We start from the raw sequence: 60948 nt of genomic DNA on the forward strand, positions 1-60948 counted from the left end.
TCCCAAAGTAATCTTTAGCCATAGTAAGTGATGGGGGGCGAAATAGATCGTCCTGCCCACGACAGAAGAGCCACCCAATTTCGGCCCAATAGACACCAACGCCAGCCAGACGGAACTTCGATCCGACCCAGAACCAGCCCAACCTCGGACTCCTTCGAAAGCTTCTTCGACCTCGGATATTCGCCAACTCGCCCGACCAAGTTCAAGGCGCCTTCTATATTCGCCGACTCACCCGACCAAGTTCGGGGCGCTTTCTGTATTCACCGACTCGTCCGACCAAGCTCGGGGCGCCTTCTGTATTTGCCAACTCGTCCGACCAAGCTCGGGGCGCCTTCTGTATTCGCCGACTCGCCCGACCAAGCTCGGGGCGCCTTCTGTATCCGCAGACTCGCCCGACCAAGTTCGGGGCACCCTCTCTAAGACACGCCCGGACCCTTGAGCTAGGGGCGCTTCGCCGAGCACACTCTCGGAACCCAAGATGCTAGGCTAACCTCAGCACCCGTCGGGTTGACCTCGCCAAATGCATGATGCAACCTCTCAACGAGCTCGACTGTACATAGCGATGCCACCACGCCATGCTTTACTTGCTGGCCCACGACAGCCAAGGACAGCACCGTGCTACTCTGGCCATACCCTGTTATGACTGTCAACACCTTACCATTCCCAAGAACGGACGGCACCGCACGCCACCAGCAAGCTCTAGCTGCGCGCCATCCGACTTAGAGCCATCCCCTCTCATGATGAGGACGGACTATACATCCACCACCTGGGCTTCTCCACAGGAACTATAAATAGCCCCATCAGGTAACACCTAAGGGACTTTTGGCTAGACTAACTGAATGCCACCCTAACTTGATCGTTGGAGAGCCCTCACCGGAAACACCTAGGGGTGCAAATGGGTCGGGTCGGGTCGGGTCCTAGGTGACCCCGATCCGACCCGGTTTTTTGTTCGGGTCCCAATTTTGGACCCGGACCCGACCCGGTTGAAGATCGGGTTGGGTCGGGTCGGGTCCGAGTCGGGTTCGGGTCGGGTCCGGGTCGGGTCGGGTCTGGATCCGATCGGGTCCAATTTTTTTATGCTTTTGGGAAAAAATTTGGGCAAATCTAATTTGGTCATATCATAATTATGAGGTGCTGGGTGACCCATGACTTGAAAGACTTTGCAATTGAGCTCCAGTAAGAACAGATGACCCATGACTTACTAACTAAGTCGGTCTACAAGCCAAATTTCATATCACACTATTTTTTATCTATATGACTGATTGGACGGAACTCGGTGTCTCCCAGCTCCCCTCTCACGAGGACAAAAAAAATCCCAGACCTTCTTCCAAAATCCAATTCCATTACAGAAAACTGGCACATGACCCATATTCAGTTGCAGTGTTCCCTCACTTTCTCCCTTCAAAAGTTAAAAGAAACAAAAACCAAAAAACAGAAGGAAAAAAAAAAAAAAAGGCAGCTACCGAGACACCAGAGGTCTCAACAGTGTAATAGATCGAGAGAGAATCCTGACGGGCCGACGTTCCTTTGGATTCTGTGAATCTATGCTTGTTGCTAACTTGCTATCCTCCCACACTGACCAACAGTACCACAACCCACGCCAAAAAAAAAAAAGAAAAAGAAAAAGAAAAGACTTTCTTTTGCTTTTTCTCTCTCTCTCTTAGGGTCCATTCGGGTCGGGTCGGGTCCGTTTGGTAAACCCAGACCCGACCCAGAAAATGATTCGGGTCCAATTTTAGGACCCGACCCGGACCCGCGGGTCCTAAAATTCGGATCGGGTCGGGTCTACGCGGGTCGGGTCGGGTCGGGTCACGGGTCGACCCAACCCATTTGCAGCCTTAGAAACACCGGTAAGGCTTTGTGCAGATACGCCGCCGCATGGGAAGTGGCTTCCGTCCTCTTCCTCCACACTCCGGCTGCTCCTTCGGCTCCCCCGGTGCGGTCACCCTCGGGTCAGATTTAAACCACAATATTTGGCACTAGAGAAAGAGCTTGAGTCGTAATCATGAGATTAAGGAGTCACAAAGCTCCGAACATATCGAGCAACTGGGTACCAGTGCCCGACCACTTCCTTCAAAGTCCATCCCCCGGAGTGCCCACACCAGCAGACCAGATCCCTCAAGTCCATCCAGAGCAGTTTTACCTACTCGCTCAGCAAGTCCAAGCTCTTACCACGGCTGTTCAAAGCCTTCAGCCGGTAGGAGCCTCATCACTCTCCGAACTCGATAGGAAAGTTGAGGAAGTGGGGCGACAAGTCCAGAAACTCCGAGATCAAGTTGTTGAGCGCCACAAAGGGCGCCACCGATCAAGGAGCAGACCCCTCCTATAGGTCTGGTAAATACACCCTCCTCAATTTTGCATAGTACACTTCCCTCACGTCCTTCCGAACAGAGATCCTCATGGAAATCGAGGGTCGCAGCTACCATCGACCTCCACCGAAAATGCGACCGTCAGGGTCGCAGAAGCGTTCAGACAAATACTACCACTTCCACAAAGATCATGGTCATGACACGGAAGACTGTTACCAGCTCCATGATAAGATTGAAGCGATTGTCCACCAAGACTTGCTGAGTTGGCTTGTCCATGGTCAAGCCAACAGAATGGACCTCGATGGATAGAGCCCGGAGCTGCCCAACGGGCCCGACGATAATTACCTCAGCGCAGGCACCATCAATACTGCCCCTCCGCATCCTGCACGCTAGCGGCTTCCTGACTTCGGGGGGCAGGGACGAGGCCGCACCCCCATCAGTCTGGGTCCGACGACCCGGGATGTAAGCTATAACACCTGGACAGGACTATAGCCCCTCCAAATCAGGGTTTTTAAATTCCAGAATATGTCAATTAATAAAATTACCCTTTAGGATTTTCCCAAAGCGTCTCCAAAACTCCCTAATGGGCTTGACGCACTTCGGTTGCCCCCGCAGCATGAGTTATATATTGACAAATCGACAAAGTCATCCCTCGAGCTCGGCTCGGGACGCCCTGCAGCATCGATCGAGAGCCAAAGGGCCTCGCAACAACAGGATCTATTTACAAAGTCATCCCTCGAGTCCGGCTCTGGACGCCCTACAGCATCGATTGAGAGTCAAAGGGCCTCGCGACTGCAGAATCTATCTACAAAGTCGTACCTCGAGCTCGGCTCGAGATACCCTGCAGCATCGATCGAGAGCCAAAAGGCCTCATGACTGCAGGATCTATCTACAAAATCATCCCTCGAGCCCGGCTCAGGATGTCCTGCAACATCGATCGAGAGCCAAAGGGCCTCGCGACTGCAGGATGTATCTACAAAGTCATCCCTCGAGCTCAGCTCAGGATGCCCTGCAGCATCGATCGAGAGCCAAAAGGCTTTGCGACTGTAGGATCTATCTACAAAGTTGTCCCTCGAGCCCGACTTGGAATGCTCCGCAGCATCGATCGAGAGCCAAAGGGCTTCGCGGCTGCAGGATCTATCTACAAAGTAGTCCCTCGAGCTCGGCTCGGGATGCCCTACAGTATCGATCGAGAGCCAAAAGGGCCTCGCGACTATAGGATCTATCTACAAAGTCATCCCTCAAACTCGGCTCGAAACGCCATGCAGCATCGATCGAGGGCCAAAGGGCCTTGCAACTGCAGGATCTATCGACAAAGTTATCCCTCGAGCTCCGCTTGGGATGCCCTGCAGCATCGATCGAGAGCCAAAAGGCCTCGCGACTGTAGGATCTACCTACAAGAGCGCCCCCGATCAGAGTGGGGGGTGCACTACGGCGTCAACGGGGAGCTGTTGAAGAGCAACCCCATCCGGCAGTACTCTACAAGTGCACCCTCGATCTGAGTGAGGGGGCGCCCTGTAACATCAACGGAGAGCCATTGAAGTGCACCCCCATCCGCAGTATTCTACAAGTGCGCCCTCGATTTGAGTGGGGGGCGCCCTGTGGCATCAACAAGGAGCCGTTGAAGGGCACCCCCGTTCGCAGTACTCTACAAGTGTGCCCCCGATCTGAGTGGGGGGCGCCTTACGGCGTCAATGGGGAGCCATTGAAAAGCACCTCCATCCACAGTATTCTAGTAGTACGCCCTGATTCGAGCGGCGGGCCCCCTTTGCGGTATCTACAAAGTCATCCCTCAAGCTCGGCTCGGGGCGCCCTGCGTTGTGTCGGTCGTAAGCTGAAGAGATTCCGCGACTGTAGGTGTCTACGTACGACAATGCCTCTTGAGCTAAGATCGGAGCGCCCGACGTTATATCAATCGCGAGCCATAAGAATCTCCCCCGGCTGTTGCCACATTAAGGAATGTATCATCCGAGCCCGGTCCGAAAAGCTCGGTGACGGCGGGATCTATCTACAAAGTCGTCCCTTGAGCTCGGCTCGGGATGCCCTGCGGTTTTGACTGAAAGCCGAAGGGCCTCGCGATTGCCGGGCTCATCTACAAAGTCTTCGCCGGCTCCGCGGGAGTTGCATGACAACACAGAAGCCGAGGTAATCCCTAGGCTACATAGTGCGGGTCATGCTGGTTAAGCACAAAGACTCAGGCGAGGCAGGTTTAATACATTGTGCCAGATTCCAAGGTGCAAAAGAAAATCCACTTTATTTTCACTGAAAGTCCAAGGGCCGATTACAAAAATGCCCGACCCTAAGGTCAGGCTAAATACAAAAATTCCCGACTCTAAGGTCGGGCTAAATACAAAAAGGCCTAAATGGCATATTTAGCAAAAGCAAAAAGAGAAAAGAATCATCAGCTTGGACAAGCTTCCAACTTGGCCGTAGCAACAGCTTCTACGTCCTAGATCGTCAACCCCTCCGATAGCTCGCCCGACTTGGCGAGCCTGTTCCTCCCGGACGTCGTTCACTGTTGTGCGGTTCCTGTCCACCTAAAAATATGCTAAACAGATCGTTGTTAGAACCGACGAACAAAAGTTAAATTTAATTTACTCTTACCTGTTCTACTCGAAGAATAGTGGTTGTAAGAGGTCGATCCACAGGGAGGCGATTGGAGTTGCTTAAAAATTAGAACGTTCACTCGGATTTGAAATCGATTTTTGAATAATAGAAGAAAAACATTATATCGGGGATGATGATGGAATCTCTAGTCTACCGGAGAATAATTTTTAATTGAAATTAACTAGACGACATGTACTCAGATTCAAAAAGCATTTTTAATAAAAAATAAAGCTCTGGCATAAAATTAAAATGGATGAAACTAAGAGATTGAAGCAAACATAAATTTCATAAAAGAAGATTTAATGTATTGCATAAAAGAAATTAAAATTTCAGCATAAATAAAATCTTAAAAGTAAAACACTCCACCAAAATAAAATTCTCTAAAGTTAAAACTTAAAACATTGTTCTCAATTAAAACTCAAACTCAAAACACATTGCTCTTAATTAAAATAACAATAAACATAAAACATTGCCCTTAAAAATAAAACTAAACATGAAAAGAAAAAGAAAAAGAATTAAAAAAAACAAAACAAAGCACTGGCTCTGTTTGAAAACAGAGCATCAACACTTCTTCTTCCTCCAACCGAGCCGAGCACCCCCTGTTCCTCCTCTGTTTCTTTGGCTCAACACAGCACCACCCGAGATCTCTCCTCTCTTGGTTCCCACCCCCCACCTGAGCACACCTCTGCCTGCCTTCTTCCCCCCTTCTTATAGCACTTGGAGACGCGGTGCTGGGACGAGGAGGAGAACGCGGAGGATGCGCAAGAGGCGGCCGGGCGCGGGATCCTCTCTTCTCCCTTCTTCTTCGCACGGGAATGGAAAGAAATCTGGGAGAAACGCGGATGGATGAAGCCGGAGGGGGCTGTGGCGTTGATCAAGAGAGATGAGGACGTGCAGACGGCTGTGAGTCAGGCGTTGCTGGGATCACGGAAAAGGGGTTTCCTTCTTTGGGTGCCGGATTGGGGCGTTCATGGCATGGGCGAGCTGGCACGGACGCTTGGATGCGGAGGAGAAGATCACGGAAGAGCTGGGAGCATGATCTTCGGGAGGAGCCGATCATGGACGCGGTGGAGGGGCTGATGCGGAAGGAAGGAGGCGCTGGGATCTCGAATCCGGCTCGGCCGCGATGTTGGGAGCTGAGATTTGCTGGCTGTGAACGCGTTGATGGCGTGGGATAGCTGATGATGAAGCGGAAGAGGAAGATGGCTGCGTGATGCTGGGGATCCGACGGGAGCTGGCACGGTGGCTGGCACGGAATCAACGGGAGGACGTGGATCCGTGGGTGCAGAGGCGGAGGCTGCCGTGGGACCACCGCTAGCATCACGGGCGGGTGATCGACGGAGGAGGTGCTGGGATTTTGATGGCATAGAGGAAGGAGATCACGGCTTTGGAAGGTGCAAGCGGACAGGATTGGAAGGAGTTGGGAATCCGGAAGAGGAACACGGATGGGATGAATCCTTTCTTCTCCCCTTCTTTCGCACGGGATGAAGCTGGGTGCTGTGCCGTTGAGGTGCGCTGATTGCGCGTTGGGGACGAGCTGGCAGCGACGCGGATGGAAGGTGGGGATGCGGGCTGAAGAGGAAGGATGTGGCCTTGCTTGGATCACGGGAAGGAAGGAGACGCGGGCGTTGCGGACGAAGCAGGGACGCGTGAAGGCTGATCCGGCGGGAACACTGCGGGAGGAAGAAGAACATTAGTATATTTTTCGTAACACTGTTCATATGAACAGTGTTTTCTCGTAACACTGTTCATATGAACAGTGTTTTCACGTAACACTGTTCATATAAACAGTGTTTTCACGTAACACTGTTCATATGAACAGTATCATCTCGAACACTGTTCATATGAACAGTGTTTTCAGCCATGAATAGAAATTTTGGGAATAAATAGTAATTTCAGCTTTTGTTCATGGGATTGGAGGTTAAAAAGTTCTTTTTCTTTGTGATGAAGTGAGTGGGAATCACCAAGTTCCGTCCAATCAGTCATATAGATAAAATAAATAATGTGATATGAAATTTGGGTTGTAGACGGATTCGTCACGGGTCATCTATTCTCACTGGAGGTCAATTGCAAATCTTTTAAGTCATGGGTCACCCAGCACCTTATAGTTATGATATAGCCAATTTAGATTTGCCCAAAATTATGTTCAAAAAGCACAAAAGAAATGGACCCGATTCGGACCCAAACCCGACTCGGACCCGACCCGATCTTCAACCGGGTCAGATCTGGGAAGGGATCCTTTTTTAGTCAAATTTGTACTTAATGTGTATTTTATCTCTAATTTATGAAAATCTGTGCCAAACCCAAATATAATATTAATCCAGTGAATTTATCATTATCGGTTAGCAATAATACTAATTTAGGTAACATGTAGGTCGCACTTTTGTGCTCTCATCATTCACCCTAGCGTCTGCATATGTAAACGAAGTGCATCTTGTAGCAGAAGCCCTTCGTCACACCAATGATGAGGTTCTTCGACCTCTCCTCAGACCAAGCTCTATCCGACGCAACCACCCCATCATGTCGGGCCATCAGAGTCTTATTGCTGAAAACCATCCCTGCGACTTCTCACAGCGAGAATGGTAGCCAGGAAAGGAGAAGGAAATAAGAGGAATCGAGTGAAGGACCCGAGACCTCCTCCCTCAAGGTGTTATATAGCCTACTTCGACGGCTCGGATTGGGTTAACCAAACGCCTAACTAGCTGGATCTCACCATGTGGCATAAGGTTTTTATTCCAACAGAACGAGCATTCGCTCTACTTCTTCTTCCCTCTTCAAGCTCATCCTTCTATTCCCGATTGAAGAAAAGCTTCAATTTCTTCCACTCTCGCCACTCCAGAAGTTTCCCTGGTGGATCTCCCCAGGTCATAACCTTGAAGACCGAAATAGTTATGAGAACCGCTTCGGAGGACGGGCTACTAATGCTCGACTCCTCACCTTCCACCCAATGATGCCTCAAAAAAGGAGCATCCACACGATTCTCTAAAGAATTCCTACGGCCGTTCCTGTCCCAACTGACGCGGCGGCCTAATCCGTTCGACCTCGGGCGGACTTCTATTCTCGAGCCGGTGTCAACCCTCGAGCGGACTTCTATTCTCGAGCCGGTGTCAACCCTCGAGCGGATTTCTATTCCCAAACAGGTGTCAACCCTCGGGCAAACTTCTATTCTCGAGCCGGTATCAACCCTCGAGCAGATTTTTATTTCCGAGCTAGTGTCAACCCTCGGATAGATTTCTATTTTCGAGCTGGTGTCAACCCTCGGACGAATTTCTATTCCCGAGCTGGTGTCAACCCTCGAGCGGACTTCTATTCTCGAGCTGGTATCAACCCTCGAGTGGATTTCTATTCCCGAGCTGGTGTCAACCTTCGGGCGGATTTCTATTCCCGAGCTGGTGTCAACCCTTAGGCAAAATCCTATTCATGAGCTGGTGTCAACCCTCGGGCAGACTTCTATTCTCGAGCTGGTATCAACCCTTGAGCGGATTTCTATTTCCGAGCTGGTCTCAACTCTCAGGCGGACTTCTATTCTCAAGCCAGTATCAACCCTCGAGCGGATTTCTATTTTCGAGCCGGTGTCAACCCTCGAACGGATTTCTATTCTCGAGTCGGTATCAACCCTTTAGCGCATTTTTATTCTCGAGCTGGTATCAACCCTCTAGCAAATTTCTTTTCTCAAGCTGGTCTCGAATCAGTTTCCCTTCTTCGCTAGCGTCGCCTTTTGAGCCGAGCTCAAGGTGACTTGCGATATCAAACGAAGAGCTACAAGCTCGTTCTCTCCAAGCTGGAAGTAAATGCTGAACATAAGGACTTCGACAAAAGCCCCAACATAGCTCCTGCTATGCCAGATGGGCCCGAACCTAAGCTATACAGTTCAGATTTTGATAACTGGACACAAAGCAAAATAGGCACAAATACTTGGTCTAAGGTACAACATGCCGAAAGAAATGCATACTTTATTGATATCAAAAGGGGGCAAGGGCCAAATACAAGAGCTCGACCTTGAAGTTGGGTTTAATACAAAAGACCCTGGTGGCCGACTTTACAGAAATAAAAACCAAAGCAAGTCGACCTGGACGACCTCTACATCAACGTCAGGAGTGGCCTCCGTTCCGTTGGCGGCCTTAGGAGCGGCATCTATGCTAACCTCGAGGGCGGCTTCGGCTCCAACGCCAACCTCGGAAACGGCTTCTAATTCCATCCCAGGGGTGACTTTGGGGACGATCTCTAGCTTGACTTTGGTACTGGCCTCTGCAACACCCCCGACCACTTCAACAGCTTCGTCCAGATTCAGCTCAAGACGACTTAGGTCGACTCCAGGGCAGAATCGTTGCACTTGGCTATGACAATTGTCGAAGCCCTAGAACATGACAGCAGTAGCCCACTCTGCCAGTTCGTCAAGGTACTCCTCTGACTGGCGAAATCTCCTGACAGCTTCGCTGGCAGACGACTCCACGAAACTCTTGAGTCTCCCAAGCTTTACCCCCAGAGCCTTAGCCTCGCCCTGCCATTTAATCAGAGCGGCTTTGAGCTCGAAAATGCAGCCTATGGCAGACAAGCGAGCCCATGAATGCTCGGCCTTCATATCTTGAATTTCGGCGAGCCTGTCTTTAATCAGAACTTGGGCAGCCCGTACCTTCTTTCTGGCCCTTCGAAGCCACCGCACGGCAACTGTGGCCTTCTCCTCAGCTTCACACCGCTGCTGCTCGACGACTGCCGCCCGTTCCTCGGCCTCGTGCCGTTGCTACTCGACGACTGCCGCCCGCTCCCCGGCTCGGGACTTGATTTGGGCAATTGGGTGACTTCTCCAACCTCCTTAACTTGGCTGATGAGCACAACCGCCACTTGGTCAGGAGGGTCCCTTCCTGCCGCCAGAGGGGGCACCTCAGCCTCCACTGCAAGAATCTGATCAGATCCGGCCCGAGTAGGAGCGGCGGCCTCGATTAGGGCGAGCTCTCCCCGCTCAATTCCGGGGCCAGAGGCAACTCTGGCTTTCTTTGGCCTCCTTTCAAACTTAGCCCCTTCCAGGGCAGCCCTCCTCTTCCTATACTTGGCCATCAATGTCTCAGCGCTGAAGATCATCCCTACAATGTCTGACAACAAAAAATCATATTAGAATCCGACATGGAAAGAAAAAAGGAGCAATTACGCTACTCTTACCCTCGGGGCGAGCTGGGCTCAGATCAAGATTTGCTAAAATCTTCTCGCTGAGTAGGTCTGAAAGCCGTGGAATTCCTTCCAATCCGAGCAAACTGTCTAAAGTGCCACGCTCGGACTATGACAACTGTGAGAGCTTGTTATTCGCTGAGGCTAGCGGAAAGCTCCAGGTAGGATTAAACCCCCACGACCGCTTGGAGGAAACAAAAGAAAACTTATTCTTCCACCCATGGATGGAGGTAGGAATGCCTCCGAAAAGCTTACGACCTCCTCAGGAAGAGTAGTACCACCATCCTTTGTCTGGGGGGTTGCCTTTTAATATAAAGCAACTCCTAAAGACATTCACTGAGGGGGACAGACCGTATGCAAGGCAGAGGACGAGGAAGCCAATTATCATTCTCCACGAGTTCGGAGCGAGCTATGCAGACACAAGATGGTAAGCCTTCAGGAGCTCTCCCATGAATCCGTGCAGAGAGAACCTCAGCCTCGCTCAGAGCATCTCTATGTACACTCCAATCCAACCTTTAGGCGGGTTGGTAGCTCGACCTCCAAGGTCCGGAAACTTGAGGACAAACTCCGGAGGATGAAAGAATCGGGCTCGAACCGAGCCCAGATCCTCATCATTCATGAGCGAGCCGGTCCCATACGGACCTGAGCCCGCCTCGAGCTCAGTCTCCTCCACATTGAAAGAAGCTTGGGTTAAAGACGAACTTACACCAAACATCAGGGCCCTCGTAGGCGAACTCATTGCCTTGGTCACAGAATTACAAAGAGGGGAGAAGACAAAAGGCACTCCGAGCGACCGAAATAGGGATAAAATGCCTACCGAAAGCTCGCCGAAGAAGGCGATCAGGAAGAAGAAGAATGATTGCCGGGGATTGAAAATAGCGCTCGATGCAAAGGTCGACAAGAAGCTCCCAAAATGCCCAAGGAGAGGCTTGAACACCACAAGAAGAAAGGAGGTAGAGACGGAAAGGATCAAATAACGATCCTAGGGCCCCCTCTAGGCCATATACATCCCACTGCAACGGCTCTGATTGGATAGCCCAAGCGATCAGATGAGCTAAATTCTGTCACGTGACAGGCCTCAAAATGACCTCAACAAATCTTCCCGGTGCTGACCCAAAGATTGATTTTGATGAACACAAAATCTTGAAGTATAATTACTAATGTTTGTGTTGCAAGAAGAAAGATAATTTGTTTTGCAAGGAATATAGCAAATTGAAAAAATATAAGAAGGCCTCAAAAGCTCTCAAGAAAAGTTGGAAGAAAGTCACACTTCATTGGCCCAAGGTTCAAGTTCAAAGGATTCAAGTTGGAGGAGCAAATTCAAAGAAAAATTCAAAAAAAAGTCCTCGAGTCGACTCCCAGAAAGTATGAGTCGACTCCGGCACAAGCATGATATTTTGGCACACCCTCGAGACGTCTCCACAAAGCACGAGACGACTCCCAATCGCTTCGAGACGACTCTCTCAGAGAGACAGAAAGTGGTATTTTGGGTCGCAAAGTGCGAGTCGACTCAAGTCAAGCATGAGGCGTCTCCCATCCTTCGGACGAAGCGCGAGTCGACTCCCAACTATTACGAGTCGACTCTCTCAGACAAGGCAAAAAACTCGTTTTCGACGGACCAAGATGCGAGACGACTCCTGAACCGCGCGAGCCGACTCTAACAAGAATCGACCGATAATCTGTCGGAGGGATCCCGAGCCAGAGCTGACTCCAGAATCATACGAGACATCTTCCACTTCAGCCGAACCGACTTCTGGACGGGCGAGACGACTCCACTACGACTGGGATGCATAACGGCTAGTTTTTCTCAACTCCAACGTCTCTATTTTTGTCTCTAACGGCTAGATCTTGTTCTCACACCATCCAAAGCTATAAAATCAAGGGGAGAGCAAGAAAAAAAAAGTAGGGGGAGAGAACACATAGGGAAGAGATTTCAAAGAGATTTTAAGAGAAACTTTCCAAAAGCACAAAAAGGCCATTCAAAACAAAAGAAAGAAAAGAAAAGCATCTGAGTGAATCCCAAAGCTTCCTCTCCAACTGTATACTGCCTCAGTGATTCTCTAGCTCGTGCGAAATCAGAAGAGGGTCAAGTAAAGGAGAAGCCAGGTTCTTTCATCTGCAAACCTTGTTTGAGGGCTTCTTCTCTTTACTCAATTTGTTTATATTATTATATCTGCTTATTTGAGAAGCTTGTATTTGTTTTAAACTCTTATTCTGATATCTTGTAACTTGATTTAATCAAGAAATTGAATCAAGGGGTTTAAGTTTGTTGGTGAGCCAGTAAAAACCAACGTTGTAAGGTTTTGGTTGGTGAGCCTTTGAAAAAACCAACTGGGTTGATTGTGAACCTGAAAAACAATCGCGATAGGTTTTGGGTTGGTGAGCCTGGAAAAACCAACTTAGATTCATTGTGATCCTTAAAAAATAACAAGTTAGGTTGTGAGCTTGTAAAACAACTAGACTGTAGTCTTAGGATTATAGTGAAATTTCCAAGAGGTCTTGGAGAGTGGATGTAGGTGTTGGGGTGCACCGAACTACTATATATCTTTGTATTTGTGATGCCTTATCTCTTGTGCTTCATGTCTTACATTCATACTTGACTGTGTAATATCTCTAGCTTAATTTTTCACTGCTTTACTTATAATTGCCTAGAGCTTAAGTAAGATAACATCTTATCATTCCGCTGCATTCAATTCAAAGTAAATTAGGAAAACATAATTTTTAGAAAATCCAATTCACCCCCCCCCTCTTGGGTTGTCACCTTGGGGAACAAGTGGTATAAGATCCTCGTGCTCTAATATTGATTGTTAATCTAACGATCAAAGAGATAAAGATCATGACAACTCAAATAGATAGTTTTGTAGGAGAGGAACAATTAATTGATAGACCTCCACTATTTAATAGCATAAACTATACACATTGGAAAGCACGCATGCGCATTTCATTCAAGCACATGACTATGATTTATGGAGTATCATAGTCAATGGTCCACACACAAACACTAATCATGATAAGAAAATGGCTCAGCAAAATACAAAAGCCATGAATATTCTATATTGTGCATTAGATGATAGTGAACTTAATTGCATATCTTTTTGCATAACTGTTAAGAAAATCTAGAATATGCTTGAAGTTAAATATGAATGCACTAACATTTTTAGTGAATTTGAAACTAGCTCTGAAAAAAAGAACAGAAACTGAAATTGAAAATCTATGCTTTGTGGGACATGAAGATGAGGTATGTACTAGAACACAAAGTGATTTCTCATTCAAACATGAAGTACATGCCGAAACTCAATCTGATTTTATATTTGATGAACTTTATGATGCTTTTTCTGAACTATACTTAGAATATAAGAAGCTTAATTTAAAGAATAAAAAGCTAAATCAAAAAAAATTATCTCTTGCTGAAAGCCATGATATAATTCAAAAAAACAACGAATTATTCTTAGAAGACAATGAAAGATTAACTAAAGAAGTTAACAAATTTAAGCCTATAGTTGAAAAATTTACTATCAGCTCTGAAAAATTGAACTTAATGATAAATAATCAAAGAGCTGAATTTAAAAAAGCTGGATTAGGATATCAACCTTGGTACATACAAAAACTTTTTTAATAACATATGTGTTAAATCCTCCACTGATCATCCTAAAATAATTTTTCAAAAATCTGATGAACCTAATGAACAAAAACAGAAAATTGAAAATTATCATCTACTTATGTTAAATCTATGTTTGTTGAATTTAACAAGAGTATGCAGAAATACATTCCTTGTAATCCTAAAACCTGCAAATTAATAAACAAAATAGTTATTAAAAAAATATAGATTCTAGAAGAAACAATTATAGCTAACCTATAAGGATCCAAAAGAGCTTGGGTTGCTAAGTTGACAATCTGATTATTTTTCAACAGATGTGTCTAGCTACCCAAGATTCTAATGAAAGATGTTATTTGGACAATGGATGCTCGAGACACGTGTTAAAGAATTGAATTTAAAATGTAATTAAGAAGAGTGATTAAAATGAATGAAATAATGAAATAAGTAATTCTTGCATATTGAAATTGTTTTATTAGTTGATTAAAACATAACTTGCAAGTATTAATCATTTTTGTGATGCAAGTGATATTTTTGGTATGAAAAGAAAATATATCCAAACCACTCCATCTTCCTATATTATGCTTTACTTATTGATGGATAATTTGCTTAATCAATTCTTCTAGAATGAATTCTCTATATGCTTGATTAAGAGTTCTTATCCATAGCATTATCTTTTATTGATCATAGACATAAGAATATGTACTCGATATATTTTTATATGCATTATGAATACCAAGATTAAATAAACTAGTTTTGGCATATAAAATCAACTCATGCTAGTATGGACCTAATTTCAAAAGAACTTGTCATTTGTTTACTTAGATTATTTTCTGCAAGGTCAAAATTTGCTATGCATGTTAACTAAGGAAACAAACAAGAATCAAATTCTAAATCTAAAGATGTTGTTTCCATCACTAAGTTTTCAAAAGCTTACATTGGATTTATTCTTGGTAAATAAAATTGAGGTATTTTCTGTATTTGCTAAATCTTGAAAAAAGTATTTCAAATAAAAAAGGTATCCAAACTGTGAAGATAAAGAGTATCATGGCACAGTGTTGAAAACCAAAATTCTGATAAGATTGACACAGAAAATAAAATTAAACAGAATATTTTTTTTGCACCAAGAATACCATAAGTAAAATAGGATTAATAGAATCCCTAAAGAAATGAAAAAGACAATATTGTATGATAGTCATCTGCTTAAATGATTTTTGTTAAAAGCTATCATCACTGCTTGTCTTACATATGATTTCTGTTAGATCTATTTTTGATAAAAAAAAATTTTGATCTTCTGAAAAATAGAAAATGAACTATTGCATATCCTTAATATTTTTCAGTCATACATGTTATGCTTGATATGTTCTTATGAAAATAATGCCAAATCTGAGAAAGATATTCTTGTCTTTGGGTATCATTCATCAAGCAGTGCATGGGTTTCTAGCAAGCCACTGCTGCATCACTACTATACGATGTTCTATTTTTTTATAGAATATTCAATGAAAAGATCCTAGTTGTAGAAATATCAATTCATTTTATTCTTTATGAGACTAATGATCTTTCATCAAGACACTAAAATCAGATTATATGATATGTATATGATTAATCTTTTTGCTTACATTTAACAATCTGAAATTAAAACACCTTAAGAAGAATAAACAAAATTATAATTAGTCATGTTAAACTAAATTATTTTTGAAAGAGATAGAATTTGAAATCTTGCTGATAAAATCTGAAAACATGTTAATAATTAGAACCAAATTGAATTTTTCAGAAATATACTTAATGAAGAAAAATTGGTGACTACTAAAAGATTCAATCAAGAAAAGATGAAATAGATCTTGATGAAATTCTTGCATGATTAGAAGAAGAAATCACCACTATCATTTGCTTGCTTTATGAGTTTTATATTCTGTCAAATGAATGTGTAGAATGCACTCCTATGTGATTATTTCATTAAAGAAGATCTATGTAAAATAATCACCTTATTTGAAAACACTCATTACAAATATGATAAAGCAATATATGATTTGGAACAAGCACCAAAAGCATGATATGAAAACTTGAGTAACTTTTTGATAGAAAGCAATATTGATAAATCTATGTATCAAAAAGAAAAATTTGTGATATCAAAAGACTAATAAAAATCTGTTGAGAAAATAAAATCTAAGATTATGAATTACTTAAGAGCTTTAACGTCAAACAAGATTCTTATAAGATGTAATAATTCTAATGTCAAAAAATTTAATGAAGAATCAAATTTTACTCTCTATATTTAATTACATAAAAATAAGACATTATTTCATAATACATCACGTTGAAACTAAAAAGATCATAATTGGATCAATTAACACTAAAATTATATATCCAACTGGTACCAAGATGATTCCTTAAGTGAAGATAAATTTAATGAAATTATATATTCACATCTACATAAACTGTGATTAAATGCATATGATTGTTAAAGTATACAAAAAGCTTGTGAAAAATCAAATGAAGTTTCAATCACTTGAAAACACACCTTAAAGATAAAATCAGTGCAAAATTATATTTAAATATGGGGAGTTTATTTGAAAAGAAGTATTTTTTGATCCTTGACATGCTTGTTCTTGATATTTTAATACATGTTGTTATGACTTAATACATAATATGTTTTGCATGTGGTATGATATTTTGTATTATATATAGGTTCTCAATATTTTGTAATGCTCCATGGTTAGATAATTTGATTGAAATATGTTTTATCAACAGCAATTTGGAATGTGTTTTAACCTTGCACACAAGCTTTTTTTTTGGATTCAAATCAAAAATTGCTTATTAAATCAGTTTCAATAGTTGAATGTTTCAAATACTACATAAAAAAATTTTCTAAGTTTATTAAAAAGAAATTTCAGATTTGTCGTTCAAGATCAACTTTGAAATCTGAAAGTTGAATAAATTTGCAAAAAGAAGAAGAGAAAGATATCTCTATTTAGGCAAAATGAATTGATTTTGATTTATCTTTCAACTTGCCTAACCTTGATACATAATGTTCTAATACTTGTTAAAATATCCTCCAATTTGTACCAAAACTCAATATTAAAAATAAAGATTCTGAATGTGCTCTGATGTGCTTGAAATATGTATTTTCAATCTTAATGACTTACAATAAGCTACAATGTAGTAGATACAATCTCAAATTATAAATTTTGAAAGCCTCCTTGAAAATTCTGTTGGGAACCCGCCCATGCCGCTGATATTTCAAAAAAATTTAGATGGCAGCGGAATCGGCATAAGCGGGATCGACGTTCATCGCATGAACGTTGTTTCATGAACCGTTCGTAGTTAGGCAAGAATTAAAAATTTTTAAATTCATTAGAAGATCAGATCTTCACCTTATGCGGGTAGATGATCACCGCAAACTGAAGTTCGTGGTCTAGGATGAAGGTTCGCTTGAAGCCGTTCAAGTGTCCGACCTCTACGGGTATCCACACGAAGCAGTGATCCGATCAAAGCTCTCTTGTCTTTCCGAGGTGCTAACTCCCTTGCAAAGACTTCTTTTGATGGCTGATTTCCTCCCTTTCAATCAACCCTTGATTGTGCTTGGGAGGAGGAAGAAGAAGGATGAACTCAAGGAAGAAGAACACAGCCTTTCTTTTCCCTGCGTTGGAAGAAGGATTGGAGGAAGAGGAGGCGGACAAGGCTCTCTTCTTTTCTTCTTCTTGTTGGTGGCTGAACCAAGGGAAAGGGAGAGGGTGGCGGCAGCAAGGAGAGGAGAGAGCACTTCTTCTATACCCTAGGTGCCGCCCACAAGTCCCTTTTTATAGACATGTGGAGCTCCTAACATTTAGGAGCTCTTGATGTCTTTCCTAAGAGGGGGCGCCGTCTCTTCTCCCTTCTCCACATGGAAAGGGGAGGGGCTTATCCCCCTCCTCATGGTAAACCCTAATCCATATTAGGTAGGGATTGGAATGCCCTAATGTGGTCAAGCCCTAATCCAATTAGGCTTAGCCCAAGGGTGAACCAATTTGGATCCAATCTAAGTAAGTCCTAATCCAATTAGAACTTAAATTAATTTTGACTCAGTTGAACTCTTCAATCCTAATCCAATTAGGAGTCTTATTGATTCATTAGATTAATAATTAATTGTGACTTAAGAAACCCTAATCCAAATTAGGACATATTTAATTTTAGTCCTATTCCAATTAGAACTCTATTTGAATCCGAAGTCCTAATCCGATTAGGACTCTAGAAATCCTACTCCAAGTAGGAATCCAATTTTGATTCAAAACTCCTAATCTCATTAGGATTGCAGGAATCCTATTCCAAGTAGGAATCCCAGTCCTACTCCAACTAGGATTTCCAGTCCTAATCCAATTAGGACTCTAGGAATCCTACTCGAAGTAGGACTCTTGTTTCAAGTCCAATTAATTAATTCCCTTTCCTTCTTCAACTTCTTATCAATCGAATTGATTACTCGTGATTCATAGTCACTTTTCAACCATCGGATCAGTCAATACTTCTAGTGTGTGTGACCCCATAGGTTCTATTCTGACTGGTAGTGAGATATATTGTGATCTCTATCACTATATCATTGAAAACTCCTTTCAATGGGTTGGAACGATTCCAACTCAACTCATTAGGGTTTATCGATCATCGAGATAATCCCTGTGAGTCCCACCATCCACCAGTGACACCTAGCAGCATGTAGTGGCTACCCAGTAGAATAGAAAGATGAACCTCTAGGTGCAGTTACCATGTGATACAGTCCTACTATCGTGGATTCCTACAGGACGGAGGTCATGGACAACTCGTCAAACCCCATCATCTGTCATATGTCAAGATTTATTCGACTCGAGTTCGATAGTGGAAAACTCTTTCTCCACTTTATATTACTGCCCTGGCCAAGGTCTTAGAACTCAGTCTAACAAATTACATAGGATCACTCCTCTTCTATCAAGGTCGATAGATTCCTTGTAGGTGCATACCCTACTCCTACAGTGAACCTACTGCAGCCAATCTACACTGCATGGACCCATATGGCTAGAGACCATTTATGTGTGCAGTCAAACTACAATAACCTCACTGTGAGTAGCCGAAGCACCGCAGGTCAAAGGACCAGTCACACTACTGCAACATCAAGCAAGTCACTGACGAGTGGATAGACATCCAAGTAACTTCTTGTCTTGGTCACGCTCAGTACCCTTGTTCTCTAACAAGCACCTGCACTATCACTTCAGTGTCCCTACACTGTGGACTCAAGTCTCGTCCATCCAGAAGGAAAGTGATCTGTGCACTGATCGGATCGATCACCGTCCTCGTGATGATCCATTGATCAGGAGTATTTAGAAATTAATCACCAATGATACATGGCTCAAATTCTCAACTCTTGAGAATATGTATCATCATCTTATTAATTTCTTGGACGATTCATAGACACATAAATAATATGAATGAAAAGATGCCTTTTATTTATTCAATAATAAATAGTCAAGTACAAAATTATGTCCCTAGAATTAATAATGTGTCAGCTAGATTGGCTTCTAGGGCATACATCTAACAATCTCCCACTTGCACTAAAGCCAATCAGTCATATATCTAAGCCCCATCTTCTTAAGGTGGGCTTCAGTCTTTTGCTGACTTAGCTGCTTAGTGAACGGGTCTGCCACGTTATCCGCGGAGTCTACTCTCTGCACCTCTACATATTTCTTCTCAACATAGTCGCGTATGAGATGGAAGCGCCGCTCTATATGCTTAGACTTCTGATGAGACCTTGGCTCCTTAGCAAGGGCTATGGCGCCATTATTATCGCAGTAGAGTGTTATGGCGTCTGATGTCATCACGTCTAACTCTGCAATGAATTTCTTGAACCAGAAGCCTTCCTTAGCAGCTTCAGAGGCGGCGATGTATTCAGCTTCCATAGTAGAATCAGCAATGATCGGTTGTTTAGAACTCTTCCAATTCACCGTACCACCATTGCACAAGAACACATATCCAGATGTTGACTTCCTGTCATCGACATCAGTCATGAAATCTGAATCTGTGTACCCTTCTACCTTTAATTCTAATGATCCTCCAAAAACCAAGAATAAATCTTTAATTCTTCTTAAATACTTAAGAATATTCTTCACAGTTGTCCAGTGTTCTTCACCTGGATTCGACTGATATCTGCTTGTGACATTCACAGCAAGAGCTATATCAGGTCGTGTACATAGCATGGCATACATGAGGCTCCCAATTGCCGATGCATAGGGAATCTTGCTCATGCGTTGAATCTCTTCAGATGTGTTGGGGCACATCTTCTTGGAGAGATGAATTCCATGCCTTAGGGGTAAGAGACCCCTCTTGGAGTTTTCCATGCTGAACCTCTTCAGCACTTCCTCTATGTACATCTTCTGTGAAAGGCCAAGCATCCTTTTAGATCTATCTCTATAGACTTTTATTCCCAAAATATAGGATGCTTCCCCAAGGTCTTTCATGGAGAATTCTTTTGACAACCAGACCTTGACCGAGGTTAGCATGGGAATATCATTCCCTATCAGTAGGATGTCGTCCACGTACAGTACGAGAAATACGACAGCGCTCCCACTAACCTTTTTGTAAACACACGGTTCCTCTTCATTTTTGATGAAATCAAATGTTTTGATTGCGTCATCGGAACGAGTGTTCCAACTCCGAGATGCTTGCTTTAGTCCATAGATGGACCTTTGCAGCTTGCAGACCTTGTGATCTCCATCACTGGAAGTGAAACCCAAAGGCTGTTCTATATAGATATCTTCATGAAGATATCCATTCAGGAAAGCAGTTTTCACATCCATCTGCCAGATTTCATAATCATGAAATGCTGCAATAGCAAGCAATGTTCGGATGGATTTTAGCATGGCTACAGGTGAAAAGGTCTCCTGATAGTCAATGCCTTCGCGCTGACTATACCCTTTCGCCACAAGCCTTGCCTTATAGGTCTCTACCTCTCCATCCGAACCTATCTTTCTTTTGTAGATCCATTTGCATCCAATAGGTACAATACCTTCTGGTGGGTCTAGACTTGGTTGGAATGCATGGAGTCTAATTCTGACTTCATGGCTTCCAGCCATTTCTCGGAATCGATATCCGATATTGCCTCGTTGTAGGTTTTGGGATCCTGTATATGATCCCTATCTCCCACTAGGAACATTTCCTCGGTATCCTCTTCTAGTATACCTAAGTATCTATCGGGAGGATGGGAGACCCTACTAGATCTACGAGGTGGTCGAGGGACATCGTGTACTGGCTCTGTATGAATGGGTTCAATAGGATCCATGACTCGTTGCTTTTCAGAGACTTTCTCTTCAAGCTCAATTTTCCTCCCACTGCCTCTATCAAGGATAAACTGATTTTCCAAGAAGATGGCATGACGGCTCACAAACACATTGTGATCCTCTGAGACGTAAAAATTGTATCCTAATGACTCTTTAGAATCCTATAAAACGAGCACTTATGGTCCTAGCCTCTAGTTTGTCCGCCTGTAGTCTCTTGACGTGGGCCGGACATCCCCAAATCTTGAGATGACCCAGACTTGGTTTCTTACCATGCCATATCTCATACGGTGTGGTAGGAACGGATTTAGAGGAAACTCTATTCAATAAATAAATAGCTGAAAATAGGGCATCTATCTAAAGAAACAAGGGTAAATCAGTGAAGCTCATCATGGACTGGACCATATCAATAGAGTCCAATTCCTCCTCTCTGACACTCCATTGAGCTGAGGTGTACCAGGAGGAGTCCATTATGAAACTATACCATTCTCCTTGAGATAATCACGGAACTCTCCATTAAGGTATTCACTTCCTCGATCTGATCGAAGAACCTTAATGAGTTTTTGTGCTTATTTTTCTACTTCATATCTAAGCTTTTTGAACCTTTCAAAAGTTTCATATTTGTGTCTCATACACATATCCATACCGTGAGTAATCATCGGTAAAATAAAGTAAAAATTACAACCCCTAGCCTGCTCATCGAATGGGCCACACACATCAGTGTGCACTAGGGTAAGTATTTCAGTGGACCTCCCTGTGTCCTACAAAGGGCAGTCTAGCCATTTTTTCTTGAAGACAGGACTCGCAAACTGGATATGACTCGGAAGTCAATGAGCCGAGAAGCCCATCTTTATCCATTTTGTTCATCCTATCCTCTCCAATATGGCCAAGTCTGAGGTGCCACAAATATTTTTGGTTTATCTCATCTCTGGATCTTTTGGATCCTTTGGCACTCACTTCTTGCTCGGTAACATTCACAGATACATCCATATATAAATGATAGAGACTGTCGATCATGAAACCACGTGCAACTATTTTATTTCTGAAATAAATAGAACAGCAGTCTTTGTCAAAATTAAAAACATGACCTTCCTGTGCTAGACATGAAACAGAAATCAAATTTCTGCTAGCAGCAGGTACATAATAACAGTCTCTAAGCAATAAACTAAAACCAGACGGTAGTCGCAGATAGTAGATGCCTACAGCCACAGCAGCAACTTTTGCCCCGTTGCCAACCCGAAGGGTTACCGCACCTTCCGCCAGCCTTCTACTTTCTTTTAGACCCTGCATGGTAGTGCACAAATGAGCACTAGAACCAGAATCTATAACCCAACTAGAAGTAGAAGAAACCATTAGATTAGTTTCAATAATGAGCAAGTCTATACCTTCTGAAGGTATGTCACCTTTCTTGTTCTTCAGGCTCTCGAGGTATGAAGAACAGTTTCTCTTCCAGTGGCCGTCGACATTGCAGTGGAAATATTTTCCTTTGTCGTTAGCCTTTTTCTTTTGAACTTCCTTCTTTGGCTTCTTGTCTTTCTTCTGCATCTTAGCAGGCTTCTTTTTCTTCCAAGTAGACTTTCTCTTGGAACCAGAAGTCAACTCAGCAGCAAGGACATTGCCCCTTGAACCTTTCAAGGCTCCCTCATGTAGTTACCAATTTATTTAACAATTCTATTTTAGTGCATACAACCTTATTCATATGGTAGTTTACTATAAACTATTCATATGAAACTGGAAGGGATTGCGGGATCAAATCTGTTTACAATTCCTTGTGCATGGTCATGCCAAGCTTCTCAAGCTTCTCTAAGTCCTTTATCATGGTCAAACCATGATCATGGACAGACTGCCCATCGTGCATCTTGGCTTTGAAGAGCCTCTTAGACACTTCAAACCGAGCTGCGTGACTCTGATCACCATACAACTCTTGCAGGTGATTTAATATGTCCCTGGCAGTCTTCATGTTCTCATGCTGGCATTGTAATGCATTGGACATGGATGCCATTGTGCAGCACCTAACTTTATTGTCATTGTTCGTCCACTTAACAAGCGTCTTACGCTGATCAGTGATCGGACGGATTGGTAACACGGGGATTCCATGGTCTAGCATATACCCGAATTTCTCACAATTCAAAACTATTTTTTTGAAATTTGTTGAGCCAATCTTTATAATTGGGTTTGGTCAATCGGTTGGTCTCAAGAATACGGGTCAAAGGGTTTGAAGCTGACATTGTATCTGCAGAGAGTAAAGATTCTAGTTAGACTTTTGTACTTGATCCTAATCTGTTCTAAGGTCTTTTAGAACAAATATAACTCTCACTATTTTCTCGAATTCCTCACACTTCCCTGGTAGGAAAACGGAAATTCTACGCGACTAGGGTTTCTAGTGGGTACTGCGGTCCGACCAATTTACATGCCACCTCACCTAACAGTTATTGGTGACACATAGATTGATGAATGTACAACTCTTGTACAATGCTTCTCAAGCATGTTGCAGTGTAACTTGGTCTCTAAGCCATGAAAACCTCACCTAACAGTTATTGGTCCCATTTCTTAGTTAAGTCAGACCCACCGTATAACCGTAGGAATAAAGTCGTCATTGGGTCCTCACCTAACAGTTATTGGTGCCCAACCCTACCTTTACCCTACAACATCTCATGTCTATAGAGAGGTCCAGCCCCCCGATGCAACTTGACCACTGTGTCCAGCCGAGACAAATCAACATCAGAAAGGCCTTAGCAGCTCTACTACAGTGGAAGACCTATTGACTTAATATTGGTTAATCAGGTCTTAGTGTTTGCAACTTGAGCCCTTCATAAGAGGTAATCGAACAATTGGCCAGGTAAGCAGGTGGGAGGCTCCCCTTACTCAGAGAGTAAGGTCCTAATTAAGTAACCACCTTTCATGCTTTCCTAGACACCAATTAGATCAATTAATCTAATATGACTTGCTCATGTTGGTTCACTCTCGACTTGATTGAGGAGGTTTTTGATTTAGGTCTCAATTGGGTTTGCTACATCACATGTAAACCTATCTACCCGACTCACATTCACATCACATGCAAACGGCACATTGCAGGCAGTTATAATCGCAGCAATAATTAAAGCTAAACTTTAAATAGGTGATGATCATGGATTCTAGTTAGGTCGTATTACAAGCACATGCACGTCAATCGATCAACTGGTCTTCAACTCTTGAATTGGTTCCAAGCCTCCTTGATCCGATCCTTGATCAACTCTTGATCCAATCGCCATCAACCGCTTAGATCACCTGTTCATCTCATGCCTAGTCTTCAACTTGATCGTTGACGTACATCACATCACACAAATACAACCAGATTGTAAAATAAAAATAAAAATAAATTACATCTCCTTTTAGGAGGCACGCAGGCCTCTCAAAACATCAAATAAGATGCATGCAAGCATCTGAAAAATTACATAACATTGCAGATCACATCGCAGGTCATTACATTTGATACCAAAAGGGTTTGAATCCTATGATCATCACCATATGCAACAATTATAATTTTCAGATCTGAAAACTAACTGATTATATCATGACATAGGTTGCTGATCATGCTAATCATGATTCTAATCTTTGTAAATTCATTAACAATGCAATTAGAATCATCATTTTATCACATAAAAATTAGCATGCAAAAATCAGCACCCCTGAAAAATCTGCATGCAGAAATTTTCAGCATGCATGATCATTCAATTTTCAGATCTAATAAGCCTTTAGATAATTAATTCTTACCTTAATCTACGAAGCCTAGGCTCTGATACCACTGTTGGGAACCCGCCCATGCCACTGATATTTCAAAAAAATTCAGATGGCAGCGGAATCGGCATAAGCGGGATCGACGTTCATCGCATGAACGTTGTTTCATGAACCGTTCGTAGTTAGGCAAGAATTAAAAACTTTTAAATTTATTAGAAGATCAGATCTTCACCTTGTGCGGGTAGATGATCACCGCAAACTGAAGTTCGTGGTCTAGGATGAAGGTTCGCTTGAAGCCGTTCAAGTGTCCGGCCTCTACGGGTATCCACACGAAGCAGTGATCCGATCAAAGCTCTCTTGTCTTTCCGGGGTGCTAGCTCCCTTGCAAAGACTTCTTTTGATGGCTGATTTCCTCCCTTTCAATCAACCCTTGATTGTGCTTGGGAGGAGGAAGAAGAAGGATGAACTCAAAGAAGAAGAACACAGCCTTTCTTTTCCCTGCGTTGGAAGAAGGATTGGAGGAAGAGGAGGCGGACAAGGCTCTCTTCTTTTCTTCTTCTTGTTGGCGGCTGAACCAAGGAAAAGGGAGAGGGTGGCGGCAGCAAGGAGAGGAGAGAGCACTTCTTCTATACCCTAGGTGCCGCCCACAAGTCCCTTTTTATAGACATGTGGAGCTCCTAACATTTAGGAGCTCTTGATGTCTTTCCTAAGAGGGGGCGCCGTCTCTTCTCCCTTCTCCACGTGGAAAGGGGAGGGGCTTATCCCCCTCCTCATGGTAAACCCTAATCCATATTAGGTAGGGATTGGAATGCCCTAATGTGGTCAAGCCCTAATCCAATTAGGCTTAGCCCAAGGGTGAACCAATTTGGATCCAATCTAGGTAAGTCCTAATCCAATTAGAACTTAAATCAATTTTGACTCAGTTGAACTCTTCAATCCTAATCCAATTAGGAGTCTTATTGATTCATTAGATTAATAATTAATTATGACTTAAGAAACCCTAATCCAAATTAGGACATATTTAATTTTAGTCCTATTCCAATTAGGACTCTATTTGAATCCGAAGTCCTAATCCAATTAGGACTCTAGGAATCCTACTCCAAGTAGGAATCCAATTTTGATTCAAAACTCCTAATCTCATTAGGATTGCAGGAATCCTATTCCAAGTAGGAATCCAGTCCTACTCCAACTAGGATTCCCAGTCCTAATCCAATTAGGACTCTAAGAATCCTACTCGAAGTAGGACTCTTGTTTCAAGTCCAATTAATTAATTCCCTTTCCTTCTTCAACTTCTTATCAATCGAATTGATTACTCGTGATTCATAATCACTTTTCAACCATCGGATCGGTCAATACTTCTAGTGTGTGACCCCATAGGTTCTATTCTGACTGGTAGTGAGATATATTGTGATCTCTATCACTATATCATTGAAAACTCCTTTCAATGGGTTGGAACGATTCCAACTCAACTCATTAGGGTTTATCAATCATCGAGATAATCCCTGTGAGTCCCACCATCCACCAGTGACACCTAGCAGCATGTAGTGGCTACCCAGTAGAATAGAAAGATGAACCTCTAGGTGCAGTTACCATGTGATACAGTCCTACTATCGTGGATCCCTACAGGACGGAGGTTATGGACAACTCGTCAAACCCCATCGTCTGTCATATATCAAGATTTATTCGACTCGAGTTCGATAGTGGAAAACTCTTTCTCCACTTTATATTACTGCCCTGGCCAAGGTCTTAGAACTCAGTCTAACAAATCACATAGGATCACTCCTCTTCTATCAAGGTCGATAGATTCCTTGTAGGTGCATACCTTACTCCTACAGTGAACCTACTGCAGCCAATCTACACTGCATGGACCCATATGGCTAGAGACCATGTATGTGTGCAGTCAAACTACAATAACCTCACTGTGAGTAGCCGAAGCACCGCAGGTCAAAGGACCAGTCACACTACTGCAACATCAAGCAAGTCACTGACGAGTGGATAGACATCCAAGTGACTTCTTGTCTTGGTCACGCTCAGTACCCTTGTTCTCTAACAAGCACCTGCACTATCACTTCAGTGTCCCTACACTGTGGACTCAAGTCTTGTCCATCCAGAAAGAAAGTGATCTGTGCACTGATCGGATCGATCACCGTCCTCGTGATGATCCATTGATCAGGAGCATTTAGAAATTAATCACCAATGATACATGGCTCAAATTCTCAACTCTTGAGAATATGTATCATCATCTTATTAATTTCTTGGACGATTCATAGACACATAAATAATATGAATGAAAAGATGCCTTTTATTTATTCAATAATAAATAGTCAAGTACAAAATTATGTCTCTAGAATTAATAATGTGTCAGCCAGATTGGCTTCTAGGGCATACATCTAACAAATTCTTATGAAATTCAGAATATGACCTAGTATAAAAGTTTAAACTCCATATAAAATGCTTATATCTTTGCATTTTTGTAATTTTCATTATATGCCTCAAAGATTGCATCATTCTGGAGAATAACTCAATATGATTTCTAGATAAAAATTATAGTTTAAGAAAAATAGAATCAATTTTGATGTCTTAATTGATTGCTCCGATACGCATCTGAAACATATCATTTCATATCTTTAAAGTGTACTAGAATTAGTCTAAATAATGTGTTTTTCATTGATCTTGATTGCGAACAAATAGTTTAAAATATGTGATTTTACTTTAATATTAAAAAGATTTATCGTGTTTTATGCATACATTGCTGTGAGCCTATGACTAAGAAATCAAATTTTATAAATATACACTTGAATGATCTTCTATATGTTTATTATCATGCATAATTAAATAGTTCTATCATTAAAAAGAAAGCATTTTTTTTATAAAAAAGATGGAGAGTGAATGATCTTAAAGTTAGAAACATTTTAACTCACTCAAATGACTCTTAAGAGAAAGAAAATGTAATTGCTTTTGAAAGAAATTGAGTTTCAAAAGAATTATTTTTTGATCAATTTTTCAGTGCATATCTCAAAAATTAAGAGGAAGCATGACTTGTTCTTGAAGGATTGCTATAAATTGGAAAACTCTAGATCACTTTACATTCTTGATATCATAGAATTTCAGTTTTATTCACACTTATCATTAAAATCTGAAATTCAACAAAAAGAAAAGAATGATTAAAGAAGAATGTATCTTTTGAGGGGGAGCTTCAGATATTCAATCTCTTTGCAATATGCATCTTATTCAAAAGTTACTTTTAATTGATGCATACCTTGAATGCTTTATGGATTGATCTTGATAAACCTCCTTGTATTGCCTTACTTGCCTTAGTTACATAATAAGCCTATACCTTGAGTTGAGTTCTATAAAGGTTGTCTTATCTCAAACTTTGAGCTTTATAGAAATATGCTCTCATTAGTATAAGCTGTGCTGAAACTTATAGAAAATATATTTTCGAGATTGACAATTTGAATGTTTTATTGAACATTATCTTCAAATTCTAAACTCTTAAATTGAATGTTTAATTAAGGAGGAGAAAGAAAATTTTTAGGAGAGATCATGTGGAACTTAATCGCATAAATCAATAACTAAAGAAGAAAAGAAAGAATACTAAATGAGAAGTGATCCTAATACTCTCCAATATGTATTATAAATATCTGAAATTTACATCTGAAAATCTCTGTAATACACCTTGAGGTTTGCTATTTGGTTAATATATCTTATGCATCAATCATAAACCAAATTGCAATTCAAATAATTGATCTTAAGAATGAAAAAGGAGGAGAATAATGTGTTGAGCTAAATTTTCTTGAGTATCTCTTGTGAACACAAATTTAAAGTAGCTGCTACATGTGATAGATTTATAGATTTTAAAATGCACCTAATCAGCAAATCAACTGCTTTGAAAATTATTTGAAAACGAATTCCATTTGTCTATATCAAAAAATCTATTTTGGAATTCACTAATGAGTTCTTATTGGCTTGCTCTTTAGAGTCTCCATCATGTGCCAATTCATTTTTATAAGTATTAAAATATGTTTCTCTTTAAAAGAATAGAAGAAAGTCTTTAAAAGAGCTCTAAAAAGAACTTTCAAAGCTTTGAATTTTATGTATTCTCCAAGATGTATCATAAATTGCATGAATTCATATTTTAGTATATGTGCCCTAATGCCTTTATATCATGAAAGAACTTTGAATTAATGATCCAACGTGATGATATATTTTTCAAGTATATAAGTTTTGATTTTATACTCTGAAAATTAATTAAATTGCTCTCATGTTGCTAAATACTTAATATATTGGGCAAAAGATCTTAAATGAACAAGCTTTCATACTTGTTATTAAAAATCTTTCAAAAAAAGAGGTTAGATTTCCATTCGTGCTTTCTTTGAATATCATTCTTGACACTTCTTGAATTAACTTGAAAAAGATTCCACCTGCACTTGATTTGAAAACTATCTTTGGAATCACATTCGATGTACTCTCATTATAATTTACTTTGAAATCATCTTAATTAGCTCTGATCTATGCTCATTAATCTTACCCTGACACTATTGCCTTGAATGATATGATTCATATTCTTGCAATAATTTGACATGCATTGAATGAAAATTAGAGTACAAAAAGGGGGAGAAATTAGAGTATATATTGCTTCATGTTTTATTAACTTTTTGATGTTGTCAAAAAGGGAGAGAAATATTTGAGTATATGCTCATAATGCTTTATATTTTGAATGCTCTATGTTTTGAATTGAATATAAATTAGCTTAGATTGAAATATGTTGATTGTGTTAAGCTACTTAAATCTAAAGCATTATCATGAAGTATGTTTTAAATATGTATATTTTCTACTTCATGCAACTTAGCTATGCATTAGTTCTATAACACAATCTATTTTATATTGCATATACTTCAAGTTTTGTCATCATCAAAAAGGGGAAGATTGCTGACCCAAAGATTGATTTTGATGATCACAAAATCTTGAAGTATAATTACTATTGTTTGTGTTGCAAGAAGAAAGATAATTTGTTTTGCAAGGAATATAGCAAGTTGGAAAAATACAAGAAGTTCTCAAAAGCTCTCAAGAAAAGTTGGAAGAAAGCCACACTTCATTGGCCTAAGGTTCAAGTTCAAAGGATTCAAGTTGGAGGAGCAAATTCAATAGAAAACTCAAAAGAACAGTCCTTGAGTCGACTTCGAGGAAGTACGAGTCGACTCCGGCACAAGCATGGCATTTTGGCACACGCTCGAGCCGTCTCCACAAAGCACAAGACGACTCCCAATCGCTTCGAGACGACTCTCTCAGAGAGACAAAAAGTGGTATTTTGGGTCGCAAAGCGCAAGTCGACTCGAGTCAAGCGCGAGGCGTCTTCCACCTTCGGACGAAGCGCGAGTCAACTCCCAACTATTACGAGTCAACTCTCTCAGACAAGGCAAAGAACTCATTTTCGACGGACCAAGACGCGAGACGACTCCCGAACCGCGCGAGCCGACTCCAATGAGAATCGACCGATAATCTGTCAGAGGGATCCCGAGCCAGAGCCGACTCCAGAATCATGCGAGACGTCTCCCACTTCAGCCGAGCCGACTCCTAGACGGGCGAGATGACTCCACTACGACTGGGATGCATAACGGCTAGTTTTTCTCAACTCCAACGGCTCTATTTTTGTCTCTAACGGCTAAATCTTTGTTCTCACACCATCCAAAGCTATAAAATCAAGAGGAGAGCAAGAAAAAAAAAGTAGGGGGAGAGAACACATAGGGAAGAGATTTTAAGAGAAACCTCCCAAAAGTACAAAAGGGACATTCAAAGCAAAAGAGAGAGAAGAAAAGCATCTAAGTGAATCCCAAAGTTTTCTCTCCAATTGTGTGCTGCCTCAGTGATCCTCTAGCTCGTGCGAAATCAGAAGAGGGTCAAGTAAAGGAGAAGCCAAGTTTTTTCATCTGCAAACCTTGTTTGAGGGCTTCTTCTCTTTACTCTATTTATTTATATTGTTATATCTGCTTATTTGAGAAGCTTGTATTTGTTTTAAACTCTTATTTTGATATCTTGTAACTTGATTTAATCAAGGAATTGAATCAAGGGGTTTAGGTTTGTTGGTGAGCCAATAAAAACCAATGTTGTAAGGTTTTGGTTGGTGAGCCTTTGGGAAAACCAACTGAGTTGATTGTGAACCCGAAAAATAATCGAGATAGGTTTTGGGTTGGTGAGCCTGGAAAAACCAACTTAGGTTCGTTGTGATCCCGGAAAAATAACAAGTTAGGTTGTGAGCTTATAAAACAACCGGACTATAATCTTAGGATTATAGTGAAATTCCCAAGAGGTCTTGGAGAGTAAATGTAGGTGCTGGGGTGCACCGAACCACTATATATCTTTGTATTTGTGATGCCTTATCTCTTGTGCTTCATGCCTTACATTCATACTTGACTGTGTAATATCTCTAGATTAATTTTCCACTACTTTACTTGTAATTGCCTAGAGCTTAAGTAAAATAACATCTTATCATTCCGCTGCATTCAATTCAAAAGTAAATTAGGGAACATAATTTTTAGAAAACCCAATTCACCCCCCCTCTTGGGTTGTCACCTTGAGCAACACCCCGATTGCGGCACTAAATGCCGATCATTATGGCGAGGTGCACCGGAGGATAGCTAGCCTCCTGCGTTCCATTAGACAAGACGCTTTAGAGAATGGAATATTAATGGCCGGCCTCTCGCGTGCCATCCAGCAACCCCTTTGGAAAAGAAACGCGCACGCAAGGCATTAAAGAGCTTCCAGAGCCGCTTCCTCTCCAGCTGATATGGTGACCTAACTCATTCAAGCTTGCCTTACAAAGTACGACCGAAAGCAACCGGTCCCTAATGTATATCCAACTCGGTGCGCACCTCTTCATAAGCATCTGGCTAAAACACAGGACGACCAATAGTCCAGCTACTTCCTTCACCCGAGCCAAAGAGCGACTCGATCTCGGAAGTCGGAGGGCAAATGATCGAGGGCGAAATAGATCATCCTGCCCACGATAGAAGGGCCACCCAATTTCGGCCCAATAGACACCAACGTCAGCCAGACGGAACTTCAGTCCAACCCAGAACCAGCCCGACCTCGGACTCCTTCGAAAGCTCCTTCAACCTTGGATATTCACCGACTCGCCCGACCAAGTTTGGGGCACCTCCTGTATTCGCCGACTCGTCCGACCAAGTTCGGGGCGCCTCCTATATTCGCCGACTCGTCCGACCAAGCTCGGGAAGCCTTCTGTATTCACCGACTCGCTCGACCAAACTCGGGGCGCCTCTTGTATCCGCCGGCTCGCCGACCAAGCTTGGGGTACCCTCTCCAATGACACGCCCCAACCCTTGAGCTCGAGGCGCTCCGCCAAGCATATCTCAGACCCGGGATGCTAGGCTAACCTCAGCACCCATCAGGTCAACCTCACCAAATGCATGATGTGACCTCTCAATGAGCTCAGCCCTGCCAACGGCCGCACCCATATGCGTGCCTACGCCCTCCTACGTAGCCATACATTGCGACGCCACTACGCCATACTTTGCTTGCTGGCCCACGATAGCCAAGGATGGCACCGTGCTACTCCGGCCATACCCTGCTATGACTATCAATACCTTACCGTTCCAAAGAACGGACGGCACCGCATGCCACCAGTAAGCTCTAGCTGCGCGCCATCCGACTTTGAGCCATTCTCTTTCATGATGAGGAATACCACCCTAACTTGATCGTCGAAGGATCCTCACTGAAAACACCGGTGATGCTTTGTACAGGTACGCCGCCGTGCAGGAAGTAGCTTCCGTTCTCTTTCTCCACACTCCGGTAGCTCCCTCGACTCCCCAGCGTGGTCACCCTCGGGCCGGATTTGAACCACAACAGTAAGTAGTCAGATGCCTTGACACGAGTTGTGATGCCATGTTGCCCGCAGTTTGCCAATGGAAAGCATCATCAAACAGAGAATGCAATAACGAAACAAAGAATACACGAACGCTGCGTGAGATAGGAGTCACGCCATGTCTGACTGCAGTACACGGAATGCTGAATGACAAAGAAACCTAAACAATTTCACTCTTTCACCGTCCATGGAAGTATAGGTTCTTTTTTTTTTTAATTTGGTACAATGGAATTGTCGTGTTTGGTTGTGTATGATCAAATTCAGCATCTCAAGGACCCAACCATGGCAAAATAACAGCAAATAAAAGGATATAATAAAGCTCTTTCTCAGACGACTGGTGATCCCATCGTTGTGATATTTCTCGTACAGGTGGGAGAGGGGAAAATTAGCACGGCACTACTCTCCCCCACTCTCGAGTTGTTCAAGATAACAGGAATCCATTGTTTATGCAACATCGCTTCACTCCAAAGGGGAATAGCATACAGATGGGCCGAATCACTGTGAAAGCAGGTCAGGACATCCAGAAGAAATAAGTAAATAAATATCCCCAGACATGATATAACCTGTAATCATGTCGGATATTAGAAATGAAATAACACAATACATTTCATACAACACTGCCAGTAGAGATGGCTAAACCAAAACTAAATGCCACTTACTGACACCTTAAAAACTATTCCCATCCTATTTCTTCAAGACCCAGCTCAAAATTAAATTAAAAAAAATGTAAAAGCGTTGCCTCTGTACACTCTACGTATCTTCCTACCTGTTGTTACTTTGCAGAAGCATTTGTTACCTTCGCCATCTCCCCATTTTCATTGCCGTTATCTTCCTCCTCTTGTGGGCTCGATGTTTGACTGCAATCCGCAGCTTCCTCTTGGCATGGCGCATAGGATTGATAACAGCGACGAGTTTCTGCTCGTGTCTTCTCTTGTCCCTCTTTGCCTTGAGGTTCTTCCGTATCAGGTTGTAAACTCGCACGAAATCATCAACCCCAAGGACATCCCTTATGCTGTCACGAACCTCCACTGCCAATTGCTGAATTTCATCTGATGAATGAAACAGGACCGAGATACATCAGACTGCATCGTTTGAAAAATAAATTAAAACAACTAAAGACCTTTGCAAATTTCTAAATACAGTTACTAAGATCACCATCAAGAATATTATGCATGACGACAGCTGAAACCCAGGCAAAAAAAAAAGCTAGAAATACAATGCAGTGCAAGGATTAAAAACAAGCAGATGGAATGTAGTAATTGCAATTTCCTAAGATTGAATCAGTTATTGTTGTCTCACGTACAGCTAATTATTATTATGATAACCAGAACCAAATCTAAAGACATACAAAGCACCGACAGTTGTGCTTTTGTGATATTATAAATCCCCCGCTGCAACTCAGCAAAATATGAGTGCCACATTGCCAGCAAGGCAATAGCAAAATGAACACCAACTTTTTGGGTATCAAACCAACAGTAGATCAAGCATGTATGTCTGCATGCTTCCCCGCAAGCCTATATAGGTCGACTTCCAGTCATTTTGGAAGCATGGAGGAAAAATAGTCAAAATAACTGAGGCACCCAACTAGGTGAAACCCATAGCCACAGCAAAAGCAACAAGGTATGATGTTTGACTTCTCTGAAAGTATCATTGGTGCAATTTGACAGTGAGTAAATAAACAAAGAGCAACAGGAAATCCTTAGCGTGAATCATATTAATCAACAACCAAACAGGTCAGCTTTCAACTGTTTAAATGTTGAACTCACCACCAACGAGCTTCCCAGCGAATCCTTCACATACTTTATATAATGGAACCAACATGTCAATAGCATAAGCATTGCAGCCTTCAGAACCAATTTGAGATGAGATCATTCTGAAGCAATTGAAGATGATCTTCATCTGAAGAAAAGTATACAGCTCATCATCAAAAATGCTGTGTCAAGGGCATATAAATATAATGGTGCACGTATAATTAACAGAAAAGTTGAATTAACTTAAAGTTATTATTTTGTAGTTGAAGCACCATTAAGTTCAGAGCCAGTTCACAGGGTAACAAATGAACTCAGTCTGCACATACCTGGATATCTTCTTTCTGCATTGCAACTTTTCCCATCCTCTTGAGCAGGGGTGCAACTAGCAATGATTGAAAATCATCAGCATCAACTTCATCAGCTAGTTCCCTTTCTCCAGAAGATTGACTTGTAGTGCTGGTGGAAAGTATGAAAGCATTCTTTATTTTCCTTGAACCAAGCAACTCAAAAGCCTCAAGGTATGACCCTTGTTCACAAGAATCAAGAGTACACCAAAACTCATGCAGAGTCAAACTATTTCTCTGTTTAGCAAAAGAGTGCAAACCACAAATGGAAAATACGAGATTTTGAGTTATGAGATTGCTCGCTGCATCATCATCCAGCTGCACCTTGAGCTGATTCAATAGGGAAGCAGCAACTGCAAAAAGTCTGCTTGGATTTACAAGAAACAGAGTTCCAATGTTCGACTTCTCAATATCAGTTCTGCCAGGGTCGGACACAGCAGCGAAATACAAGGCTACAAGGCGGTTGGAAATATTCCGCAACCATACATGTGGATGCAGCAAAAGTTTACAAATACATCCCCACATCTCCTGAGAAAAGAATAGCATTATGTCCATGATTTACCATATAATGCATTTTATTCAGTTTTCAAAAAAGAGCTTAAAAATGAAAAACGAAAAAGGAATGTTTATAAGCTACAGTGCCTTTTCTGTATTTGAAAATGAATATAGTATGCAACCCTGAATACCCCACAGCTAAGATAAAGATTTAGGAATCAATGTAGAGTCATAGGCAGTCATCAAACACTAACTGCATGACAATCATGTTGCTTAAGCTATGTTTGGAAGACTTGAAAAGCACCCATGTTAAATATCCCTTGCCTAGTGTAACATAGATGCAGCTACATATCAAGAGCAACATCATGTCTAAGCATCGGATGCTACCAATATAGTAGATTCTCTTCTACAAACCTATATCCAAGCTTCACAAGACATCCACAATACTCAAGGATATAAGTTAAGATAATGATGTGGGAATAAATGTGGTCCTAGACACTCATCAAACACATTATTGCGTGCCAATTGTGTTGCCTAAGCTATTGGAGGTTTTGAAGACTTGAAAAGTACCCATGTTAGAGGTCCCCTGCCTAATGTTACATAGATGCAGCTATATGTCAGGTGCAATAGCATGTGTAAGCACTGGATACTGCCAATAATAGTAGATTCTCTTCTGTAAACCTATATGCAAGCTTCATAAGTTGTACATATTACTCAAGGCTAAACAAAAGAGTAAGTAACATTAAACCCCAAGGGAATCCTAAGAGTCAGACCTTGCACCGCTCATAACCACACCCATCCACAAGTTTGGGAACCACCAAACATGTTGCTCTCAGTCTTGTATATTTGCCATTCACCACTAGCCAATTGACTCTCTCTCTCTCTCTCTCTCTCTCTCTCTCTGCGCATGTTTCTCCATGTGTGTGTGTGTGTACAGATACAGTGATGATGAGGGTTGTTGCGGTAGCAAGGGTGGAATTAAAGCAAGCCACATAAAAGCTGTCTTTCGTACGCACTTACCCAGACAAACCTGTTTGGGTGGCTGTGATAGCAAGTTCCCAGTCCAATTGCATATGAAACAAGAGAAACAAACACTATCAATCCTAAAGCCCGACATCATCCCAAACCCTGTGCCTGCCCTCCCTCACCATGTAGTCCACCCTCCTCCCTTGATCCACGGTGCTGGCATACAGCAGTCAGATTGAGGACCAGAGCTCCATCTCACTGCATCCCTGCTTCCAAGGCCTAAGCACGCTAAATAACCTTCTTTTAGCATCAATTTGTTCGTTGCCCCACTACCCTATAACTCAGAGACAACCACTGACAAGGCTTCCTCCGCTAAACCCAGTTAACACCCCTCTCCCCCACCCCCCCCCCCCCCCCCCACCCAGAAAAAAAAAAAAAAAAACCTTAGCATTGATGGCATCTTAGTAAAAGAGAGACATGTATGAAGATCAACCGGTGATCGCAGCAGCAGGATCTGCAGAAGAGAGACATTGACACCAACCTGACCCATTATGCCAACAAGGTTATAAGTTGACCAGGTCAACCAAGTCATAAAACACCTAGCCAAAAGCTCAGGCAATATTAGCATGTAAGTAGTCAGGGCTTACACAACATGTCCAATATAGCTTGTATTATCTACATCTACTATATAATTGTGGTACAGTGCAACAATAGTGTCAATTAAAATGCATTCATAACTTGTAGATGGAAACCTTTGATTTAAAAAAAAAATCTAGTGCCAAAAGAGCCCATACCTCAAGGTTCTTGTCAAAATACAGCTCCGGGAAGTGGAGAAGCATCTTCTCCAGCATAACGAGTGAGCAGTAAGCCTCTTTCCAGAATGGAATTGCAGGATCATTTGTAGAGTCAAATTCTTTGTTGTTAACAGCATACACAGAAGATTCCAAAATGCCTTTCGCAACTTTGAGGATACTATTTATGTGTCTACGGAAGTCTTTTCTTAAAACTTCAACCAATAAACCAAGAACCTGATAAGTATATGCCAGAAGCATTAGCATATAATATCACATAGTCGCACAAGAAGATGAAAAATTAATGGAATCAACCACATAACTTCAACAACACTATTTATAGGTAACATGGTCTAATGCATTCATAACAACAATCTGACAACCTGTGCTCACAAATGACAGGAAATGCTCAACCTATAATCACTTCAGAACTAAGGGGCAAAAATTCTTTCTTTACTATCCTAACATGCAAACACTTACACACACAGGTTGGAGATGTAAACCAGATGCATGAATTCATGTCAAGGCCTGCAAGCACAGGTATGAGTGTGTTCTATTTGCAAAGTCCAGAACACAGAAACAGTGAAAATCATAGCACCCTTGTACAAAATAATACTTTATATTCATTAGTTTCCGGTACTATCATGACTTGAACCCTCATATCAGCCCAACGGGCCTCTACATGGAAAACCTTGCAACCTAGCTTTCTAAACCTCAAATGCAACGTGCACATCTGACATTCAATAGTTGTAAGAGAAACAAATAAGTTAAGGTACTTAACTATCGAAACACAAACGCTTATTTTGCTCAGAAAACATTGTTCATCAAGATGCATTCAAGTCCTTTGGAGCTAATAGCATTGTTTGTCAAGTATGCTAATGCCAAAGATGCACTTAAGATGGCTGGCTGTGATTTGCGAGAAAACCAAAGACCTTGTTGCCTTGCTGTTTTTATTTTCTTCTTTTGTCACGATTCACAGAAAACATGGAAGATGTAATAATAGAAAAAACAGCGAAAGCCTCAGTCCAGCAGACCTTCACATGCTGGACTCCAAGGCTTTCCCATTACACATAACCAAAGTAGGTGCAAGTTACAGGGTCATTATGTAGAATACAACAGCCTAGATCAATAAATTGATTCAAAATAAAGCTGGTTCTAAAATTTAAGCCCATGCCCAATGGTTTGAAAGTAATGGGTCAGGTTCTTAGCAGATAAGTATATATCTAAAAATCCAAAATCACAAAACTATGAAATTCAATCATTTCCAGTTTGTTTCTGAACTTCAATTTTATTAAGATATTAACAAAAGAAAATAGCTATTCACATTCCCTAAGAGTTCTGCATATAGAGTAGCTCAGCATGTACGACTACATAAGAGTTATCTACTAATTGGTTCTTTGCAAAAGCAAGCAACCTATAGAAGAGCTTGCCATCACAATAACAGATATTTGCAAAGAAAGCGAGACAGAGAGAGGACAATTTTGAAAGATAGAGGAGCCCAAAGCCATTGTAAGAATGGTTTGTATCAGGCTGACGCATCGACATGGCATTGTCTAATTTTAGGTTTTGAGCAGCATAACTAGAATAAATGGACTCTATCACAATATTCAGATATGCATATATAAAGCAAATTTGCTGCTGGTGCTTCAACGCAATGTACAAAAGTAACCAGACCAACTTAGCATGTCACATATTTATCTTATTCGCATAAATACTCTACTATGTGCAATCTAACTGATATAGGAGTTTTGCAGGAGCTAGAATTCCAATTCTACTGATAGTTCCAAGGCATAGCTATTGAAAAAATTTACGACATTATGGATAAGCAAGTCATAGTGGCATCTCTAATAGTGATTGAATTTTATGTGCCAACTAAGTTAAGGTAAATAAAAACAAAGATGAAGCCACATACCTGAGCTGCAGCACTCCATAGATGCTTTTTTTCACTCAAATACCATGAAAGACTGTAGTCTAGAATGGAATGCAGTGCATGATGACTGGTGCGACCTATCAATACTTTTATTACCGTAGCAACCATAGACCGAACTTTTTGATCATGGTCATTGGCTAAAGCAACTACTAAATGGAGAAAAAATGTTTGAGCCTGACTATCAACAACACTTTTGGGAAATTTGACTAGGATAGCATGGAGCATTTCAAGCACAGCTTCTCTTCCAGACGAATGCTCGTAGCTGAAAAAATTATAAAAAAAATTAAGGAGGAAAGTTTAGCTCATAAGAGAAGAACACCATGTGCAGTGGTCAGATCCTTACCTCAAATTTGTAAGTAAGAAGTCCATATGCTGTTGCAAGCGCTTATCTGAAAGACGATAATCCAGCAGAAATTGCAATAGAATTTGGCTGCATTTCTTGCGAATTGGTTCTGACTGGCTTGTTACCATTACTTCCGCAACTTGCACAGCAATGTCATATATTTCATGGACAACCAACTTTCGACCAACTATTGACTTTAAAAGAGAAAGGGCAATGGGTGCAGGATTAGTTTGGAGATCAATAAAAAGGGGAAATTGAATGATCATGCAGAGTTGATCATTTGAAAGTGAAATTTTGGTGCTTCGAAGTAGCACTGTGAGAAGCTTTAGACAGGATTGAACCAATAAACTGTTAGCATTTCCCGATTTTTGGGCAATATCTAGAAGCAAAATTTTAATTTTATCAGCATGGGCTTCAAGGGATGGCAAGGGTAGCCTTATCAATGGAGCAAGGCATCTGAAAGCAGCTGATAGAACTTTTTCATACTTGGAATTCAGACAGTTTCCTAATAGTTTTACGAAGGGGTCTAGCATTGATAACAACTGCTCATCTTTCTTGTCCAACTTCATATTCTTTAAGCGATTATGCAATACTCCAAGGGCAAATTCGGAAATAAGGTGAGAATTTTGGAGTCCATGATCACCAGAGCTTAAAGTGTTTCTTTTGTTGGGCATTTCATGAAAAGGCTTGTTGCTAGTCCCATTCATGGACATCTCTTTGCCATGAGAACCCTCTTCTGTCATGCTATCTTCAATCAGCCCATACACAAAAATAAATAGTTCTGACAGTTCCACAGAAGGATTGTGTTCAATTCCTAAAGCTATATGATGTAACATCATCTCAAGCTTCACCTTCATCTTTGGTGTGAGTTGTTTCTGAAGATGTGCGTTAATTGGGGAAAGCAACTTTGAGGCATGTGTTCTGAAAGTAATGCTCTGAGAAATCAACTTTAGAGTATCAAAAGATTTATTCTTCCTTGTCTCTTTCATTTTTGAAGCAATTTTTTCAACTTCTTTCTCCTCAGCAACATCCCCCAGAGTGTCATTCTCAGCAATAGAGAGCAACTCTTCCAAACAGTAATCAAGCTTCCCAACACTGGGATATGCAAGAGTTTTAGATAATATGAAATTGAGGGTATATCCCAAAACATGCAATTCGTACCCCCTCTTTAGTATTGCTCGCAAAACCTTGACAATGAAGTGCAAGTATTCCAGTCCCAGTTCCCTTACACATGCAGCTAAAGCAGCCCTTGCTTCATCACGTACGCTTTCTAGACGATGCTTTAGAAAGTTACAAGTGTGATGAATGATGCTTGGAAGTTGTGATTCCAGAGTCTCCACTGGTAGCAACTTAAGTAATTTGATGGCAGCAAGACTAATGTTGACATTGACCTTTTCTGATTCTGATGTCAGCAATTTCAGAACCTGTGGAAGGAATTTCTTTTGCAAATAGACTGCTATATCAGAAGGAACATTCGGTTCAGAAGAACTAGCAGGCAATGCAATTCCCACATTCCCATCAGTGTCACCAGAAGCATGGATTTCAATTCCATCTATCACCAGTCTAGAATTCACACTGGTAAAATGAAACTTGTCCAATATGGCACATATTAACCGTAACAGGATCTTTTGTTTATCTGGCTTAAGGGTCATTTCACGGAAGCATCTCATCAAAAAGGTGCGATAGGTTTCCCAATCCATTTGACCAGACATAGAAGCAAGTGTCTCTAAGCATGCATTCCTTAGATCCTCTCCCTTTCCATCTTTGACATCAAACAACATATTGAAAAACAATGGAAGAAAGATTTTCGCAGTCACATTCTGCAGTTTAATGAAATGGTCAGGAATTGCGCAATACAAGTCCTAGAAAATGCTTACAAGTTGAATAAAAACTCAAAACTAATCAAACAAACAGCCATTTCGGATTTAGCTGACTTGTGAAGACAAAGATGACTTATATTGCAATAAGCATAGCATGACCTATTCAAAAATTAAAAAGAAACAAGGGTTTTATTTTAATATCCCTAGGCAATGCAAGAGAACAGAATGAAAAGCTTATCTATTTTAGTATTAGTACTTCAACAACAAAAATTTAGTTAATTGAAGCTACAATTTCCTACAATCTTATACATGGAAAAGAATACTATTATGCACATAACAATCAACATTATATACCTCTGCCAATTTCCCAGCACTGATGACATTTCTGAAACGTGACAATGCCCTTCTTCTTCTATGTATCTGCCCCAGATGGTGGAAAATTCAAATTAGGAACTAATAGGTGAAACTTTTAAGTATTAACCTGTATCAGTAGGTAAAGAGCATATTGTACCCAGTACAATATGGAGTCATGGTACTGTACCATACCAATCATACCAGTAAGGTACTGAGAGTCCAATACCGTGATTAAAACATTACTTTTAAGTTCATCTCATCTTGTAAATAACAAGATTAGGAAAATTACCTGCAAGTGAAGAATATTGTTGAAGAAATCTACTTCAGGATCCTCACTACACAGAGGTCTAAATGTATTCAAGGAAGGAATTCCTTGAAGATTATAAACCATTTCCCGTAGTAGAGCAATCCATTCCTGAAAACAAAGCCATTCTGGTAGTCAGACAACAGTTCATACACATCGGACAAAAGTAAAGTCTCCATAACACATACTTTCTGAATGGAAATATCCTTGCTCATAGCTTCACCCATATTCTGCAGCAGAGTTTTTTTCACAATCTGCTGAATACAGGCATTCGTCCAAGTAGAACTAGTATTACTTTTTTCCACAGTTTGATTTGTTACATCTTCTTGTGCTCCATCATGTAACAGCAATTCTTGGCAATCACTTGTTTCCCTATTTACTATTGATCCAGCAAACTGTATAAATGAGAGCAGTGCTCTAGTTGCACTTTGCCGAAAGATCAATTCTTCAGATGACATGTCATATACACAGTGAGATAATATGGCTAATGCATGCTCTTCTCTGAGTTGAGTGAATAACTCGGGCCTTATTGTATCATAGGCACCAATTCTTTTATCATAATCGAGCTCACCAATTTCCGAGGAAGAAACTGCATTCAACTCATGTAGAAGTCTACCCTGTAACCAGACCAGGAAATGAAGCATTGAAGGATCCAGTTATTAATCCATTTGGAAAAACTGTTACTAACTTGAAGAAAAAACATTAAGAATATAAAAGAAGCTAGGTAATAAGATGTAATTGTTACCAGAAAGGTTAATGAAGGATTGATTATTGTGAGGCCGTCAAGAACGTCACAGATGCACAAGCGGAGATCCAACCCAGCAGAAACAAGCAATGGGTTAATTGCATTCAAAATCTTCCCTGATGTTTCATAATCTAAAACTGGCAGGACCCCTTTGATGACATGCAAACCTTCCATACACTCATCTGTAATTATAAGGAAAAAAGCAAATAATAGAAAAACCTTATCAACACTGCGATAAAGCGTTCATATGTCTCTTTCCAAATAGCTATATTCTTGATAAATCCAATGAATACACATTCATGCACAATTTAACATTCAGAGCAAATGAACATCAGGACATTAGCATGTGACTCACCAGCACTTATATCTTTTTTTTTGAAAAATGGGAGCAATATGTCTATGAATCCCGCTGCCGCACCATTATTGATGTATTTCACCAAAAGTTTGAATATCCTCAATTCTGTCTTTCCAGGCCATAATGTAGAATTCCTATCACCATCACCACAAAAATATAAATTTGAGGTGAATCAGAAAGCTAAATTCCATCAGCATACAGGAAACACTGAATTCTATCAGAATGCAGGGAACATTGCAAATGTTACTAAAGAAAACAAGAACACTCTCATAACCAATAATACGTAGAGTGTTCTTAATTTTTATTTTTTAAAAAACAGTACTTGAGGGATAAATAAAATGAAACTAGAGCTTCAACAGAGATTATTTTGTTTGTAAATATCTTGAAAGGAATTGTAGCCTAGGATCAGTACAGTGTCCAGGGTCAGATTAGTCTTTAAGTTTTAGAATTTTATAGTCTATGTTCACCTTAGTTCTTGATCTAATTGTAGCTGTAGAGTGCAGAAGCCATAACCCAAGATCTATATGCATCCCCATCAGCCATATTACACACGATTTTGGGGCATTTCAACAAACCAAAATCTTTTTGATGTGACTGCAACAAACATGCATCGTTTGGGCAGGGAGTCATGGCCTCAAAAAGTTAATGATAGGATTAAGATCGTAAAACATTTTCCCTTCAATGCTTAGACATCAGTTCGGACTTAGGTTTAATAGTTAAATCAATGACAAAGTATGGCTTTTTATGGGTCAAGTTACTATACCCAAAGGGTAGGTAATCCCAAGTTGTTGAGGAAGACTATTCAAAGTTATGTTCTTCTGTTCTTCACCATTTTTTCGTATCCTTTGTCTTTTGATGTTTGAAGCTTTTGGCTTGTCTGCACATGCATCCACATAATTCAGAAATTAATTCACACTTTACTCCAACAAAGAAACTCGTAGCTTTGGTACCCTCTCTTCAACATCTTAATTCAGCTTGATACTTAAGCAGATGCTTGGTGGCATCGCCTAAACGATTTTTGCTCACTTTCTATTTACCATATTTTAGTGGGATCATGCAATCAAGCAGGCTTATCTCAAGGAAAAATCATAGTCTTCACAACTTTATCACAATTTCTTCATCTCCACCTCCCCATTAGAAGCTTACTGCAACCTATCCAGAGGCATCCAATATCATGTCGAGATTGATCATCATTTTAACAAGGTTTTGGTTGCCAGGATGAGTGACATCCCGTCTTTCAGATTAGACATCTTGCTAGCAGTGAAAAGAAGTAAATTGCATATCATGACTTTGGGTTCAGTGTAAAAAAGTTACTTGCATTAGCAGTGAAAAGAAGTAAATTGCATGAGCACATTTTGCAAGTCAAAGCAGAACCAGTCATAGCAGTTTTAAGGAAGCAGATAAGATCTAAAGTTTTTTCTGCCAGCACAAAGCTATTCATTGTATTGTTCCCACTAATGGTATCCATGATTTCATAGTAATCAGTTCCTAAACCTATAGCATCGCATTTAAATTAAACCTTAATAATATCAATATCATATCACTCAACTAAGTTCTAGATTTTGGGAGCCTGACACCTACATCATCTACAATGACAAGTTCAAAACAAGAAAAGCACAAGTATCGAATCAAGAAGAGAGCTAATAGTCCATATTCCCACATCAAGAAAGAGGGGCCAGCTACTTAAAAGCTCAATCATGTAGTTGCCTTTTTCCATGTATTCAAGGCCCAACTAACATTAAGAAGATGGCTAGTCCACAAAATACCAACTGGTGCTAGTTTTTCTCTGCACCACCAGTGCCATAAGCCAAGCACAGAAAAAAAAAATGCCTGCATGAAATCTTCTATGCACCTCATCATCCAAGTATATTTCATACAATAAGGGGTGATGCAATAAGAGGATGATGCAATTAACCAGAAACTTTCAATTTTCACTGGTGTTACTAAAAACAAAATTATTCACATAAATTTACAAGAAAGCTCCAAAGTCCAAATATTTATGCTTCAGAGATGAAAATAAATCTGTGACATACATAGAGTAGCTTGAAAGAGCATGAACACTAAATATATAACCTGAACTTGAGCGAGCTAGAAGCAAAGGAAAAGGTGAATAGATCTACAAACTTTACTTCTATGAGCTGTATAAGAAAATTTTAGAAATAAACCTCCACTCTTTGGAGCAATAAACCTCCATTCTTTGGAGTCATAACAAGGTAAGAGAAGACTTCAAGAAAATGATGTAACCTATGGTAATGTGAAACATCTGAAAACCAAAATATGTACTAGTTACCTGTGAGATTCTTTGCGGGACTGAAAAAGCTCACGTAAACTATTAATGAGTACCTCAAGATGAGGCACCAAAACTTTTTTTACTGAATTGTCCTCTTGATGGTCCAAATCACTGTCCAGGTTCAACAGATTCTCAATGAAATTCAGTACAGAAGATAAGATGGCATCAGATGCAGTCCTCACTGTTAAAATGGAAAAAATTGTTGGAACAAGATTTGCCTCCCTAATTAATAGCGAGACTAGCATGGGGCTTCGGCTCATTGCAATAAAGCATGAAAAGAGTGAACTTGGTCTTTCACTACTGGAACCCTCCTGCTTGAAGCTGTCAATAAGAGGCTTCACAGAAATAAAAAAAATGTCCCAGAAGTCTGAACCAAAGTCATGAAACTCATATCTACTTAGTGCAAAAGAAATAATTTTCAGGCACAAGGACCGCAAGTCCTTAAACTGTTTGATGGAGGTACTCATCTGCAAAACAATATTAAATTTAATTAGTTAGATAAATGTCGATTGTTAACCTTTTTCTTGAAAAATATAAACAAGACTAAATAATGACATATAAGCAACAACACGAGAGGAGGTGCATCAAAGCAAGTTGTCAAGGTCATGGTTATAGACTGGCCAAACAGCTTGGTCTATAGTTACCACAATAAGCAAGAAAAAGAACAAAATGCTGGCAAGGTAGAGAGAACAAAGAAGAAAATGAAAAAAGGCACTTGAAGGCCAGAGAATACATTTTAGAATACCAAGATTCCAGGATTGTAGGCCAAACAAACGCAATCTAATGAGGTAGAAAAACCGACCCCTAGAAAGAACACAAAAGCCAACTTGTTAAAGGGGTAATGATCTCTTCCCCCTATATTGATTGCTGTTTTACTCTTAATCCCTGTTGACCAAAAATTTTCAATGGGCATTTATATATTTAAGTCCCTGGCTTGTTTGGGTGGACGGAACAGAGTTAACTGTGTATGGACACAAGCCTAACTGTGTATGGGAACTAAACATAGAAATCGACCGTCCGGGGCTAAAAATAAAATACAGGCTAAAATAGAATGGCTGTCAAACAATGGACAAGGTTTACGTTCCCCTTCATTTAATATTGATCCATTTCTAAATGTTAGTTTCACAAATTTTGCTAGTCCACCAAGGTACCAACTAAATTCTATTATTATTTACAAAATATTCAGAACACTATTTGACCTCTTGGCTATTTTGCAGAACCCAGTCAAGATAACATGACCATTTAGAAGTATTTTTGGGAAGAATGTCATGCCAATTTAGTCACAAATCCATTTCTCATATTTTCTTTAAAACGCAGCATGAAGGATAAATTATGTTAATACTAAAGTAAATATTAGTCAATGCATACCATAAGAGGATCTGGCACCAAAGTACTTGTCTCACGGACCTCTGAGTCACCAGCAGAATTATCTCCAACAGAGCCACCTCTCTTATTATTGTCACCCATAATGTTCAACATGCAGCTTTCCAGTATTCGAACAACAATCATCATCAATGGATTAAGAAATGGCTTAACATGAAATTCATCAAATGTTTTCAAAATATCTTCAAGTACGTGCAGAAATCCGGTTCCCTTCTTCCATGAGAGCTCGGATACAGTAACTAATGTTGAAACTTTTACAAAAACAGATGAATGAAATCTGTCTGTGAACTTTTCAGATGGTCTGTCAGGCTGGTCTTCAAGAACTTCCATTGTACCGGCAAGTAAGGGCTTTAGTAGTAAAGAGAAAAATAGCTGAAGTTCATCAACATCGAGTTGCGCCAAAAAATAAAGGACAGCCCTACGGTGATTTAAACTTGTATGCTGAAGCAAATAAAACAGGTTTACCACCAAGGATTATGAAACAATAAAATCATATTACAAAAGGAGGAGGGGACAGATGATCTAACCTTATGCGAGCCAAGTGCTTTCAGATTCCTGACTTTTGGTGTTAGTAACCGAATAATTAAAGGAATCAAATGCCCCCTATGTCCTTCCTGAATATGTTGGGACTCTTTTGAAAGAGCCCATATTGTGAGCTCCTCTCGGAGGTTTTTGGAAATGATAAGATTTTTTAAATGCTGATCATATGGAGTCAGAAAGTCATCCTTCCAGTTCAATAAGCAATCCAGAGCTTTCGACTGTACATCAGGATCAATATCATCGAGAAGCCTAAAAAAAATAAAAGACAACTTTGGCAAGTTAATACGAAGTAGTCATCAGCATGTCAGCTTTACAGTTTATCTAAAGACAAGATTTCAGCAGCATAAAGCATACAAATAGGTGCAGACTGCGGACAAACCTTTTCATCAACACTTGCTTCAGAACCAGGCTTCGATATAAAGATCGAGCATTGTGCATTAATCTCAACAAGTTCAGCCATTCTTTGAGAAGTAACTTCCACTCTTTTCCTTTACATTTATGGCAGCTGAACGTCTCAACACTGTGAAATCAGAAACCAGTCAGTCACTAACTGTAATCTTGACATGAATGTGCGCAATTGTAAGTATGTTAAAACAAAAGCAAATATTCATAATTAAAGTCGCTTATGACATACCTTAAGATATTCTCATCATCATAACCCATAAATTTCAAGAATAAAGGTATAATCTGTCGAGACCGAGATTCTGCAATGTCCGGAATTTTTTGAAGTGATTGAAGCAATAGAGTTGTTATGGTCATGCATGGCGTGCTATCAGAATCAGGATATAGGAACATGTTAAAGCAGCCAACCAAATCTGGAAAGGAAACAAAGAGTATAAAACTGTTCCAGTTTGTGAACTGATAATCAGTGTAATCTTCTTTACAAAATCACAATTTGCATATATCTTCTGACTGATATTATTTAAATTCCTTCCAAAAGTAAATCATGCATAGCATAAAACACATTTTAAGGAAATTGTTCAATCAGCAATGGAACAAGGATTACTTCTTAAACAAAAAATTACATCTAGCATGCTAGCAACTTTTCAGAACACATGCACCACCTCCATCCATGTAGACAACCAAAAAGAAAAGGAACACATTTGAAATGTAATATGTTTTCTTGATATACAGTAGTCATTCACAACAAGATGGCCATATACTAGCCATGTACTACATAAACAGAATAATGTTAGCAGGGGAAATGCACCTAGACAACAATGGTCACAAATACTTTACAATAACAAAGTTTACTGCCTTAACTACACGGCCAAAGCATGGGAACATAGTAGCAAATTAGCAATACAACCCAAACACCAGATATTCAAAAAAAAAAAGAGTCAGCATAACTAAAACATCAACTAGCAGTGATAGCAGTTGTAGTTGCAGAATTAATAGAAGTAATTCTAGCATATATATGTATGCACAAGTTAATAATAAATACACAAAAAATACATATATAAGTCTACATAGGAAAGAGATATGAAAAGGATATGACATACCCATGGAAAAGTTACTTATTTTTTGGTTAACAAAAGCTAATTCTTTCAATTATGCAGCAACAAAAAGATGTACAATGTATATCTGACCATGGGTCCTAGCACCAAATTTGTCAATTATCAAGATAAACAAAGAACACATTAGAACTATGAAATGTGAATCAGGTATGGCCCATACTATTTGGCTGATGACTTTCCAAATTCACTTTCATCAACTGATCGCCGGAGGATAGAAATTTTGACTGATAATTGCCAAGATACTGAACAAATATATTCCAAACTAGCTCCTTATATCTGCCTATCAGAATGGTCAGGCACTCTAATGCTGGCTCCCATAAAAGACCAAAGCGATTATGCAAGATGCCGATAATCCCATATAAGAGAAGAGGAATGTAACCATCATTGATTGTTGCTGAAGAAAGACCCATCTGTATTCTGGATATCAGGATAGTAATTTTCCGACTTGTTGAGACTGAAATAGGAGTCGTTTCAGCCAAAAGGAGGAGCTCAATAACCTGGGTTGTAGGATAACAGGCTTATTATAATTATACTAGGTAGAATCTAGAAATTATTGAGAACAAAAGGAAAATTACAAAAGAACATACATTAGGACATTGCGTATCTTCATTGGCTGATCCAGATTTATCCGTTTTAAATTTTTTATGAGGACGCTCATCACTTGTAGGCATCTGCCGATCTAGTGGTGCATAATGGGACAATATTTTCAAAGTTGAGACACGAATTGCTTTATGTGGAAGGCCCAAATTATCTGCAAATGCACAAACTGAAACCACAGCTTCCTGAACATCAAGCTCTGGTAATACATCTTGAGCAGAATCTTCATCCATGGATTTATCACTGTATCATCGGACATATCAACACGCTAAGTCTATAAATTAACAAAATTCAGAAAATTGGTAACAATTGAAAAATGCAGATCAATGTACCTGAACATAGAATCCAAAAATTCAGCTACAGCGGACAATACTTGCAGGGATGTCTTGTGTCTCTTAGCAAGACGCAAAAAATTACTTGTTTCTGAATGTCCAAGCTGCTTACTTAGCAATAATTTATGATATGAACTAAGTGCAGCACCAAGTAAACTCTGCCAAGTGGACTTTGGAAGAGTTGCAAGTTGGTCTACAAAACAATCGAAATAGAGAAATATCAACATATATATTTCTACTGAGAAATTATAAGGCAATCAATAATCATAAACACATTACCTGCTTCAATTTCCACAAGTTGATCAAGTGTGGCAACTAAATCTTTTATCCATGCTAAATTATCTGATAGATGTTGAAAATGAGGGTAGCATCTAACGACTCCCCATAAGATAGCTACTTCAGACTCACTAACTTGCTTCTCTAATTGATTGCCACTCGTTGCAACATCACTTATTAAGTTGGTCCAATAAGCGAGTGTCTTCTTAAAGAAAATGCATATTTTCTGTTCCTTATCTACGGGTACTCCATCTAGGATATCAAAGTGTAGCTGCTTACTTTGTCTTTCAAAGAATGTCAACATCAAAAGTAGAACTTCATTTGGCGAAGCTTCAATTAAATCATCCATAGCACTGGAACATCAAATAAAAGAAGAAAATGATTATATGTTTCAACTATGCGCATGCCAGCAAGAGATCCCCAGAATGTTGCTACTTGCCTAATTATATGACTTCTGAAGACATTTGCAATGTGAGGATCCTTCAGAAGAACACCTTTAATAAAGTCAAACAAACTGAAAACCAACACATGAAAATTTGTATCAAGACACAAGACAGTACCAGAAATGGGCATGAACACAAATCTGTAACAACATTTAAGGGCATCTATTCAAGCAACCTATCAATTCTTTTGAAAAAAAAAATTACCTCGAGCTTCTGAACTTAAATGCAGGAGCATATAACAGTGAGATGCTTGATAACTCAGAAGAAGTGAGAGGAAGATCTAGAAGGCAAATCATTAGTTGCAAAATTCTATCATGAACTTCAGAAGACATATCTTCTGACATCAAACAATCAGCAGGAGCAATGTAGGCTTGTATGAGCAATTTGATGAGTTCAAAAATGGTTTTGTTATCTGCAAAGAAAGGTGAACGAGAAGTATTAAAGCAGACTACTAATTAAGAAAACAAGTAATAGATTGGGGAAAAAAAAAGATCCCCGCAAAAAGGGCTATTAGGCATTTTAGAAAATAAACTGTATCGTAAGAAAGGTGTATGTCTCACCAAAAACACTGCTCTTATTGCTATTGTGTATGGTAAATGTAAGAAGCCCCAGCATGTGATTTAGGTGCACCAAGCAACCATCACTGATACATCCAGATATTTCTCTAAATAAACAATCATATACCACTTTCAATTCTTTATGATCAAGCTCATTGCAAAATCTATGAAGAATACCAGTTACAACCTCAAGAAAAGCTTCGAGACCTGCAGAAGATCAACAAGGCTATTATACCATATCAAGTACAGCAAAAAATAGCCCAAGCCTTTGCCTTATTGCAGAGCCAAGAGCAATTCCACAAAAAAAATCACCATCATCTTACTAACTAAAACTACAATATATAATTGCTCAGTTATGACAAAATGCTTCTTTTGGTACTATTACCTAACTAACAATAACTAAGCTAAATATAAATTAGCACCCTATAAATGAATGTGTCGTTTTAAATTCGAGTTAGCTATAAAAATACCAAGCCTCACAAATATAAGAGTCCAGATGAATCGCACAAAAGATCCTCTTTTGCCTTATTTTTGCAGATAAAGAATTCCAAGCAGACAAGTAGCCAATAAAGGGTACAAAAATCTAGTCAAAAAAGCTTGCCTTGAGGATATTTATTTCTAATGTTAACAATGGACTTATCCATCAAAAACTGCAACACCTTTTCAGCTCTTGAGTGAAGCCTGGAGGAAGTCCCTCTCATAACATGCCACAGCAAAGCAGTAACTCCAGTAATCCTTACAGATGATGAAGTTTTAGCAACCTCAAAAATAAGCTTTCTAATACCTGGAACATCAGCAAACAATAACATGTGTGAAACAAAAAAGGTCGTTGTTCACTAGCACATAAAATTCAAACATGCATGCAAAAAGAAATATAATATCCATGAACAAAAAATACAAATGCAGACCCACAAGTCAGAGTTGCTCAAAAACAATGAACAAATCTATACGCGTATATAATAAATTCATCCCAAAGAACCGAAGATGCATGCACGTCTATCTCTGTATAGATACCTAAGCACAGTTAGCAAAAACAAGATTCATAAGCAACTTAAGACGCTAAAAGGAGAAAGAAAGGGGAAAAAAAAGCAGGGTGATTATTTTCCACAAAGGCAATATTCATTAAAACATAACAAAAAATTCACAATTGCATTGAAATAACAGCCTCTGAAGTTAGTTCAGATTACGGGTGTAACCAAGCCGAAGCTTGATTGAGCCTGGACCTGATCAAGCCTGGTTTGAAATTAATTTCAAGCTATAAATCTTAAGACCCAGCTTAATTTGTTTACTCAGTGCACCTTTTTCAGGCCTACTTTGGACTTTATTGGGCTTGAGTAAACAGTTATAAGTTATAACAATGTGGTCTTCAATTAGGCTCTCCATCAGGTAATACACCTAATGTTGGATGGACCCTCAAAAGTCCATTTTAAGTTTCACCAGGCTTTTCAACCATCTCGTGGTAGATGGTGTCTGTGCCACTCATCATAGATATCCTTGAGCTTGCAGGCTTGCTAGAGGATGATGAGTAAGCTACGAATATTTTCTCCTATTATTTGAGCATTAACATTTTGACCCTTGACCCTACGCTTTCTGTAGTCCAAGGCAAAAGAGAAAAGTTGTTTAAACCTCTACGCATACCACATACAACATCAGGTTCTTGAAAAACTTGATTCTGGAGCTCATCCTAATGGATATTGTCACTTTACCATGTCAGTCAAACTTCATATTGCAATATGATGAAGATATTCAAATGGATCACCAGAGTCATCCCTTGCTATAAATTAACTGTTAGACACTCCTCTATGTTATTGCAATTTTAGTCTGATCTCTTGTTACAAATAAAATGATAATGAAAAGATCCCTGATGACAATCGTTTTTCCAGCTTAGATTGCAAGCTTATCTTACTATCCAGCATCTTTATTCATGCCATTCATAAGCTCAAGTAGGTTCCTCATGCTCGGTCCAAGCCTCATGTTGGGTTTGAGCAATCCCTGTGTGAGATTCATCAACAATTATTCTCACATGACATGAGAATTTAAGAATAACATTTTTTGTTCAGGATCAATTGGAAGAAAAATCTTTAGCTGAAAGACCGTTAGCCCCTTGAGGCACTGATTACTCAAGATTGCCTGCTTAACAAAAGACACCTGTTGATGCATTAATCTAAGAGTAATTTTCTTCAATACGATCTTTGATGATATTTAATATGTTTCCATCTAAAATCTAAATCTACTGAAGGTCAGGCCCTTCAGGATCTTACAAGATACAGTCAATTAATCAATGCATTGTTACCATAATTACCACTCACCAAATATTATGCATGCTTTATTAGTAATCAAATTTACTTCTCACCATATGGCCATACTATACATTATTGGATACCATTGTAGAATCATCATGCAACTCTCTCTCTCTCTCCCTATTTCCTCCTAAATGGAGCTTTGAGCGTCTTCCTCAGAGACTCCTTGTATCAACATAAGTAGAGAACAATGTCTAGACTCTTAGACTAAAGCTGAAAAAAATTATCATGCGATGTAACGCACGGTTAAAAGCCTAAAACTATTTAGCATCATCAACCTACTCATATACTAGTTCCTAGTTCTCTAACCTACACCTCTCTAATGCAGTAACTGTTGGTACCATATTGCTAACAATATGGATTTTTTGTAAGCAAGTAAAAAATAAAAAAAAAGCTGCCTAAAACTATTTAGCGTCATCACCCTGCTCGTATGCTAGTTTCTTGTTCTCTAGCCCACACCTTTCTAATGCGATAACTGCACTGGTACTATATTGCTAACAATATGGATTTTTCACAAGCAAAAAGAGCACATGTAGGACACCTATCGTTTCCCTACTCACAAGCAACATGAATTCCTCAACAACCTCAGAGCGATACTGTTAAACAAGAACCTAGCATTCTGGAGAGAGCAAGTATAGAGGCTTTAGAAGATATATAGTTTGTAAGTATGTTGTCTGATCATGTGCTACGTTTGAGAAATTAATGTAGATGAGCTGCATCTAAGTGATACTTGTGTTCACTCCAAAACTAGAACTTACTCTTTAGGTTACAATTAGTTATGAAACTCAGTGGCATGCACCCACTTATAAAAGAGAATATACGAATGATATATGCACAACGTGTATGCTTCTAACTACACAAGCATCAGGCTTACCTGCACCAAGCACTAGCCTGATCAGGCACATATGAAACTCAATATTTAACAAAGGAGCATGATCTGTGCATCCCTTAAAAAAGATATTAACAATCAAAATAAATGTTTTTATAGAAAAGCAGGAAAAAGAACAAAAGCAATACCTTTCGTAAGTTGGTGAATGGGCGCATTCCTTAGTAAAAAAGAAACAGACTCGGCCATAAACTCTTGGATGTAATCCTTTGGAAAAAATCTTAACTGGACAGTAATCCTTCATCAAGGAAATAGAGAGCATTTAGTGGATTAAGCCTCATAAAGAGAAAAGGAATTACAAGTAATCCTTCCCCAAAGCATGCACTCACATACATACATACTATTTAGTGGACTGTAAGCCTTCTACAAGAGAAAAGGAATTAGAAATAAAGGTTACTGTTCTCATGTGCTGGTGCAGGCCCAAAGCACGCACTCACATTACATACATACATATACATAGGTAGCAACCTTAGAAGTGTTATTTTAACCAAAATAATTGAACTTTCAATCTACAACAAAAGTACAAACTCACTTGAGAATGTGAACAACATCCTTTACAAGATATTTCTGCAAATACATCAAGATATATGACCAAGATGTGAAGACCTGAAAACAAAGAAGCACACCAAATATATATATATATATATGTAATTAAATCAATGTTGTTAAAAAGTGTTAAGAGTTCTCAGAGCAACATATTAAAAACCTGCTCTAGGATTTCAGGATCACGATCAACACCATTTTTGAGAAGATCAAGTAAAAAACCAGTGAACCTTTGCAAGAATCTGCAGGGGAAAATACACATATATAAAAACTGAGTGCACAGCCAAAAAACAAGCTGAATCAATTTACAGCTATTAATGTTTACAAGTTTGACTAAGAGTAAGTAGTAATGCCTATATCAGATTAAACTAATGCTAAGCCATCATTGAACTTCAATGGCAAATGTAAAAATGCATAACAAAGGACAGATTGGATGAATTCAACCACAACATATAGAATTTACATATACATGCCAAAAATGGCTAGACAAATGGGAAAATGCATGAATGAGTAAACATATGATAATTAGAGGAGTGTTCTGAAACTTAAGAATCAACATAAGAAAAAAAAACTTACGGTAGAAATTCTTCCAGAATATCTCTGGACAGAGCAGCGACTAACCTGTGTACACAATGTCCATATAGTTTCAAGTTATAATATACCATATATCAATTCCAAAAAGAAACTTCTAGGAAAACAGATATAGCACGCTCTAATTTAACAAAGAGTTAAAAAAACTGATCACTTATATAACAACAGACCTCGAGTTTACAAAGCTGAAGATGCTATTTTATTTATTTTCCCTTTTTCTCTTGAGAAAAATAAATGTGGAAGTAACAATAAGCCTTCCCCAAGGAAACAAAAATAAGTATAATATCATAATAACTGTTACTGACAAGGACTATAAGTACTAATCCACATTAAGTACTTGAACAGTTAACGAATATCATTCCTAAAAGACACCAAGACAACAGTATTATATATATATAGACACTATTGCATAATGCTCCAAATCATACATATTATAGGTCATTTTTAGAAGCTTGCAACACAGAATTACCATTTCATATCATGTCTTATTAAGTGATACACACTGATACTAACACACTATAGGAGGGTGAACTACGGCCCCAAACAGATCCAGCTATTCATGAACAGCTTGTGTTGGGTCAGCAGCAGACTCAAAGGTTCAGCTCATAGCCAAGCCGAAACTGACCTCTCAAGGCTTGCAAAACTGAATAGAATCTCAACTTGGTTCCATAAGAAGATTGTTCAAGCTCCATTCAAATCATAAACAAAGCCAAGCTTCAACACCTGCTCTTAAGCTCAGCTGGAGTTCAAATCCCTTTTCTTTTAATAAGCACAGCTTATACAGTCAACTATTTGGCTTGGTTTAGCTCATTTGCACCCCCATAGTGAATCATGCATAGCTTGGCGTGGAGAGAAAGGCCATGGTAGTTTCTAAAAGCAAAAAGAAATGAAAAAGGAAGCAAACATTAGTACATCGTCTTTATTGAATAATTTATTAATGATAAGGAATCGTAGTTGCCTTCTTGATCTTCTAGAAATTGAGATACAAAGCTGCTCTTAATTGTTTGAGGAATTTGATGTATCTGAAGAATAACCACATAAAGTTGATGAGAAAAGATGGTCTAATCTGATTCATTAATAAAGGAGAGGGAACTACGGAGGGCTTTGGTCTTCTAGAAATTTCGATGGAAAAGAAAGCCCTTCTTGATTATTTTAAAATTTTGATGCAACTGAATAACAATTTCACAAAGTTGATGGCTGAAGATAATCACAAAGGGAAGACCAGAACGCGAGACAAGGTCAAGCCAAACTTGTGATTAATTAATAGTCGCTATGGATAAGACTGACCTTAATGGTATCTGATTTGTTTTCACTCACACGAAAAGTTGGGAGCACTTAAGGGTCTGTACATTTATCAGATGTAGGGGAGAAAGAATTAAACTGATAAGGTTATGGTTCGCAAAAATGTAACTCCTCTAAATGTGAAAATTTTAGGTTAAGGTTGATGGAAACAAGATGTATGATAATAAGATGAGATCATAAATGCTAAGGTGCTGAAAATAGAAGAATAGGTTGACGACATGCATTAGACATGAGCAAAGATACAGGAAATCATATATGAAGCTGAAAACAAAAAAGCTGCCTCGAGCATGATCACCTCCACCCATGAAAGGAGCAAATGCTCATGCACAACCATTCCAACTAATACATCTTATTTTGGTACTTGTAAGCTCAATGAAGTGAAACCATATCTTAAATATATGACATCATTTTTTAAGGGCATAACCTTCGATTAACAATATCGCTTTGTTGATTCTTATGTATCTCAAACTAATCATAACTATACAGAACAAATCTGGTGGACAATACATTCAAAACCCTTGTCTTTTATCATACTTGACCATAGCAATTGTGCTAGCAAGCTCAATGAACTCATTGATAGTGGTGTACCCAATAAAAACAGTATTAGCAAGGAATTACAATAAGTTTGATGCCACATATTGTTTTGTCAACCATTAAATTGGAACAAAGAAGTGCTCGCATCAATACTAGGGAAAGCATGCAAGACAAAGTTGGTGCATCTCATATAATTGGCTAGTTAAAACGAATCTATCAAGCATACAGTTTAGATGCATCAAAACAATTTTCGTTAAAAGAAAAATAAAAAACATCAAAGCTGAAAAAAAAGTAAACCGTGTGCCTCACAGACATTAGTATTGGTTCAAGGGACAATCTTGCTTTCATATTCAATCTGCGGAGAAGCTCCAAGAAAATCTTTTCCCGGTGCAGTATAACCTGTGGCAAAGTTTGCACCAACGGCATCATCTCATCGTAAAACGAAATAAAATCCTCCGCCGTGTTCAGCTCCTGAATTATAATTAAACAAGCATAACGAAATCAGCATTCTCCACCAAAATCTCCCTCCCATATTCTTTTTTGGGAACAAATAACTTTTTTCACAATAAAGAGCAAATCATGCGGCGAAAGAGATAAGTTTTGGAAAAGAACGAGAAATCAAGAACGAAGGAAGGGGGAGAGGCTTACTCGCCACTGCACTAGGCTCTCGCGGAAGAAAGAGGACCCGCTGGAGGGCTGGGTCTTTACCGGCTCCAGACTACGGAAGACATCGATATCTATCTCCTCCACTCGCTGGGAGAAGCTCTTGAACTGAAATCAACGGAAAAAAAGGCGCAGAAAAAGCGATCAGAATCGAGAACAGCATCGATTCCGACAAAATTCAACCAAAAATTAGGGTTTCCGATAGAACATACGACGAAGCGCCTTCGGCCGGAGGACGTATTGAGGCACTTCACCGCCCGCGACTGCGAGATCGCCATGTTGGGGAGGGGGAGGGAGAGAGAGAGAGAGAGAGAGAGAGAGACGGAGGAGCTTCTCTCGCTCTCTCTCGGAAGCGATGGGGTATTGGTGGGAGGGCCAAACAGAGAAGCCGCAAAACAGAGGGTTGAGGGTTTAAGGACTTTCTCAAGGCCGTTAGCTGGATGCCAGCTTTGAGATGCGTGTTTGATTTTATAATGCCGATGGACTTATTTAACTGGTTGGTGAATAGCGAAGACCAGACATCACAGGGTCAAGATTCCGTGCTGACTAGTGTCCTCGCTCTTTTTGAAAAAAAAAAATAATAATAATAATAATAAAAGATAGTTAAATTACGGCCATTGTTAAACTATTTTTCCATTATAATTATCATTATTCGATTTTTTTTTTTATACAACAATTGTTAGATAGAAAGAATTATAGCAACTATTTAACTTTTTTCAATGCTTCCTAAATGGGCATGGGTTACATATTACCCTAGCAACTATTAAATGGTCAGTTGATACCAAATACTGCCTAACCGAACACGGTGTTGCTCCAATTATCGAAGCATATTGGTCCATTTTTCAAAAAATAATTAAAAATTATTAATTTATAATTTATATAGGATATGTATCATTTACCGAAATCATCTCAATTCAAATGAGTAAAATGCATAGCGAATAGCATCATAATTGTGCTACTAATTAGGACATAAACTCTACGCTGACCGAATAGAATAACATTATTTATAAATTAACAACCTTATATCAATTGTTCACCAAAAAAAACCTTGTATCATTTGAAAATTTATTTTATTTTTATTAATATTCAAAAATAATCTGTTTCATGATGATTTTGATAAGTGAAAATTTATATCATTTGAAAATTTATTCTATTTTTACATTATAATCTGTTTTTACATTTGTTCTAAGCCTAAATGTTTTCAACCAAGATATTTCAAAATTTAAAAAAAAAAAAGATTGGTCTAACTATTATAATGGCTAAAAATAGTTCTAGTGAGATATGCAAGTCAACTCTGTCTCCCTTTTCAAAGGTCCTGTTAGAATGAAAAACGGATCGTCCAGCCTACAACTAAAAAGCCGCCCAGTTTCGGCCCAGTAAACACCAATGATGAATGACTAAATCTGCACTTCGGCCCAGAGCCAGCTCGTCCTCGGAACTCCGCCTAAAGCCCCACCAACTTCGGACATTCGCCGACTCCCCCGACCAAGTTTGGGGTGCCTCCAGACAAACGCCGACCCGTCCCGACCAAGTTCGGGACGCCAACTCCAGCAATACACAGCATACGCTCCGACCCTCGAGCTCGGAGCGCTCCCTCGTGTAACCTCGGAACCCGAAAAACCGAGCCACTTCCAATCTACACCAAGCCGGCCTCACCAAACGCATGACGCAACTACTTAACGAGCTCGGTCTCGCCAACAACCACATCCACGTGCAGGCCTACGTGGCCGTACTCCACCACACTGCCATGTCATGTCTTCATAACTGGCCAACAGCAATTAGACGGCTCCTTGACTACTCCGGCCATACCCTGCTATAATTGTCAACGCCTTACCATTCTTAAGAACGGGCTGTGCCACACGTCACCAGCCTACCTGAGCTGCACACTATCCGGCTTAGAGTCATACCCCCTCATGATGGGGACTGACAGCACCTCCGTCATCTAGGCCACTCCACCGAGATTATAAATAGCTCGGTCAAGTAATTCCCAAGGGACTTTTGGCTAGACAAAATTTACCTACTCTCACTTTATCGTCGGAGGGTCCTCACCGGAAAAACCGGTGAGGCTTTGTGCAGGTCCGCGGCCGTCGTGCAGGAGATGGTTTCGTCTTCCCCTATCCACACCGACGGCTCCCTTGGGCCAGATTTGAACCACAACATATTTGGCGCTAGAAAGGGGGCCTGAGTCGTGATTGCGAAGATAATGAGCCAAGGGGCCCCAAACACATCGAGCAGCCGGGAATCAATACGCGACTGCTCTCTCCAAGGTCCGTCTCCTGCATCACACGTCCCCGCGGACCAAACCTCTCAAAACCAGCCAGGGCAGTTCTATCTGCTTCCCCAGCAAGTCCAAACCCTGGCCGTGGTTATCCAAACCCTTCATCAGCTGGAGCTCCATCAATCACTGAGCTCGATAAGAAGGTCGAGGAAGCGGGGTGGCAAATCCAAATGCTTTGGGATTAGATCGCGGAACTCCACGGGGAGTGTTATCAATTGAGGAGCCGGTCCCCCCGAAGATCTGGGAGACACCTCTCCCGTCAAAGTTTTGAGGAGTATACTCCTCTTACGTCCTCTCGAGCCCAAATCCTCATCCTCATGGAAATCGAGGGTTGTGGCTACCTCCAATCTCTTCCGAAGATGCGACCGTCTAAATCACGGAAGCGCGCGGGCAAGTACTGTCGCTTCCATAGAGACCACGGCCACGATATGGAGGATTGTTATCAGCTCCATGATAGGATCGAAGTGATCGTCCGCCAGGGCCATCTAAGCCAGTTCGTTGGCAGGCCAACCAGCAGAGCGGAGCCTAAGGGGCAGACTTCGAGACCATCCAACAGACCCGATGACGAACGCCCCAATGTAAACACTACTAATGCTCCGCCTATGAGCCTTACGTTAATGCCGCCCTAGCCCTGAGGAGCCGGGGAGAGGCCTCGCTCGCCGGCCCGAGGCCGGTGATCCCGGATGTAAATTACTCCCCCAAGGAAGGACCTTAGCCTCCTTCAAGTCAGGGCTTTCTCCTTTAGGCCGTAACCTAATAAAGTTACCCTCCGGAATTCTCCTAAGGTGTCTCTAAAGTATCTTAGGAGGCTCAGCACACATTCGATATCCCGACAGCACGAGTCATACACCTCGAGGAGCATCTATAAGGTCACCCTTTGAGCTCGGTTCGGGATGTCCTGCATCAACGGAGAGCCGAGAAAGAGCATCCATGTCCACAGGATTTTACGAGTTCGCCCCTGATCAAAGTGGGGGGCATCTACAAAGTCACCATTTGAGCTCGGCTCGAGGTGCCCTGCGGCGTCAACGGGGAGCCGAGGAAGAGCACCCCCGTCGGCAGGATTTTATGAGTTCGCCCCTGATCTGAGTGGGGGGGCATCTACAAAGTCACCCTTTGAGCTCGACTCGGGGTGCCCTGCGGCATCAACAAGGAGCCGAGGAAGAGCACCCGC

The 60948-nt window shown here is 40.4% G+C and overlaps 1 protein-coding gene across 3 annotated transcripts; it reads right to left on the bottom strand.

Annotated features, from left to right (window-relative positions):
* Window positions 1-33077: 33077 nt before the first annotated feature.
* Window positions 33078-57888, bottom strand: LOC103711356 (ARM repeat superfamily protein). Of its 3 annotated transcripts, XM_088722029.2 has the most exons (31): window positions 57712-57888; window positions 57485-57607; window positions 57150-57307; window positions 54986-55030; window positions 54573-54651; window positions 54399-54472; window positions 53998-54104; window positions 51282-51464; window positions 50684-50887; window positions 50328-50535; window positions 50120-50194; window positions 49684-50033; window positions 49405-49597; window positions 49063-49315; window positions 48636-48972; window positions 47593-47773; window positions 47338-47478; window positions 46946-47207; window positions 46404-46859; window positions 45036-45502; window positions 42746-42879; window positions 42391-42572; window positions 41834-42262; window positions 41631-41756; window positions 41342-41407; window positions 39168-40987; window positions 38807-39086; window positions 36898-37131; window positions 34625-35170; window positions 34314-34446; window positions 33078-33596 (listed from the first exon to the last, which is right to left on the bottom strand). In XM_088722029.2, exons 1-31 carry the CDS (start codon window positions 57775-57777, stop codon window positions 33340-33342), a joined length of 8169 nt encoding a protein of 2722 aa, XP_088578155.2. In that variant the 5' UTR covers window positions 57778-57888; the 3' UTR covers window positions 33078-33339. The 3 variants fall into 3 exon arrangements, with proteins under 3 accessions (XP_088578155.2, XP_088578158.2, XP_088578156.2); XM_088722032.2 differs by lacking the exons at window positions 57150-57307; window positions 57485-57607; window positions 57712-57888 and adding an exon at window positions 55626-55748; XM_088722030.2 differs by lacking the exons at window positions 57150-57307; window positions 57485-57607; window positions 57712-57888 and adding an exon at window positions 55470-55565.
* Window positions 57889-60948: the final 3060 nt, after the last annotated feature.

The sequence above is a fragment of the Phoenix dactylifera genome, chromosome 1, assembly GCF_051530095.1.
Source record: "Phoenix dactylifera cultivar Ajwa chromosome 1, Ajwa_hap1_PhDact_Kaust_v1.1, whole genome shotgun sequence".
NCBI lineage: Eukaryota > Viridiplantae > Streptophyta > Magnoliopsida > Arecales > Arecaceae > Phoenix > Phoenix dactylifera.

Coding starts and splice junctions, on each gene's coding strand:
- LOC103711356 (XM_088722029.2), bottom strand. CDS start 57,777: ATGGCGATCTCGCAGTCGCGGGCGGTGAAGTGCCTCAATACGTCCTCC. Junction 47,774..48,635: donor GGAAAGTCATCAGCCAAATA/GTATGGGCCATA, acceptor TTTCCTTTCCAG/ATTTGGTTGGCTGCTTTAAC. Junction 42,880..45,035: donor TCCCGCAAAGAATCTCACAG/GTAACTAGTACA, acceptor TGATGGTGATAG/GAATTCTACATTATGGCCTG.